The sequence below is a fragment of the Cornus florida genome, unplaced genomic scaffold (genome assembly GCF_030987335.1).
Source record: "Cornus florida cultivar Cherokee Brave unplaced genomic scaffold, ASM3098733v1 CherokeeBrave_3.0.0_Hap2_Chr05, whole genome shotgun sequence".
In the NCBI taxonomy this organism is placed as follows: domain Eukaryota; kingdom Viridiplantae; phylum Streptophyta; class Magnoliopsida; order Cornales; family Cornaceae; genus Cornus; species Cornus florida.
The window spans coordinates 64,492,130-64,553,077 of NW_026775575.1; the positions used below are offsets into that span (position 1 = coordinate 64,492,130).

The following is a 60,948-nucleotide window of genomic DNA, read 5'->3' on the forward strand; positions in this document are numbered from 1 at the left end:
AAATTTATAAAGACGAATGGATAAATAAAACACATGGTGTAAGTGTGATGAATGATCTTAATCTTATTTGAATTATATAAGGTATTGTGACTGATAATATTAATTATCATTATTCTTGCCCAATGTTAAATGATAGTAATCATATAAGAATTGTGTTGTGTATTGCTATTAATCGTATTAGAGTTAAATTGTATAATTTGATAAATGATAATAACCATATTAGAACTGTATTGTGTTTTGTGATATATGATGTTAACCATAATTATTTGTTCATATTACAATTCATTACCATGACCGACAAGTGTTTGTTATAGGGGTGGGACTAACCCGAGGGGATACAAGTGCCTTGTTAATGAAGGGGGCCACGGTTTAAAATTTCCCTCCCCTCCATTTTTTTCCTTCCCACTTTTTTTTTTTTCGTTCCCCCATTTTTTCCCTCCGCTGATTTATATACATTTTACTATTTGGGCCCTAAACTATGTCGTTTTTTTTTTTTGGGCCAATTAACACGTACTGCAAAACACTTTCCTATTTCATTTAGCCCTAACGCTCTCTCTCACCTTCAGCCGCTCTCTCTCCTTCCATCACTGATCTAGCCCAATCTTTGAATCCGTTTGGTTTTCCATCGTAGCCTCACCTTCCATCACCGGTCATCACAGCTCTCTCTCCTTCCATCAGTTTTGTTGTATTCAGCTTTCTGAAAAAACCCTAGCCTCTCTCTCTATCTCTATCTCTTTGTGTCTCATGCCGAGGCACCACCACCATTAACCCATATCCTCACACCATCACCAAGCCCTCGTTCTCTGTTCGAACCCCACTGTCGCAAGCTTCTCCGGCTGAACCTCTTGGCCGCCGCTGCTACTCTTTCCTCTCTTCTCGGTCTCGCTTTCTCTGGCTAATTCTCGGTTAAGGAGAAACCAAATCTCGCCGTCGGCCACCATAGTTCCAGTTCCGGTCGTATTCTCCAGCCAAAAATTTCAAGCCGAGTCTCTTTCTCTCGTTTTTCTCATTTTTCTCTCGGGTAAGCTCTCTTCAACCTCAAATTGATTTTTGGACTTTGATTTTGGAATGGGAATTTAGAATTTCCTACATATATCTGTGGTTGTGTTTATTAGGGTTGTGAATGTATAAGTCTGTGATGTGAAAAAGGAGGATGGGCTATGGTAATGGAGAATGGACTAAAAAAAAATTCTGTGAAGGGCCTGTCCTTGATTTTTGAAATTGAGGTTAACGATGAATTGAATTGGAAATTCTAAATTGAATTGAATTGAATTACAACTTCTTGGGCCTTTCAATTTTAGATTATATATATATGGCCTTGTGTTGTATCAAAAATTCTGGATTGTAATTGAATTTATAAAAACTGTGAGATGATTTTGATATAAATACATCTCTGTGACTATGCTTTTGAACTAAAATAGGGCTGTGAAATTTAAACTGAAATGATGTATATATCTTGTTGCCATGTTGAAAATTCTATGAAGCTTGAGACTATGTTTTGAAATATGTTTTGTGTTGAATGATCATTGGGGCAGAGGTTTTGAAACTGCTTGATATACATGTGTTCATTATGTGTTTATAAAGCTTTTGGAAAATTGTGAATGGGCTACAGTATTTCGAATTTTCTGGTTAGAGCTATAATTGTGACTGAGATGGGTTATCTTGATTTTTTTATATTAAAACTCATGTATAAGAGAATTGATGAAGCTTTATATTTTAATTTGTCAATGACTCATCCCTAAATAAAATTTCTCACAATTGTTGGTGAAAGCAGCCAACTTTAAAGATATATATATTTCAAGAATTGTAAACTTTCAGAGAGTAAATAGGAATTGAAAGAGAATAGCATGACTAGATACCAAAGTGAGATTATAGTTTACATACCTTCAGGCCTTTTGGTTTCAACATTCGATCTCTCTTTGTTTTCACTTTCTAGTTTTGGTGAAAGTGCAGCTCCTTCCATGGTCTGCTCAACTACATAAGTTGCAGTTTTTTTTATTTTTTATTTTTTATTTTGTCATAACTTCCTAAAATAAATTTCTCACTAATATATGTTGGTGAAAGTTGCCAACCTTAAAGTTATAATATGCTAAACTAAAAATAACAGGAAAAGAAAATACTGTATTTCAAAAATTGAATACTTTTAGGGCGTAAATAGGAATGGAAAGAGAATAGCATGGCTAGAAAACAGAGTGAGGTGAAAATCTACATACATGTACTCTATCATGCATTATGAATATTTAATCCTGTTGTGTTTAGCATTTTATAATTGATTTTTTTTTTCTTTTCATTTCAAGTACTTAAAACTTAGCATACTAATATTAAGACTTGTGTGATGCAGTTACCTGCTTGGATTTTGTACCATAGACAACGAAGTGGAGGACGTGTCTGAAAAATTGAAAGTCAAGTTGTGCCGATGATTGAAGAACAATGTGAAGATTTACTTGTTGATATGTTTTTGACAAACATTGGAATTTCTTTTGCAATTTGGCACATTGAACCATGATGAATTGTCTTTTGATATGTTTAATGGTGTATGGATTGTAAAATCTTTTGATATGTTTAATGGTATATGAATTGTTGAATTGTAAAATTGTATTTTGAAGTACTGTGTAATTAAAATTGTGACCAATATACAAGTTATATGTGGCTGATTGTGTAACATTAATTGAATGTGCTTTTATTAAATATAAATAAATAAATATGTTATTTACGTGGTCTTCACAGCATGTGAATAAAAGTCTTTACATTATTTACATGGAGAGAATCTCCCCGTAAATTAATTATTAACGAGTGGCTAGTGACATTGTAAATTAATTATTAAAGAGTGGCTAGTGACATCGTAAATTAATTATTAACGAGTGGCTAGTGACACCGTAAATTAATTATTAACGAGCGGCTTTTCCATTATAAATTAGTTATTAATGAGACGCCTGGTGTCTCGTACTTTACTATTTTATGAGCACTGCAAGTCCTCGTAAAAAGTTAAGAGCATTTACAAGGGCATAATAGACAAGGGTGTCATTTGCGTTTTCATGAGTTGTTTGGGCACTTGTAAAAGACCTTTTTTTTTCTTCTTGTAGTGACGACATCAATACAGTGCCTACTAATTTACAAGAGCATAGAAGAGCAATATGCAAAAAAAAAAAAAAAAAAAAAAAAAAAAAAAAAAAAAAAAAAAAACAACTGAACTTATAAAGAAACAGCTGCACGTGTCAGTTGTTACAAACAAGTGCCATGAACAACTTTATTTTCTGATTTGACATGAACAATAGGACCCCCAAGCTGGATTTCTTGATCTCATCTCAGGAAAGGAAATTCTGACATCTACACTTAGACTCGAACCAGCTAAGTTTTTGCATGACTTTCTTGATTAAATCGACTACCTTGTGGGAAACTCCTGAGACCAAAATGGAATTAATGACATTAATATACACATTTATTGATAGCAAAGTCCACTTATGTAAATCTGAGAAGAATTAATTCCAATTTCATTCCTTGTTCAGGAATACCAAAGAAGAGTAATCATTAATTGCTCAGAAGTAATATCAAACTGCACAACATATATAATATTAGACCTGTAGGAATGAAAAAACCGAAGCATGATGATAGGCGTCCCAATAGACCAATAGCTTCATTTTTTCTTGTTCCTTCATCTAAAAGCTTACACTCTTCTTCATGTGAACTTCCATCCTTTAGATTTTCGCCTCGACGGTTGATGACATTGCTTAAAATCTTTTCATTGCCCTGATCTGTGGAATTCCACTCAGAAAGGGAACACTCATTTTCCATTCCAGAAAATCCAGTAGTTATTGTTTCTGTACCTGCAACCATGCACAAAATATTAAGACAGAAAATTGTCGTGCTCAATGTACACGCACAAATTCACAATTACAAAGAGATACATATTAATCCACCCAAAGAAATACAAACGAATCTGAAAGATTTTCTAGTTCGCAATAATGAAACTTGAATCCCCTCTTGATAATTAGTGGCTGTGTTCAGTTAGTGAAGTACGTTAATGGGTCCGTTTATTTGGAAATAACATATTTTTTAGAAAATATATATTTTTTTATCTTCTAGTGTTTGGTTATCCAAAAATATTTAGTAAGAAAAAAATATGTTAAAATTTAACAAAAATAACTTATTCATTAATTTTTGACAAGTTCTTTTATATGCCTCGCCGGATGGACTCGGCCTCAATCTCGACGTAAACCTTTACCAAAAGAATCGAAAAAGTAAAAATAAAAGAATATTTTACCTGAAAAAGAAAAATATTTTGTCAAAACAAACGGAGCCATGTTGTGAGCTGAACATTCCAATATTTTTATAATGTACTTCAATAATTAGTTTGAACATAACCATTGTTCGGAGAGAATTTTTGTCCGAAACTTGTTACCAATCCAATTTAATGGTCAGCCGATAAAACTTTAGAGCATTAAAAACTAGGGATAATTACAAATATATGAAGTTTTGGAGGAAACTTTTAAATTCATGGAGTCAAAGTTAGCGTTTTGCAAAATCATGTATTTTTTTATGGAGATGAAAAAACACTATTAATTTGCCCATTCTACCCTTACTATTTGGAGATATAACTTTTGTTTACGCGAGTGTCACTCTTATGCACAAATTACCACTTTTGGATACTCTACCTTGTTTTTTTGTGCAAATCATATTCATAGCATGGTTGCAAAAAAAAATGATACTTGCATGCACAAGAGTATCATAACTTCCTAAAAAACAAATTATAACTACTGCTGGTGATAACTGCAACCTTAAAGCGCTAAGATAATAAGCAAAAGATTATAGAATTTATTATTATTATTATTATTATTATTTTTTAATGAATTATAAAATTTCATAGACTAAATGGGAATTGAAAGATCAAGAATAGCACGACTAGACACCAGAGTGTGATTATAGTAGTAATTTACATACGTTCAGGCTTTTTGGCTTCAACATTCTTTCTCTCTCCAATTATACTTTTTGGTTTTGTGGGAATTGCATCCACTTCCATGGTTATTTCATCTGCATAAGTCCCAACTTCTCTGGTTATTTCACCTGCAAGTACCAATTTTCAATATATCATAACTTCCTAAAAATAAATTTCTCACTACGATAACTGCCAACCTTAAAGCTATAAGATAATAAACAAAAGATTATAGATTATTTATTTTTTTATATCTCAATCATAGACTAATAAATGGGAATTGGACTAGACACGAGAGTGAGATTATAGTAGTACTTTACATACCTTCAGGCTTTTTGGCTTCTGCATCAACTTTCATGGTTATTTCATCTGTATAAGTACCATTTTTCATTAGTATATTCATTTTGTGTCACAACTTTCTAAACAGAAAATTCTCACTAATGTCTTAATTTGATAAGATGCTAATTGAAATTTTTTTTTTTTGACGAATTACAAAAATATGAGAGACTAAGACTCCATTTGTTTGGATGTAAAATATTTTTAAATATATATATTTATATATATGTATTTTGATATTTGGTTGTCGTAAAATATTTATTAAGAAAAAAAAATATCAAAACCTAATAAAAATAACTTACATATCAATTTTAAGCAAGTTATTTTACACATCTCGCCCGATGGGCTCGACCCTAATCTTAGCCTAAACCTTTATCTAACACTGAAAAAATAAAAATAAAAAGAAGAAATTTACCCGAAAAAAAAAAAATCTTTTTCGAGAAAAATTTATTGCGAAACAATCGGAGCCTAAATGGGAATTGGAAGAGAATAGCACGACTAACACCTCAATGAAGTTTCCATACCTTCAGGCTTTTTGGCTTTAACATTCCTGAGCTCTTCAAGTATAATTTCTGCAACTTTGGAAAATGCATCCCCGTTCTTGTTTATTTCATCTGCATGAGTCCCATTTTCTGCATATTCATTATGTGTCAAAACTTGCTAAAACTTTCTCACTACTACTGTTGGTGATCATAGCTGCCAACCTTAAAGTGATAAGTTATTAGACAAAAGATTATAGGAAAAATATTTGAAGAAAAAAAAAAAAAAATGGCAAGCAAGAAAAAACAACTTGACACTTCATTGGTATAATGCATGACTGAACAAATACTTGGGAGTGGTTGGAACTTAGAACAAGCTGTAGTTGGTGATTTATCTCTATCTTTGTCAAATTTTCGGATTCCTTCCATTACATTCCCCGGCTTTGTGTGACCGGCATACCCTAAAGGCCGCCCTCTCTGCATATTTGCCTTCTCCCAGTGTTCCGCCATTACTTCCAAATCCCAGAAGCACAAAAGGCTGGCCTGCTTTACCTTCTTCTAAGAGAGCTGCAATGCTTCTACAGCTCATCTTTGCCACTTGTACTCTTCCTATATTTTATAACCACATTTAGAATGTCAATGACTAATATGAACAAATATTATATGATATATTTTTATTACGAGTGAGATATAAGAATGCAAGTTGCATCTTTTCAAGGGGTGTGTTTTTTTAACGGTAAATTGCTAGTTCAACAACTTTCCCAGCCAATATTGCAAAACTAACTATTTTTACAAAATATTTATAAGATCTGACGAAAGACTAGAATTAATTACAAAACTAACACATTTCAGTGTTCACTTGTCCTTTATATTCGGGTCATAAACTTGGTAATCCAGTGACCAACACTAATTCGTTCTCATTCACAATATTGATTTGGTCATAAATTTGGTAATCAATGTATCTGAGTTCAGAGCATCTCCAATGATTGTGTATATATATATATATGTATGTATGTATGTATGTATGTATAAATTTAATGTGTCATAATAAATTTATATAAAAATTTTAGATTAATTATTTTAGCTTCAACCATTATCTTATATCTTTTGTGTAAAAATATATTCGCCAATAACAACCACGTGTCATGTCCAAAATTCCACTTAACTTTTACAAACCTACTTGACATATGGTTAATTCATCAATGGAATGAACAAGAGGGAAGGAGAGAGAAAATATGCTAATGTAACTGTGAAAAAAGGTTGTACAAAATACACAATAATTTTATATATTGGTGAGGTAACAATATATCTTAATATACTGCTGAAAAAAAAAAAAAAAAAAAAAAATTTACACATTATGTATATATTTTACACAATTTTTTTTTTTTTTAACACACTACTGGATGGAGATGTTTTTAGGGGAGTAGAATGTTGGTTAAAAAGTCTACATTCCATATTTCACCAAATTTATATCCCAAAAGAGGGTTAAAATTGTGAATTTAAAACATTTTTTTGGCATAGTGAGATTTAATTATTTTTAAGAAAATCATAACCATTTGAAAAGGAAAAAAAAATAAAATAGGTGTAGGAAGTCGACTTTTGTTCATCTGAGGTAGAGTTGACTTTTTGTTCTTTAATTTGGAATTTGTGTTTTTAGATATTTTTATTAGATAGTACTTGCTTACTAACCGGTGAATAGAGAGTCTCTACTTTCTCGATAGGTGGCATAATAAAATTATGACAAGTATTTCAAATTTTATAAAATATAAAATATATAAAAAATAAAACCAAAACGTATTTAATTCATTTTAATCAGGTTAACCACATCTTTCTCTCCATATATCTCTATACACACACTTGTACATACAAAGGTACAAAATTGTCTTTTAAAGTAGAGATAAATTAGGATTCAAACTTTCTAAAACAATACATTCTAAAAACTAGATCTTCCTAAACCAATATATTATTTTTGTTCTTTGAAATCAAAAGATCAAAATTTGGGTTTCACCATAGTTGTACAAATATATATATATATATATATATATATATAAACAAACAAAAATCATGTTATTAAAATGCCCATTCACCTCCACTTCCAAAGAGTAATCCTCATTCTCACTGCAACAATACTAAGTTGGACAAGAGAATGGTAAGCATTTAATTTTTTTTTTTTTTTTTTTAAAGCACAAATTGGAAACATTTTATGATTCTAGCAATGGTTCTTCATATCAATTACATATTTTCCACTTTGAGAAGGTAGAGAGCAAAACCAACCCCTTAAAACACTATTGTTATACCTCAATTCAATTATTTTTTTATAACGCCTCGACACATATTCTGATATTTACAGGGATAGTGGTAAAGGATGTATACAGTGTACTAGAGAAAAATTGTGTTATATCATATCAGATATGAGGTAAAAGATAATGTTAATTCAATTAAAAATGGGTCAACTCACTTCTAATTCTATTTTTGTTATATTTATATTTTATAAATTTTAGGACACTTTTCATAATTTTATTGTGTCACCTATCTAGTCAGTAGAAATTCCCTACTCACTGATGAGTAGACAAGTATAAACCTTTTATTAAACTCAAATGGGAGATGTTTGCTCATTCACATGTATCAACATGTAAAATGATTTTATTATACGGGTAGAGTTAAAAAAGAAAAAAAAAAAAAAAAGAAAAAAAAAGAAAAAGGAAGAATAAATTACAATTGTCCGAACTAAATTAATGCAGAGAATCAAGTCATGAATCAATCAGTAATGTACTCCTTGAAATCTTCCTTGAAATCTGTTTGATTTTGAATACTTTTCTTTTCATAACTTGACTTTTATATATATATATATATAATTAATGACATATAGTAACTTAAATGGATGGGGAAAACAAATAAAATAAAATAAAATAAAAACATTTTATTAAATGTTAAGCAGCCAAGCCAAAACATTTTATTACATAATGTCTTGCACTATACATGTTTTCTTTGTACGGGATCCGTTCTGGGGTGACAATTTTATGATGAATTATATATGGAAGTTCCTGCTGCAAGTGGACTTGTATTTGGTCAGGAGGCTTCCTTGGAGGTCTGATGAAACAGCTTGGAAACGCCCATGTGAAATGACGGTCGAAGTTTACTGGTGACACAATATTACACATGATTCACCCAATTTTAAAATTACGTTTATGAAAAGAGAAATTTTTACTATTATAAATTAAAAAAGAAAATATATAATCAAATGTCAAAATACTATTCATTCACTCATCATCTCTTTTGATATTACATTTATACACTCGAGAATTACATACACTCTCATCTCTCCTCATAACGCTCACACGTAAACTCCGTACATTTTTTTTTTTCTTTCTAATTCTCTCTCTATCTCTCTCACACCCATCTCTATTTATAAAGTCTCAAAACTTAATTGCTTGTTGGACAAATATTTTTTAACTTGCCCACAAGAAGTTACCATATCAGTTTTTAACTCTTAAATAACAATATTCTTACTTGCACATCCAACTAGTTTAACTTTTCTTAAACTGATTTGATTGGGGTTGCATGTCCAACTAGTTCAAGAGAAAATATTGAACGATTCCATCATAATTACCTATGCCAAAATATTACTCGTACATCGAATTCGAGACATTACAACTACATAACAAGGGTAAAAATAAATCTATGTCATTTGAGTTGTTTGAGGAGTGAGGACATTTTGACGAATATGGAATGTAAAAGGGCTGAAAGAGGTTTTCGTCCATGAATAAAAAGTGTGGAGTGAAATGCGCCAGTTTTCTAATTAATTTTGGTTTTTGTCAAATCTTGTAAATATTTGATTGAAATTGTTAGTTTTGTAATATTCGCACCGAAAGTTGTTAAATTTGCAAGTGTTTCCTTTTTTATTTGTTTTTATATTTTATTAGCACAAAAATTGGCGTTGCCCATGTGGGGTTTTCTGATTTAAGAAATTATACCTACTTGTTTCCTTGACTTCAGAAATGCAGACTTCATCTGTTTCACGTCATGATTTCAAAAGAAAACAAAATTGATGATGATACTTTATGGGACTACCTCTATATATATATACTAGTATAAAATATTGAATGAGATCTTATAAGTCGGGCATTCACATTTCCTTACCACAAATTTCCTAAATAATTAATGAACTTGTCTGGCCTTAATAGGATTAGTCAATGCTTGTTAATTACCAGGCAAAAGAGAAAAAAAAATACCCTTAAATTACACAACTGTTGCATAATACCCTTTGAATTATTTTTAGAAGCAAGCTGTCCCCCTCAACTATTAAAAACAAGCAAAATACTCCCTTTAAGACCATCAAAGACAACTTTTCTACTGGTAAAACGATGCAATTACTAATTTATCCTTATTTATTCATTTATTATAAAAAATATAAAATTTACGGATTTGAACTACCAATAATGCCCTCAATAGTTAACAAGTTGGGCAGGAAGGAAAGAATCAAAAGTCCAAGTTTTCTTTCTTTTTGATTTTCAAATAATTTATTCACAGTGAAACCAAGAACAAGAAATAATTGATATCTTTATAATTGATAAAGGCTTTTTTAATGCATTTAAAGGACCGAATAGTGCTTTGAATATCTAACTTAATGTATGCATATCACCAACCATGGGCTCAAGATTTCTCTAACTATAAAATCAAAACCTAATTAATCCTACAAGATACAATAAGATCTCAGATTCAATCGGACGTGAACTGGATCGAGAATAAATGAACAAAAAGTCATCTAAGCAATCAAACTAAAAAAAATTAAAAATATATAGTCTAAAGAGAAAATTAAGAAAGAAACGCAAGAAATCAAGAACATACCACTGTCTTCGTCGGAAGAATCCCAGGGATAGAATCCAAACGGATTGTCGTCGATGAAATTGCCTGAATTTGAAGCTTTTGCTCTGAAATGGACGAAGGAAGAGAGCGATTGAGGGCGAAGAAGAGAGAAATTGGCGAGTGCAGTGAGAGGTGAGGGAGAGAGAGAGGTAAAGGTTTCTTTAGAGCGAGAAGTAGAAGTGAGAGAAGAAGAAAGAGTGGAGAAGCAGATGGCACCAGTTTCTGCCATTGTAGAGAGAGAGAGCGTGTGTGTGTTTAGAGAGAGAGAGGGGCTTTGGTGTCCCGAATCTGATGGATTTGGGAAAGGTCCAGCGATTAACAAATTGCCTCTTCACGAAACTCCTCTGCTCACACTTCTCACCTCGTGTGGCCAGTTCTGAAGCCAATTCCAATCTCACCATTGTCGTTGATCATATGAAGCTCTGTTCCGGTAGCAATCACCAGCGTCACTGTTGGCGATGGTAGCCTTACGGCTTTCCGTGGTGGGGAAAACTGAAGAAGAAAAAAATAAATAAATAAAAAATATGAGGGCATTGTTGGTATTTCTGTTGGGAAACGTGCAATATTTAAAAAATTTTCGAGGGATTTTAAATTCATAGATCTTGATTCATCACATAGAAACAAGTTTTATGCAAAAATAAAACATGATGTATCATTCAATTAAAAGATTGAATACTTACATCAAGGTTTGAGTAAACCTTAGATCTCTCCTCTAAAGTGAATGTTCTCACTTATTGTAGATCCCTTTTGCTAGACACCTTTTCCATGGATCTCCATCTTCTTGGTAATAGTCTTGCCTTTAGGAATCACTCATAAGCCTCCATGAATGACCTTCGAAAACTAGGCTTGTGGGAGCCTCCATTAGATGAGAACACTAACCCTAATTTTCTAGAGAGAGAAAATTTATTCCTTTTTCCTTCTTTCAAAAATCACCCCCAAAATATACATAGACCATGTATATTTATAGGCAACATAAAAATATAGAAAAGGAAACAACAAATCCTTCTCAATTTCTAATTCATATGTCTCAAATCTAATATGATTCCAATATCAAGTTGGGTTATGAGTGAGAATCCATTGGGCCTATTATTTTATTGGCTACAATGAATTAATAATTGGCCCGGTCCATGGACCCAATTCAATTAATTCATAAATTAATTTCTATTCCACTAAAAGAAATTAATTGAACTCCAATTAAATAATAAATAACCTCTAAGTCAATATTGCACTTTGACCCCTCTATTCTTAATTAGTTATCGGATAAATAAAGCCATCAATCCGACTACTTAATTAATATATTTATTTTGGTACCATTGATTATTTCTGGCTCGATCACAATAAAACATTTGTTTGACAAAAATAATAATTTAAATAAATAAATATATAATAAATCATTTTGTCTAAAAACACACGAAGGCCTTCGAATTTACTTTGTGATCAACCATAATCAATACAAAATAAATACAAGTAACAATGATGCAAATATTGAAAATATAACCCTCTAACTATTAATTACATAACTACCCAAAGTGTTGGTCTAAGGATCCCGAAAAATTTGCCGAATAAATCAAAGTAATTATTAATTAATAAAAGAGTCTATAATTTTCTCATGCTTAAGAGTCAAATGCCATGACGGTGATAGGGAGCAATTGCATACGACGGCTCTCACAATATATCTCAACCTAATGCGGATCCAGTTCAAATCTTAATTAATTATGAGTCCATCCATAATTACCGACTATGAACCATTTATGATTACTATTTATATATCATGCATTGATTGCCATCACATACATATATATAAATATTTCTTGTAATCAAATGGACACTATCAATTCTAGAATGAATCGAAATATAATACATTGAATTCACCAATTGTATAAAACATAAATATTTCAGAATCGTCAAGAACATATGTCACTTTAATCCAAACAGGAATTTGCTATGCCAGGGCATATAAATCCCAACAATTTCACATCCATAAATTATATATATTTTATAATAAATTAATAAATAAGAATAAATTAGTAATTCTATCGCTTTGCCGGTCAGAAAGTTGTCTCCGATGGCCTTAAAGGGGGCATTTTGCTTGCTTTTAATAGTTGAAGGGGGCAACTTGCTTCTAAAAATAGTTTAAGGTAGCATTATGCAACAATGGTATAGTTTAGGGGTGTTTTTTGCTCTTTTGCCTAATTATCATCTCTTAGCTACTTAATAAGAGTATCTTCAGCAGCGGATTAAAAGATTAGTTTGTGTAAAATATACGCTGTGTGTAAAATTTTTTAATTTATTTTTAGCTACATATTAAGATACATTGTCACTTAATCAATGTATAAAATTATTATGTATTTTGCACAGGACAATACTTGCCTACTCACCGGTGAGTAGGAAATTCATGCTTACGTGCAAAAATAATGTGACAAGTTTTCCTAAAATAGAAAAAAAAAAAAAAAAATTTTGAATGCTTACTAGGTCAACCCAAAAGGATGCAAATCAAATCCTAATTTATCTCTCTCCCCTCTCTTTCTCTTTCTTAGACTACTTTGTTGAAACCCTAATTTGCTAATATTGAAAGTTTAGACTTTCATCTTTCATGATTTAATGTGTAATATTTATACATATATTTATCAATTATTTTTACCTAAAGTATACCTAATTACATAAAATCTTGTTTACATGGTTTGATAGATGATTTGTTGATTGAATGATAGATTGTTATTGATATTTCTTGTCTTCTTTTTCTTTTGGCAGAAAACAAATATCTATAGTTATTTTTTCTATTCATTATCTAGAGCTTTGTTTGTATTTTGTAATATTATTTTATTTAAGAATTTTAGCTTAAAATGTTTTTTTTGGACAAGATCTCCTTCTTATATATTCATTTCCTGGACAAAAAGAGCAGGGGGAGAGAGAGTTAGATTTGGATCATATTGAGTTTAATCCAGATAACATCTCAAATCTTTTAATTTTTATTATTTTATATTATAGAGAAACGTGTTACACTACTTTTGCGCCACATCAGGCACATTAAGGTAAGTATGAACTGCCTACTTACCGGTGAGTAGGCAAGTATTGTCCTTTTGCACAACCCTTTTACACATCCACACAGTACATTTTTTCTCTCCTCCTTCCTTCTCATTCTATTAACGAATTAATTTTATATTAAATATGTTTGTAAAAGTTATGTGGGATCTAGGGAATGACATGTGGTTAGTTGTTATTGTGACACATATATTTTTACACAAAGGTATAAAATAATAGTTGGAGCTAAAAGTAATTAGTCCAAATTTTTTTGTATAAATCTAATACGATACATCACATTTACAAAAATAATATATACATATAAACAACCATTAGAGATGGTCTAAGACATGTGATTACCTCTCTCCAGCTCATGCAATCTTAACGTGTCTATATTAATTAATCATATTGCATGGAAGGACAATATATATATAAAATTTTCGGTAAATGGACAATATTTATGTTGCAATTATCTTTTGAACTCATTTTCTTGAGAGATGAATCGGATGTAGATAAGGCAAATAATTAATTATGAGAGCAACAATTTGCTCCTTCTCGCCCGCATGCATGACAAATGACGAGAAAAGTATAAACTCTTGTATTTATTGATAATTGCTTTACATGCATTATTTTTTCGTGTAATTGGTAGAGCGCCCAGCTTTCTGAGTGGGTATACTCACCTTTGAGTTTACTTCCCTCCTAATTTGCCAAATAAATAAATAAATAATAATTGTTTTGATTTATTCGGCTGGCCATAGAGTCCAATGACCCTTTGGGAAATTATTAATTAATAACTTGAAAATATACTCTCTCAAGATTTACATTGATACTATTACATTTATTTTGCATTTATTTTGACTTGATTAACTTGATTATGTAAACTCGAGGGTCTCTCTGTTTGTTTTGATAAAATAGTTTTATGTTATGTGATTAAATGAGAAATAATCAAGAAGTCAAAATACAATTATCTAATTGCTAAATACACAGAGGGGTCATTAGCCAAATTGACTTCGTGAAATTTACTATTCTAAATTGAATGCAATTAATATATATAATTAGAGGTGGCAAAGTTCGACACAACCCGCCAACACGACATGAGTTAAATGGGTACTGGGTTTACCATAAACGGATTCGTGTCGTAAATGAGTTGACACGAATAACCCGTTTAGTTAAACGTGTCGTGTTCAGGTTTTGTGACTCAACCCGTGTAACCCATTTATACTCATTTAATTAAACGTGTCACCCGTGAACCCGTCTAACCCGTTACCTGTTTTAACCTGATTAGCAGGGGACATTTTGGTCATTTCATGGTTACATAACAAACCCTATTATACAAATATATATTATATATCATTCGATTTACAGATTTAGATTTTAGACTCATTCTTTACACAGCAGCAGCGTCTCTTTCTCTCTTCAGTCTCTCTCTTGGTCTCTCCTCTTTCCTCTCTCAAACTCTCTCTGAATCGCTGAATCGACAATAACCACACCATACTTCGAGCGACCAAGATCAGTATAATCTACACTTCGAGCGACCAGTGAAGAACACAAACCTTGAACAATCGAAGTAAGTTTTCTACTTTTCTCTAATTTTTTGTTTTTCCTCTTTCAGATCTACTTTGAAACAACAAGAGTTCGATTTTTTTTTTTTTTTTTTTTTTTTTTTTTTTTTTTTTTTTTGTCTTTTCTCTTTCAGATCTACTTAGAAACGAGTTTTCTTTAATTTTTTTCTTTCAGATCTATTTTGAAACAAGTTTTATCTAATTTTTTTTCCATTATTATTGTTGTTTTTTAGATGACTTGACTATGATTTTAAAACCAAAGTCTGAATCGCAGTTCTTATTTTCTTCCTTTTTCAGAGCTGCTATGGCAGATTTTTGGCCATGACTTGTAGTTCTAGAAATCATTTGTATCTGTCACGTGGTGGTATAGTGGTACTCGTGTCGTGTTGGGGTGTCCCACTGTCTGTGACCCAGCACTGAGTCATGCCATTGGTACCACAGGCTTGGAGGAGACGGGCTCATTCTCATCATATATTTATATATATATAGTTATAATTTGGGTAATTCATGGTTGTAAAATGAAGATTGTTGTCTGTTTAAAAGAATTGTTGTTGTTAATTAATTTGGATATTATTGAAATCGAGGCTAATTGAAGTCTCAGCTTTGCTTAAGTTTTAGTTGAATTGAATCTGTTGTTGTGATAATCAATTTGGTTTGTTCAATTGTGAAATTGAAATGGTTTTGTGAATTAAAAACTTTGTTGATGTGTAATTCCGTTCGTGGACTTGTTTTGTTTCATGCATAAGAGAGATATATTATTAGTTCTTTTTGTATATAATACTAATATGGTGATAACTTTGTTTTTAGACAGGCTGTTGTGGTGATAATTTGAGTGGTTTTTTGTATTTCTTATCTTATCAATCATACAATGAATTTGATAACTTTTGACCCATGTGCTTGGAGGGAGGGTCTACTGTATTTGGAAAATGGTGAGGTCATGCAAAAACACTATGGTAGCCAAGCAGTGTCTCATGACCTTTATTCAGTGTCTCTAATATTTATTGTTGGTTGATAAATATATTTATTTTTTTCATTATTATTGTTGTTCACTGTATCTGTTTTATTTTTCACATAATCTGTTACATGCATTCTTTTATATTTCAACCTGTTTTTATTTATTTATTTATTTATTATTTTTTATCTAAACTTATTTTACACTTACCTGTTTTGTAGGAATTTGTACTTTTGGGTGTTTCAGAAAAGAGTGCATGCAGATTGCAAGAGGAAGTTTTTGAGTTGTGGATCTTTCTTCTTTTAAGAAGATTGCATGTTACCTTGACATTTCTATTAAACATTTTTATTTTGGTTTGTAATAACTTATGACGTATTTTTATTTTGGTCTGTAACTTATGACTTGTGACTTAATCTTTATCTTTGGCTTTTAATCTCTCTTTTGGACTACATCATTACAATACAAAATTTCTAGTAATGTTTGTTAATATTTTAATCTTTGGCAATATTAAACAGGTTAAGCGGGTAAACACCTTAAACAAGTTAAACGGGTAAACACCTTAAACATGTTAAGTGGGTAAACAGGTTAAACGGGTTAAACAGGTAAACATATTAAACAGGTCGTGTTTGGTGTGTCTAACACGACTCGTTTATTAAACGGGTTACATGTGTTGTGTTGTGTTACCCGTTTAATAAACATGTCGTGTTCGGGTTCAGGATATGTGAGACGATTATTAATCGTGTCGTGTTCGGGTTGACCTGTTAGTGTTATACCCCTAGTTTGACACGACACGATTATGACACATGAACCTGAATTGCCAATAATACTGGAGTTAGAATTAATTAATAGGAAAATTCAATTGGGTTAAGAGAATTTGACTGGGTCAATTGTTTGTCTATTAGAGCTGTAAAGAAAACGAGCTTAAAGATCCTTTCCCTAGCTCAAATGTATGGATTCAAGCCTAAGAAATGAGTACTGTTGGTTGTGGAGAGTGATATTGTCTCCTAGCAACCACTATAAAAGGACAGTTTGTTGCTAAGAATTAAAATTTACAGAGCCATTAGTGGATGACCGTCATGACTCGTTTACAAACAACATTAGTAAGAGCTCAATTAAATTAGAACACCATGGTCTAACTTAACTATGAACTGGAAATCTTGTTATACCAAGAACAAGGCCAAAATATGGCCGAAGTAAGGGACAGCCAACTTTAGTTGGGTTACTTATAATACATGGTATCCAAGGTCGAAGGACATGTGTCTAATTCCATTAGCCCTATGGTGATAGCCATATAAGTACTGACGATGTGTTTGACCGATTCTTCGAGATGTTCAAAGAAGGTTAGTGGCGTATAAATAGGGCAACAAATGAACTGAGCTGTTCAGCTCGAGCTTGGCTCAGGCTCGTTCGTTTAGTAAACGAGTCGAGTTCGAGCTTAATTTTCAGGCTGTTTAGTAAACGAGCCAAGCTTAAATAATGTTAACCTCGGTTTGTGAGCAGACTTGTTTAAATAAAGCCCATTATATTTAATTGTTATTATATTTAAAAGCCTAGCACATGCATGTAAGTTTAGCCCATATCACACGCCTTTCATTGCCCAATGCATATAATCTTTAAAGGCCCATCCTACTAACAAATTAGCCCAATTGAAGAATTATAATCTCAACCATTGGATTACTTCTTAAATTAAGTTAAAAGATAAAAAAAATCCTAAAAGCACATTTGCCGCAACAGTCAACACGCTTTTGCTGTTAATTCCATGGAAATAGTTGATGGGAAATTGGTGAAGTCCCTCTGCAAATAAGAAGGTTTGTTCCTCTATCCCTTTTCCCCTCTTTTCATCCCTTTCTCCACTCTGATAATACTACTTATGGAAGTTGGAACCCTTCTAGATCGGTAAGCTAGCAATAGAAAAGATAAAGATCGAAGGTTAATTGAAGTGGATGATGGAAGGAATGATTCAAATTTGTGTGTCTACAAACAGATAGATCGACTTGATTCTATATATACTTGATTAAATATATATATAAAAACGAGTCGAGCCGAGCTCGAGCCCGAGCCCGAGCTTGGGCAAAACATGTCGAGCCGAGCTCGAGCCTGAGTTTGAGCACCCCTCTGACCTTGGCAAACCGAGCCTGAATAACCTAAAACTCGACTCGGCTCGGCTCATTTGTAGCCCTATGTATAAGTAAGTCACATGTGTTTCTTTTAGGGGTGCACACGGTTCCGGTTCTCACGATTCTGGTCGGAACCAGAACCGGAACCATTCACAACAGTTCCTTAAAAACAGAACCTGAACCTGAACCGTATAGGGTGGAACCGAATCGGAACTGAACCGTCAATACCGGTTCAGTTCCATGGAACCGACTGTTAATGAAGATCTGAAGAGAAGATGAGGAATGACTAGTGAGGATGAAGATCTGAAGATGTAGGCGAGGACTGAGTCTAAAGCTTGAGATGAGACTTATATCAAGCTTGAGATTTTTTCCTCAATCTCATTGGGAAAGCTATTCATGTAGTGGCTGAAATATGTTTGTTTTTTATATGATCCAAACACACACACAAACACACACCACCAAATTACAATTACAGTAGGAGTAAAAAGCTCCAATACAAAGGAGGTAATGGACAAACCCATAAACCACCAAATTAACTTATCCTTAGATAATCAAAACCATAAAAAAAAAAAAAAAAACCTAAAACAAAGAAGCAACACATAAATAACCATTGTGCCCTGTTCCACATGCTGCTTCTAACCATGAAACCCAAGAGACAACCCTCAAGACCCAACCATTCTGAACCATCGTGACAAGATACTTATCCTCGGCAAAATTACTGTCAGCAGAAACAACCAAGTGCAAGAATAGATCTGACATCACAACACAAAACAAACCTCAACAACAGTCTACTGTCAAACTACACAACCACGAATTGAAACAGGAAACAATTCTGTCAGCAGCCTGCTTTCAAAATTGCACACTATCTTCAAACCCTCAAATGTGCTTGAGATGAGACTTGATTTGAAGATCCAAAAAGGAGGCGATGGCGAGGGCGATGGCCGATGAGAGGAGGTCGAGGGTCGATGAGAGGAGGCGAGGGCGAGGGCTGATGAGAGAACTCAGAGGAGGCGAGGGTTTAGGTGAGAAGAGGAGGCTGAAGGCTGTAACTGAAGTCTGAACCTTAGGGCAAAAATTGAAAAAGTAATGTTTTATTCAAGTTTTTCACTTTTTCTTTTGTGGTTAGCTTAGGACCACGACGGCTGATTTGGTTACGTTTTTAGCCTATTAAGTTAGTACAGTTACTTTATATATATATATATATATATATATATATATATATATACGGTTCCGGTTCTTATCGGTTCCCACGGACCGGAATTGGAACCAGAACCGTATGTCAACGGTTCCTAAATTTGGAACTGGAACCGGAACCGGAACCGTGAGAACCGGAAAAAATGGTTCCGGTTCTCATGGTTCTGGTTCCGGTTCCGGTTCTTTTGTGCACCCTAGTTTGTTTGGCTTCATTTCAAACTCTCTTTCTCTCTCTTATGGATCCCCAACTCCATGACTCCTAAGTTGAAAGTTTGAATTTTGTTGAAATCTTTTACGGTATTCTTGATTTCTTTCTTCTCTAATCTTAGTTTAGGCTTGAATTTGTTAGTTGATTTTTCTATTCTACGTGTGAACTTGTGTTGAAGGACTATGGGAATTTGTCAGCATGAGTTATATTTCCTAATATATTTATGTAAATTCTCCTAAATTGATTTGGTAATTAATTAAGATAGTCGACTGATATATTGTAATTTATGTTTTACGGTTCTTTAGTTTAGGAAATTTTCATGTATAGTATAAATTACTTTAGAATATATTGTGGAATATTATTATTATATTGTGTAATATATTCTAATTATGTATAGGTTTATCATGTATAGATTTACCATATAGGGTTTAGGTTTTTTGTTCTCTACACACCCTGTATATATCAATACAATATACAGTTTCTCTCTTTTATATTTCTAACATATATTCAGAGCAACTCTAAGAAAGTTTTTTCCCTTCTTTTTCATATTGTTGTTAGTTTAAATGGCGATTACTTCAGGCATAACTACCATACCAACCCCGACTCCGGCACCGTAGATCATAGTCCACCAAGACAATTTTGCATTTCCAACTGGAATTATAGTGGATGAGACTAATTACTCATTATGGTCTTAACTAATGGAGATGCGGATTAGCCTCGTAACAAGGTTGGGTATCTCACAAAAGAAGCGAACAAACCCCCACCTGGAGATCCGAAATTGGAGGCATGGATAATCGAAAATCATCGTGTCAAAAGTTGGCTCATTGACTTGATGATTGGATCATTGATGTAGCGATTTATTCATCGTCCCACAGCTAAGGAGATATGGGAGGCAGTGTTTAGAACCTTCTATGACGGATCGGATGAAACGTGTATTTTTGAATTAAATTAGAAGTCTTTTTCTACCAAGCAGAATGGCCGCCCTCATACTATAATGAACTTGTTGCTATTTTTCAGGAGATTAATCACAGGACTATGTCATAGGCAGGAACAGTTGAATTACTTTCTTTTTATTTTAGTTATAATTTTTATTCTTTAGGTAAAATTAAAATTTTGATAAACAGTAAGTTTCACCTATTCATTTCCCTTTAGGTGTTTTGATCATTTGATACTTCGCATAGCCCAACTCACATATATGAAAATATTTAATCAAAAAGAACAAATATCAGGCAACATTGTCAGAAGCTTTTTCTTAATTTTTTTTTTTCCAAGTTCCAGGTTTGAGCCTTCCAATCAAACTTCTATAGCATTACTTTTAAAAACATGGAAAATTAATATGGTATATTATTAACATTATACAGTATCAATAATTTATAATTGCTATACGGCCTACGAAACTAATCCTTAAGTATGCATTGCTCATCCCTCCCCTTTTCCTTTCCCTCCATTTTTCAATCTGTCCAACTAAATGAATATAAGCACCGGGAGGGCAATTAGGGCTGCAAATGAGCCGAGCTGTTCATGAACAGCTTAAGCTTGGCTTGTTTAAAACTTGGATCGAGCTCGTTCATTTAGTAAACGAGCCGAGCTCGAGCTCAATTTCCAGGCTCGTTTAATAAACGAGCCGAGCTTGAGCAACATTGAGCTCGGCTCATTAGGCTCGTGAACAAGCTTGTTAAGTTAATGGCCCATTTGTATAATCATTCTAAGTTTAAAAATGTTTAGCCCATATAAACTTGGCCCAACTCACATAATTTTATTAATAATTAAAGGCCCAAAAAGTTATAATTCATTAGCCCATTATGCAAACAAGATTTAATCTCATCCCTTGAAACTTAATACATCTCAGCCTTTGATTTATAAAGTTAAAGAGAGAAAAGACCTATCTGCAAATAAGACCTAGAAGAAGTAAAAGGGTACAGCGGCTGTGGCACATCTTCTTCTTTAGCTCCGCTGCCTTGTCTCGCCAGCAGACCTCTTCTTGCGACATAGATCAGTCTCTCTCTCTTTCTCTCTTTGATCTTAAAGTAACGCAGTTCAAAATATAGGTAGATTGAGTCTGATAAAAGTTTTAATTTTTGATATAATCTTAAAAATATGTTCTATATTTTTTCTTTTACTTTTCTTTCAGAGATAGAGATCGGAATAATTTCTTTCTGGCCAAAGATCCGTGCTTGTTGAATATGTACGGATCCAGAATCGAGCCAAGAACAGGTGATTTGTGTTGATTTGTGCTTGTTGTATATGTAACAATCCCGAACCGAGCCGAGCCTGAGCCCGTCAAATCTCCACCGAGGCGAGCCCAAGCTTGGCTAGGCCAAGTTCGCCCGACCTGAGCACTTCTCTGGAGTTGACGAGCCGAGCCCGAGCAAGCCAAAGCTCGGCTCGGTTCATTTGCAGCCCTAAGGACAATTGTCCCCACTAGAAATTTTTTTATTTGCATTTTTTATACATAACTCTTGATAATTCTAAAAGTTTCCCCACTAAAATGTTAAAATATTCAGAAAAGACCTTAATAAAAACTTGCAAAAGTAAGAAAAATCCCTCAATATTTAACTCATTTGCCCAACAAAATTTTTAAAATGTAATAAAGACCCATGTTCAATCAAAATTTAGAAAAGGCTCCTCCCTTGTTATTGAATTTTCTGTCATTTGTATTTTCTATACACAAATTTTGATAATTATAAGAGTGCTCCGATTGAACTCCTAAAAAATTCACAAAAGACCGTAAGAAAAACTTCTGTCTATCAAATTCTCCAATACCAGAGAAGCTAGGTCTACAGTGGCTGCTTGGAGTCTTCCTAGTTCTGTTTTTGATTTGAAATGTTCCCTCCCCACAAATGGATCCTTGTTTTGATTTCCCTCTGTTGAAGGGTCTGTGTTTTGCCCTGTTTCTGTTGCTTCAACTGCTTTTCAATTTGCAGTTGCAGCAACAGTTTGATTTGGTTTTTGGGCTGGGCTTGTAAGGCTTTTGGCCTGTTTTACTTTGCCTGTTTGGGCTTTGCTTTCTAGTAAAAACACAAAAACAAAAAGTCTTCAATACGCTATCTCCAACTTGAAGAATTAGAACATTATTCCAAATAACTATTATGACCAAACATTTGATCCCATGACATCAATGCACTACCTCCAAACTTACAAGACCAAGGAAGAACAAATTAAGTGAAAAGAAACATATATACAACCTATAAAGAAATAAAATGCCATTACTGACATAGTACAGTAGAGACTTGAAATGCCTGTAGAACTTGGGAGGCCTTCGCATGCGAGCCTTTCCAAATGCTAGTATAGCGATGCACAGAAGAGAAGCTGCTGCAACTGCTACGAGCTTTAGGTCCCTATTGTCACTCCTCCAAAATGACAAGCCATATGTTACAGGAGGGATATAGCCGAAAACTAAGAAAGATAACACAGCAATTGTTGAATGGAGTAACAAATTTTCTCGCTCGCCCAGTAGTTCTTTGTATCAATCTGCTTCTACATTTCTTTCATTTGAGGTGCCTATAGGACCATCATATTTGAGTTCCATAAGCTGTAATGTAACAGATAGGTCGAAGATGCAATAAATAAAAAATGGCTTGGGATTCTCAATCCACAACCACAGTACTGTTAGCCCCTTTAATCAAAACCATGCATTTTTATACATGTAGATTTTTCCTTTTTATAACACAGCGTCACAGCTATATGTAGATTTTTTCACATGAACAATATCAATGAGTTTTGGAAAACCATGCATGTCATATATATATATAGAATGCAACCTTATATGAAACCTAAAATCACTACTAAAAGCCAACAGCCACTAATGTGGACTGTTTGTATTTGTTTGCAGAGAGAGACAACATGGAATCCTACTCACATTATGAACAATGATCAGAAGTCCACCAATCAGAAATGCCAATCCCAAAGCTACAATGTTCCCTGCAACAACTCAAGACAAAATATCTTTTAGCGAAATGTAATTTGTTTTCCAAAATGAAAAGTTGTAAAACAGTACATTTTTCTCAAAAGTATATAATTGTGTGAGAAAATGTGCAAGTATCCTAGAAGTGATATTAAGCTTACTTCTAGACGAATCTCGAAATAAATTTTCACATTGATCAGAGAAGATAAAGTGATACTATCATCCAGGTAAATTCTAAGAGCATGCACACTCTTAGTTTTAAATAGACAAGATTTCTGGTATATTAATGTGCAGGTCCATAAACTGATGGCAGACATACCATTGTTTGGTGGAAAGGTAAAAACTTTGAGCTAACACTTTTTGTAGTATCAGCATTTATGCGGAAGTAAAAACTATGTTGGGTTTGAGTTCAATGAAGATAAGCAATTGAATCAAGTATATTCCATACACATGACACCTAAATATTGGCATTAATATAATGTTCTAAATACAATAAACAGCTGCTGCTTTAACTTATCAGATACTTGATTAGTAATATTATGACCTATATGTTGAATGTAAACATGGGCTCAATGTAAAGGTAGTTGATATAGTAGGCAAAATGGCATGTAATAAAAAAGATTGGATGGAGATAATTAATTTAGCCGACCCCTTTCATTTGGTTATATAATGACCTTTCCTACATTTGGTTGCAGCAGCAGCACATGATACAACACTTGGGCTTGCAATTGATCCAACTAAACCGCCACAGACAATGCTTTTTAGAAACGTTTCTTTCACTTGCAGTATCCTGTTTGCTCGGAAGAAAGTCTCCTGATTTGACTTGCCCTGCTTCAAGGATTGTGGCATCAGCTCATGCATTGTTATGTTTTGGAACAACTGTCTGATATCTCAAATATATATTAAGAATGGAAGTCATGTGCATGATGCATAAGATCTACACTACTCTTAACTGGAAATTGTAATTAATTATACATGATAATTAATTGGCATTAGTGATTACATTTTAAAAGGATCAAGACATTGGTGGATCCTTTTACAGAGATCAAGAGTAAGTCTAAAGATGAGAGTTGTTGGACGGGGAAGTCGCAAAGCCAGGAATGGTTAATAATTGGCTTTTGGTAGAACGATAGGTGTGAGCTTGAGTCAGAGTCAATTATACTTTGCTTCATACACAGTGGATCGTTTAGCTCAGGATTGCAAAAGTCCTCAAGGTTTTTCCAGATGATTGGTCTATTATACTAATCAGTGTTTTCTCGCTAAAAATCCCGGTGTCATCTCTCCAATTTTATTTACTTTTCTTGCATTTTATTTTTGCTTTGTGGGTTTGATTTTAGTTTATTTTGGTAAAATTAAAATAATTTAAAATTTTAATAAAGAAGTAAGTAAAACCTATTCACCACCACTTTATTTTTAATACAAATATTTACATCCATTCTGCATAGCGCAACTCACGTCACAGAGTAAATGGGAATTGAATGAGAATAGTGTTGCTAGATATTGGAGTGAGATTAAAATCTACATAACTTCAGTCTTTTTGGTTTCAACTTTCCGTATCTCAATATTTTCACTTTCTGGTTGTGGTAAGTGCAGCTCCTTCCATATATGTTCATATGCATAAGTACTTGTTTTTTTATTAATTATGTGTCACAACTTCCAAAAAAAAATTCTCACTATTGTTGGTGAAATTTTCCGACCTAAAAGTTTTTTTGTGCTAAACTAAAAATAACGTATTGTAGAGACTTTTAGAGAGTAATTAGAAATTGGAAGAGAATAGCATGACTAGATACCAAAGTGAGATTATAGTCTATATACCTTTAGGCATTTTGGTATCAACATTCGGTATCTCTTTATTTTCATTTTCTGTTTTTTTGAAATGCGCAGTTCCTTCCATGGTCTCTTCATCTGCATAAGTACCCATTTTTTATAAATTATATTTCACAACTTCTTAAAAACAAATTCTCGCTAATATTGGTAATAGTTTTCAGCCTTAAAGTTATAATGTGCTAAACAAAATATTATAGAAAAAATAAAATATTTCAAGAGTTGTAGATTTTAACAGACTAAATAGGAATTGGATGAGAATAGCATGGCTAGATATTGGAGTGAGATTAAAATCTACTTCTCTATATTTTCACTTTCTGGTTTTGTGGAAAGTGTAGCTTCTTCCATATTATGTTCATCTGCCTAAGGACCGATTATCTATTAATTATGTGTAACAATTTCCTAAAAGAAAATTCTAACTAGTGTTGGTGACAGCTCCCAACCTTAAGGGTTTAATGTACTAAACAAAAGATTATAGAAAAAGAAAATATTTCAAGAATTGTAGACTTTTAAAGAGTAAATATGAATTGGAAGAGAATAGCATGACTATGTGAGTTATACACAGACTAGATACTAGAGTGAGATTATAGCCTACACCTTCAGGCTTTTTGGTTTCAACATTTGGTATCTCTTTATTTTCACTTCCTGATTTTGGGGGAAGTGTAGCTTCTTCCCTGGTCTGTTCATCTGCATATATAAATGCAGATTTTTCATTAATTATGTGCCACACTTCCTAAAATAAAATTCTCACTAATGTTGGTGGTATCTGCCAACTGTGTTAAACTATAAATTACCGAAGAATAAAATATTTCAAGAATTATAGACCTTCAGGAATTGGAAAAGAATAGCATGACTAGATACCAGAGTGAGATTATACTCTACATACCTTCAGGCTTTTTGGCTTCAACATCCCGTATCTTTTCATTTTCACTTTCTGGTTTTGTGGAAACTGCAGCTCCTTCCATAGTCTGTTCATCTGCATAAGTTCCGATTTTCCATTAATTATGTGTCACAACTTCCTAAAAAAAATTCTCACCAATGTTGGTTATAGCTACCAACCTTAAAGTTATAATATGCTAAATGAAAAATTATATATAGAAAAAGAAAATATTTCAAGAATTGTAGACTTTTAGGGAGTAAATAAATAGGAATTGGTAGAGAATAGCATGACTAGATATCAGAATGAGATTATGGTCTACATACATACAGGCATTTTGCCTTCAATATTCGGTATCTCTTTATTTTTACTATCTAGTTTTTTCGAATGTGCTGCTCCTTCCTTAGTCTGTTCATCTGCATTGCATAAGTACCGATTTTCTATTAATCATATGTTACAACTTCTTAAAAAAAAAATTATCACTAATGTCAGTGATAGCTGCCACCAACCTTAAAGTAAATAATATGCTAATCAAAAGTTTATAAAATATATATAAATATATATGTATTTCAAGAAATGTAGACTTCCACAGAAAAATAGGAATTGGAGACTTTTAGGGACTAAATAGGAATTGGTAGAGAATAGCATGACTAGATATCAGAATGAGATTATGGTCTACAAACATACAGGCATTTTGCCTTCAATATTCGGTATCTCTTTATTTTTACTATCTAGTTTTTTCGAATGTGCTACTCCTTCCTTAGTCTGTTCATCTGCATTGCATAAGTACCGATTTTCTATTAATCATACGTTACAACTTCTTAAAAAAAAAATTATCACTAATGTCAGTGATAGCTGCCACCAACCTTAAAGTAAATAATATGCTAATCAAAAGTTTATAAAATATATATAAATATATATGTATTTCAAGAAATGTAGACTTCCACAGAAAAATAGCAATTGGATGAGAATAGCGTGGCTAGATACCGGAATGAGATTAAAATCTTCATACCTTAAGGTGTTGGGTTTGTGGCTCAAAATTTGTGTGCAGAAAATTAGTTTCGTTTTTCGTTTTGGAAGCTGCGAGAAATAGTTTCCTGATTGGTTTTGGAATCCAGAAGACTTGGGGAAAAAGGCTAAAGATTTGGGAAAGAAGTTATACCTGCTATTTTAGAGTTGAAGATGGATATGGTAACTCCTTGTAGGTAAGTTGATCCTTGTACAATAAGGAATTAGATTTGAGAAATACTTGTCCAACAAGGAATTGAGTTTTGAAGACTCTATAAATAGAGATGGGTATGAGGGGTTTAGAGAGAGAAGAGAGAAAAGGTGTAAGGGGTTTAAGGGTGAGTGTTGTGAGGAGAGGGGAGAGTATATGTAATTCCCAAGTGTATACATGTAGCCTCAAAAGAGATGATGATGATATGTGGTTGTATATTCTCTTCCATGATTCATAATAGTGAAATCTCTCTCTCCCATGGTCGTAACCCTAGAGTTGGGTGAATCATGTCAATTATTGTGTTATGCGTGGATGTGTATGATTGTTATCTCTATATATGCTTGTGTTAATGTAATGTGATGATACTTCCGCTGTATGTGATGAAGGAGGGATTTAACTCTCAACAACAGCCGATCGTTGAGTGGGTTGGAGGGAGTTAATTATCCCCAACAACTGGTATCAGAGCCGATGGTGGGTCAGAGCCTGTGATTGGTCCTGAAGATTAATTAGTATAAGAAGATTGCTACGAAGTCTGTCAGAGTAGAAAATAATCATGAGGTGCTATGGAGATTCAATCAGAGTTGATGATGGCACGAAGGTATGAATAACGTGATGGCTTAAAGTCTATGAGGAATAAGTCTTGTGACAAGCCAGAGGATGCTCGTTTTCAAGATGGGGCAAAGGTGATAGAGGTGAAGCCTACAAGTAACAAGTTTTGAGGACAAGTCAAGGGTTGGTGATGGTTCTCAAGATGGGGCAAGGGGTGTGAAGAATGAAGGGGTTTGCTCTAAGCCCAATAAAGAGCAAAGGGGAATATGAAGAGTGAAGAAGAGAGGTTTGTTATTTTAAGCCAGAAAAGCAATTGATGAGGATGAGTTGAAGATTGGTGAGTTGCCATGCATGAGCAATTGAACACCAATGGGGTGGATAGAGAAAAAAAAAAAAATGAAGAATGATGAATTTGAGAAAAGGTGGAGATTGTTAGAGTGTTTCTCAAGTTCATCATAGTGCTTTATTTGAGGTGGAGAAATCTTCAGTTGAGGTGGACTTATGAAGAGCTTATGGTGGAGCTATGAAGAGATCCTTGTTAGAGGTGGAGCTATGGAGAAGCACGTGAAGATTGAATTTTGAACTAAGGTAGAGATTGTTGCGTTTGTGACTCAAAATTTGTGCGTAGAAAATTAATTTCCTTTTCCGTTTTGGAAGCTGCGAGAAACAGTTTCCTGATTGGTTTTGGAATCCAGAAGACTTGGGGAAAAAGGCTAAAAATTTGGGAAAAAAGTTATACCTGCTATTTTAGAGTTGAAGATGGATATCGTAACTCCTTGTAGGTAAGTTGATCCTTGTCCACCAAGGAATTGGATTTGAGAAATACTTGTCCAACAAGGAATTGAGTTTTGAAGACTCTATAAATAGAGATGGGTATGAGGGGTTTAGAGAGAGAAGAAAGAAAAGATGTAAGTGGTTTAAGGGTCAGTGTTGTGAGGAGAGGGGAGAGTATATGTAATTCCCGAGTGTATACATGTAGCCTCAAAAGAGATTATGAGTGAGTGAGTGGGGTTTTGACATGTGGTTGTATATTCTCTTCCTTGATTCATAATGGTGAAATCCCTCTCTCCCATAGACGTAACCCTAGAGTTGGGTGAATCATGTAAAATATTGTGTTGTGCGTGGATGTGTATGATTGTTATCTCTATATATACTTGTGTTAATGTAATGTGATGATACTTTCGCTGTGTGTGATGAAGGAGGGATTTTACTCTCAACAACAGCCGACCGTTGTAATACCCCTAATTTTAAAAAGAAGTCTCGGCATTTTTAATATTTATTGTATTGCATTTTTATTTATTTTATTGTCTTTAACGCATTTTTATTTATTTTATTATTTTTCATTTGTTTAAATTGGTTTTATGTGCATTATTTGGTTTAATTAATTGCTTAATGGTTGATTGTTTAATCAGTCATGTTACTTAATATGTTTTTGGTAACTGTTTATATAATTTTATTTATTTATTTAATTGTGTTTATTTAATTGTTTAATCAATTTTATTTAATGGAAATTTAAATTTAAGGGAGTTTAGTTTTCTGTTCTTTACGTGAATTTAGGGTTGCAATTTTCATGGGTGGCCGACGTAGGTATATATCTTAGGTCGGTTTATGGGCCGAGATGGGCTCTGGCTTTAAGGTTACAAGGATTAGGGTTTAGAGTTAAGCTTATAAATAAATACGTGCGGTAAGCTTAGGGTTTGGATTCATAGCAGTTAACTCGGAGACGTGAATTGAATTCTGTGAAAGACACAGAAATTGTGAGGTACAGAGGGAGAACAGAGGAAGATAGGAGGTGTCTCTGGGTTGAACCAAGTTACTGGGGAAGCAGACTTGCAGTTAGGACACAAACATATCACCACAGAAGCTGAGAATTTAGAGTTTCAAGTCTGAAACTCAAAGGCAAGTTCTTCTCTTTCTCCTTCTCTTTGGCTCGTGTTTGGTGCACCTAGATAATCTTTAGGGTTTAATCAATCAGTAACTAGAATTTACCTGTTTAACTTATGCTATATTGATGATCTGTTGTGTTGAAAATAAATCTGTTGCAGTGCATACAAGTTTCGTTCCAGTTTTCTGTTCTGCAAGCATGTTGTTTCTGTTGTAACTTTAGTCTCTATATTTGATTGCAACTATTATAAACAATATATAGGAACAATACTGGGGTTATATAAAACTCATAGGGTTGTTAGTATTCTGTTTTAAAGATGTGTTGCAATTTGTTCTGTTTCAATTTGTCAAATAGTTTCAGATTTGTTTCCTATCGCATGTTAGTTCGGTAGCAAAATTTAATCTCTGTGATTGGATCTAATGGTTGTTATCAAACCTTTGGGATGTTCTTGGGTGTTAATAAGATACTTAAGATCAGTTTAAGAAACCAAACAGAAGGGTTGCAGTTGGCTAGAATTGGAACAGAGGTCAGAACAAAGCTGAAATGGAGAAGAAGCTCACAGGGGGAGAGAGAGCCGGCTCTGGAATGCCAAGAGCCGGCTCCCACCTGTTAGAGCCGGCTCCAAGGTGTGGTAAAGCCGGCTCTATGTCACCATGAGCCTGCTCAACTTTTCTAGAGTAGGCTCTTTCTTTGTTTTGTGCGTAAAAGTGATTTTCAGTCACTGTTTGGGCATTCTGGGTTATTAATCAGTTTTAAAATTTTAATTGGGTGTTAAATAATAATTTTAACATGTAACTAAGGTCTTGAATTGCATAAATTTACCCCTTAGTTTAAATGGAAATAACAGTACGCTATTTGACAACTTTGCGTACAGTTAACGGTTGAAAGGAGATTTGTTGATTAATTTTAATCTGATGGTTTAGGGTGCTATAAAATGATTTTAAATTTATTTTAGATGCACGATGAAGTCTTTTAAAGTAATATATTGGACTTGTGGCATAGTGGGGGCTCTGTGCTAAAGGATACAACAAAATATAAGTATATGACTTAGTACTCTGTTACCGGATGGAGGGAACTAGATCGCTTAGTTTAATTTAGCGATTTATTAGACTATAATATTATTATAGAATTAATTTTAAATACATAATAGGGTCATTGTTTAATTAAATTTGAACTATGTATGTGTTGGATGTTAATTGTTAGAATAGTTAATTCTTCGATGCAATTGCATGGATTACTACTGGGTTTTAATTGCTAGATTGTTAAGATTCCTTCTGTAATTATTTGGATGGTGGTTTTTGGTCTGTAAACTATTGAACTGTTGTATATGTTGTAATTTATATGGATGTGGAGGATTGTATGTACCGATATGGGACGGTGACCTATTAAGGACGGTTTAGCTCAAAATGCATAAACCTAACCTAATGGATTAATGGAATGGATTGAAAGATATTGAATCCTAATTGTGACTAAGTCAGATCAGCTGTAACCAAGTTAGATGACTTCCTGGATTAACGGATGGTAGTTAAGTCATATCAACTGAATAAGTTGAGTGACTAACTAGTTGGTTTATTGTATGTCAGTTTAATAAATAGTTGAATTGCATACCCTGGATTTGGACGGACTTTATATATATGTTTATGGTACCACGAGTTGAGCTTGAGTCTCAGACTCGTTGGTTAGGGTGCGTATATGTAGTGGATGCGTAGCTGGTTATAATAGGTTGAGGTGTACCCTGTTAGGTCTAGGTACTCATGTCCACCTTTGGGTGCGTATTCGCATGTTGCCTTCTACTCAGGTTGAGACCCCTATTATAGACTAGTGAATGTCCCTTAGTGTGGATATATTTATACGTATGGACTAGATAGATATTGTGAGATGTCTACGGTGTATCTGCGTATCGGGTCACTGTATAGATTGCAGTTAGATTAGAACTTGCTCGTGGGTCTGACCCACTCCTTCATTATTCTTTTCAGGTACAGGACGGTTCCAGCCTTAGAGCTTGATCGTGCTTGTCGAGGATAGTCTCACCTTCATCTGATTACGTAGGACTTCTCTCGATGTTTCTAGCATTATCTATTTTCAGTTTTCGGTTTCAGTTGAACTTTTGGTTAGGGGTTCATCAGTGGATTCCCAAGTTGTAACCTTGAAGTTTTGAAGGATTGGAGTTTCAATTTTCAGTTATACATGGAGTGTTTTATTATTATTATTTCTTTCAGCTTTATTCTATCTTTATTGTTTCTTTTTGTCATCTGTGTTCGTTTTAAAATACTTTAATTGTTTGATACTCCCTCGGGTTTGGGCCTGGGCCTGATCAACCCGTGTCTCGGATCCGAGGGGTATCACAACCGTTGAGTGGGTTGGAGGGAGTTAATTATCCCCAACATAAGGGACTGTCAGTATTTTGAGGAGAGGAAAGTGTATACATAATTCATGTGGTTGTAGCCTTGAGAAGAAAGGGGCTCTTGTATTCGATCTTAATTAGTCTAAAAAAGAACAAAAGTGTGAAAGAGGAAAATAGTGCAAAGAGTGTGTGGGGTTTTGACATCTATAGTTGTACATTCTCTCCATTGATACACATTAGAGTGAAATCTCTCCCTCTATGGGCATAGCTAGTCCTAAAGTTGGATGGGTAAACCATGTGAAATATTATATTGTACATGAATATATATAATTTTTATTTCCATATATGCTTGTGTGATGATGTTGCTTCCTGTGTGTATGATGAAAGAGGGATTTAATTTTCAAAAATGTTTGCAACAGATACTAGAGTGAGATTATAGTCTACATACCTTTATATATTTTGGCCTCAACATTCGGTATCTCTTTATTCTCACTTTTTGATTTTGTGGAAAGTACAGCTCCGTCAATGGTTTGTTCATCTGCATAAGTACCAATTTCTATTAATTATGTTTTCCAACCTTAAAGTTATAATGTGCTAAACTAAAAATTATAGGCAATATTTCTGAACTATAGACAATAAGAGAGTAAATAGGAATCGGAAGAGAATAGCATGACTAGAAACCACGGTAAGATTATACTCTACATACCTTCAGGCTTTTTAGCTTCAACATTCGGCATCTTTTTACTTTCATTTTCTGGTTTTGTGGAAATTGGCGCAGCTCCTTCCATGGTCTGTTCATCTGCATAAGTACCAATTTTTCATTAATTATGTGCACAACTTTCTAAAAAAAATTCTTACTAATGTTGATGATAGCTGCCAACCTTAAAGTTATAATGTGCTATGCACCAGATTATATATAAAAAAAGAAAATATTTCAGGAACTGTAAACTTTCAAGGAGTAAATAGGAATTGGTAGAGAATGGCATGACTTGATACCAGATTGAGATTAGTCTACAAACCTTCAGGTTTTTTGGCTTCAACATTCGGTATCTCTTTATTTTCACTTTTTGGTTTTTTGGAATGTGCAGCTCCTTCCATGGTATGTTCAACTGCATAAGTACCGATTTTGTATTAATTATGTATCACTACTTCCAAAAAAAAAAAAAAATTCATGCTTATGTTGGTGATAGGTACCAACCTTAAAGTTATAATGTGCTAAACGAAAGATTATAGAAGAATAATATATTTCAAGAATCGTAGACTTTCAGAAAGTAAATAGGAATTGGAAGAGAATAGCTTGAGTAGATACCATAGTGAGATTATAGCCTACATATATACCTTCAGGCTTTTTGGTTTCAACTTTTGGTATCTCTATATTTTCATTTTCTGGTTTTGTGGAAAGTGCAGCTCCTTCCATATTATGTTCATCTGCATAAGGACCGATTTTCTATTAATTATGTGTAACAATATCCTAAAAAAAATTTCTAACTAATGTTGGTGACAGCTCCCAACCTTAAAGTGAATTGCACTAAACAAAAGATTATAGAAAAACAAAATACTTCAAGAACTGTAGACTTTTAAAGAGTAAATAAGAATTGGAAGAGAATAGCATGACTAGATACCAGAGTGAGATTATAGTCTACATACCTTCAGGCTTTTTGATTTCAACATTCAGTATCTCTTTATTTTCACTTTCTGATTTTGAGGAAAGTTCAGCTCCTTCCCTGGTCTGTTCATCTGCATATATAAATACCGATTTTTCATTAATTATGTGCCACACTTTCTAAAAAAAAAATTCTCACTAATGTTGGTGATGGCTGCCAACCTTAAAGTTAAATGTGTTCAAGTAAAAATTATAGAAAAATAAAATATTTCAAGAATTATAGACCTTCAAAGAGTAAATAGGAACTGGAAAAGAATAGCATGACTAGATACCAGAGTGAGATTATACTCTACATACCTTTAGGATTTTTTGCTTCAACATTCGGTATCTTTTCATTTTCACTTTTTGGTTTTGTGGAAGCTGCAGCTTCTTCCATGATATGTTCATTTGCAAAAGTACCGATTTTACATTAATTATGTGTCACACAACTTCCTAAAAAAAAAATCTCACTAATGTTGGTGATAACTACCAACCTTAAAGTTAAATGTGTTAAACTAAAAATTACAAAAAAGAAAATAATTCAAGAATTATAGACCTTCAGAGTGTAATAGGAATTTGGAAGAGAATGGCATGACTAGACACCAGAGTGAGATTATACTTTACATACCTTCAGGCTTTTTGGCTTCAACATTCGGTATCTTTTCATTTATACTTTCTGGTTTTGTGGAAACTGCAGTTCCTTCCATGTTCTGTTCATCTGCGTATTTGCCATTATTTCTCAAATATGTGAATGGATGTATCCAAAACACACACCAATAACCTTTTTGACAAACTAACTTCTTTTGTTAGTTTTTTTTTTTGGGGAAAATATATAGAAGTAAAATCACAAAGTTACATGTTCTTTTAAAATTGAAAGTAAAATTTTTAGTAGAATTAAAAAAATAAATAATAAATTAAAAAAATTATCAAGTTGCCATTATATTCGTAATCAACCCGTTAATTTGATTGTAACTACCGGCCACGCCAGGTCAATGTAGTGTAGGAAATTGCTTAAACATCACTTGTATTAAGTAATGTTTTGTTGATTTTTGTTGATTTTTTTTGGGTGAAGCTTGATTAGTAGTTTTAATATTGGTTTTCTTTTTTCCTTCGGCTAGGTATTTGAAATAATTTTGATTCTGGTTGGCATATTCGATCACAATATGATGTATGAAAATTTATTGAATGCTTATATCCAGATTTCACACATTAAGATAATAAGCATTTTATTACAGTGAAAAAGATTAAATACAGCTTCAACACCTCAAGTAGCTTTGGATACCTTGGTATTTCAATTTTTTTTGAAGAGACTTGACACAGATCAACTTAAGCAGAATTCTTCCCATTGCAAACTGTTTTTCCAATTTGATTTTTCTTAGTATTTCTTAATTGGTTGTCGGACAGAAACTTAGATCCAAATCATCTTTACGAACTAATTTGAAATAACAAATCACAATAAAAATTGAAATAATGCAACTCCATACCTCATCAAATAAAAACAGAGTAATCTCTACAAAAGCTTAATGAAACTCAAATTGAATTTGAAAAAAACAAAGAATTCAATAATGATAATAACCAAAAGCTGACAGATAAATAGAAAATTAGTTGATGTAACATAATCTCGGCTTGAATTACGGAGTATTTGTTAAGATATTGACTTTGGTCAACTCATATATATATATATTATATATATTTTATTTCCGGATCTCAAATACTCTTTACCAACTTAAAATTAACTTGAATCATTGGTTAAGATCTTGACTTGGGGGTCAACTCAAAGTCTCTTTCTCCACCAGAACTAAAGGCCAAAGAGGAAAAATCATAGCAATTTGTCACGCCGTGCAACCAAGAGGCTATGTCACACAGGCGCCACGCAGACGATGACATGGAGCCTGCATGGACTAGAGCTTTCTAGACTTCTCTACACAAGTATGGAACTTTCCGAAATTCTCTAGATTAGTGTGGAGTTGTCTAGCCTTTTCTAAACTTGTCTAGAGTTGTATAGAATTCTCTAGACTTGTCTTGTACATTCTATATAATTCTAGAATTGTGTAAATATTTCTTTGGAGGATTCTAGACACTAAATTTAGGCCACACATTTGTACACATCTAGAATGTTCTTGTAAGACCAAAGGCCTATAAATAAGAGGTGGGAGTTTATTTGCTCCTCAGCAAGCAACCAAGTTGTAATCTCTCATCTCAAGCAATACAAGTTTTATACATTCCCAAACTCTCTTGCTCACTTGTCTAACCTCTTCCTACACACCCAAGTAAGCAAAATACTTGTCTAGCCTTAGTCTTCACTAAGCTAGCACACTCGGGTAGGCTGACTTAGCGCTTCAAGGGGGCTTGAAAGTGTCTAAGGCCGCACGGGAGCTTGGAAAGGTTCAAGTCCGTGACAGTTGGTATCAGAGCTAAGGTCGTGAGGCGTCACACCTTGTGTAGAGGAAGCTATGGTGGAGCAATCAGACGTGACTAACAACCAAGAGGAGGAGCTACGTGGAAGGGAAGCAAATCTCCCTTCAGTCGGAATGAGGACGAGGGCTAGGTCGAAGGACATCATGGCAGGCTTAGAGGCACGTATGGCAAACATGGAGGGGTCCATGGCCAACATGTTGGAGCAGCTTGAGGATGCTCACCAACGCATGGATGGGCTGGAGTCGGAGGACACTGAGGTCTAGAATATTGTCAAAGGGTCACTCAATGCCCTAAGTGGTGACTTTCGGCCGGAACTCCAAGCACTTCAAGAACTTATGTTGGGCGAGTTTGCCACCCTATGTGGCTATGTTGATCAGGAGCTTGGCACTTTCCGCGAGCAAATAGAGGAAATGCGAGCGGATTAGGCATTGTGCAGACGGGTGGTGGCGTCCGGCACAGCTACTACGGGGGTTGTAGCACTCCGGGTTGATATTCCCAAGCCTAAGTGCTATAGTGGGAACCGGGTAAGGAAGGAGTTGGAGAACTTCCTCTTTAGCATGGAGCAATACTTTGAGGCTACGGGCATAACAAATGAGACCATCAAGATACACACGGCGACTCACTACCTCACAGACCATGCCATGCTATGGTGAAGGAAGAAGTATGGTGACATGGGCAAAGGTATGGTCTCTATTGATGCTTGGGCTGATTTTACAAAAGAAATTAAGAAGCATTTCTATCCTGAGAATGCCGAGGATGAAGCCAGGGGCAGACTCCGAAGGCTAAAACAAGTTGGGTCGATTCGGGACTATGTGAAAAAATTCACTAACTTGACTCTTGAGATCCTGGATCTATCCGACAAGGACTCTCTTTTCTTCTTCATGGATGGTTTGCAGTTGTGGGCCAAGACGGAGTTGAGGCGATGCAATGTGCAAGACCTTGCCACAGCTATTGCAGAAACGAAGTCCTTTATTGATTTCAGCTCCAAGAAGGAACCCTCGTCCAAGCCAAAAGACAAAAACAAGGATAAGGGGAGGTATGCCTGCAAAGGTAGGGGAGACAAGGGCGCTGCACCCCACCAGGATTGGTCCCGTAAGCCAGGTGGTGGCTATAGAGGCAAAGAGGGAAGGGAGAACAAGGAAGGAGCACCCAAGCCTAAGGGTTCTTGCTTCATATGTGATGGACCACATTGGGTAAGAGATTGCCCAAAGCGGAAGACCCTCAATGCCATGACGAGCCACTACGAAGAGCAACAACAGGAGGAGGCGCAGATGGGTTCACTGCAAATCCTTAATGCTATCAAGGCTAAAACTGAAGTCCCTAAGGTGGCGACTAAGGGGCTAATGTTTGTGGAGGCGAGCATCAATGGGACACTCGCACGTGCTTTGGTGGACATGGGTGCATCCCACAATTTTGTGAGCCTTGATGAGGCCAAGAGGTTGGGCCTCAAGTATAGTAAAGAAGGGGGCTCCATGAAGGCAGTTAACTCAGCGGGAAAGGCTATACATGGCATGGCACACGGCGTCAGAGCATGCATTGGCGAGTGGGGTGGCCACATAGACCTATCGGTGGTACCCATAGACAACTTTAAACTAGTCATTGGGTTGGAGTTCCTAGATAAGATGAGAGCCTTCCCCATTCATTTCGCTAACTCTATGTGTATTATGGAAGGAAACGCAGCATGCATGGTACCAGTGGATAGAGGCGCCAAGTTGGAAGCCCAAGTTTTGTTAGCTATGCAGTTCAAGAAGAGCTTTAAGAAGGGAGAGACTAGCTACCTTGCTACGTTACTGGAGACACCCGATGATGAGCCAGTCCCTTCCCCACAAGAAGAGGTGCCTAAGGAGATACGAGCCATGCTAAACGAGTACACGAACGTGATGCCTAAGGAGCTGCCCAAGAAGCTTCCACCTAGGAAGGAGGTGGATCATAAGATTGAGCTGGAACCGGGTCTTAAACCCCCTGCTTTGGTGCCCTACAGGATGGCACCCCCAGAGTTGAAGGAGTTGCTGAGGCAACTCAAGGAACTGTTAGATGCGGGCTATATTCGACCCTCGAATGCCCCATATGGCGCACCGGTGCTGTTCCAGAGGAAAAAGGACGGGTCCTTACGCATGTGCATCGACTACTGGGTGTTCAACAAGGTGACTATAAAAAACAAGTACCCCATTCCTCTTATTACCGATCTCTTTGATTAGCTTGGTAGAGCACGCTACTTCACTAAGCTTGACTTGCGCTCGGGGTACTACCAGGTGCGGATAGCGGACGGGGATGAGCCTAAGACTACGTGTGTGACGAGGTATGGCTCTTATGAGTTTCTTGTTATGTCGTTTGGCCTCACCAATGCACCTGCTACTTTCTGTACTTTGATGAACAAGCTCTTCCATCCCTACTTGGATCGCTTTGTGGTGGTGTACTTGGATGATATTGTTGTGTATAACACCACTCTAGAAGAGCACGTGCAGCACTTGAGGCCGGTCTTCCAAGTCCTACGGGAGAATGACCTATATGTGAAGACAGAGAAATGCTCATTTGCCTAAGAGGAAGTGTTGTTCCTAGGGCATAAGATACGGGATGGCAAGCTGATGATGGATGAGGCAAAGGTGAAGGCCATTCAAGAGTGGGAGCCGCCCACTAAGGTGACAGAACTATGCTCATTTCTTGGGCTTGTCAATTACTACAGCCGCTTCATCAAGGGTTACTTCGCAAGAGCAGCCCCATTGACAGACATTCTCAAGAAGGCCCGTGCTTGGAGTTGGACAAAGTCATGCCAAGGGGCATTTGATGACTTGAAGAGGGCAGTCACAGAGTAGCTGGTACTTAGCTTGCCTGAACACTCCAAGCCATATGAGGTGCACACGAATGCATCAAACTTTGCTATTGGGGGCGTGTTGAGGCAGGAAGAACACCCCATAGCTTATAAGAGCCGCAAGCTTAATGACACCGAGCGGCGCTATACGGTATAGGAGAAAGAGATGACAGCGGTCATCCATTACTTACGTACTTGGAGGCACTACTTGCTCTGGGCATAATTTGTGATCAAGATAGATAATGTTGCCACCAGCTACTTCTAGACACAGAAGAAGCTCAGCCCCAAGCAAGCTCGATGGCAGGACTTCCTAGCGGAGTTCACCTATCATTTTGAATACAAGCCGGGCAAGGCCAATGTTGTGGCAGATGTGCTTAGTCGCAACTGTTAGTCGGCCCCAGCACCCTCTTGTGGAGAGGATCAAGGAGGGGTTGCAGCATGACCCTCTAGCCAAAAGCCTTATTTAGCTGGCTAAGGAAGGGAAGACTCGGTGCTTTTGGCTAAGGGATGATTTGTTTCTCACTACAGGGGACCGACTCTTTGTGCCCAGGTGGGGCAACTTGCGAAATGAGCTAATACGGGAGTGCCATGACACCAAATGGGCTGGTCACCCAAGTATGCGGTGCACACTAGCACTCCTAGAAGATTCTTACTATTGGCCTCAGATGCGTGATGATGTGGAGACATATGTGAGGACTTCTCTTGTGTGCCAACAAGACAAGATTGAGTAACAGCATCCTGCGGGCCTACTAGAGCCATTGCTTATTCCAGAGAGACCATGGGAGAGTGTCTCTATGGATTTCATTACTTGTTTGCCTAAGTCAGAGGGTTGCGGGAGCATTATAGTGGTGGTAGATCGGTTCAGCAAGTATGTCACTTTCATACCCGCACCGGCAGATTGCACGGTAGAGAGGGCAGCAGAATTGTTTGTTGACCATCTGGTCAAGCTTTGGGGAGTTCCGCAGAATATTGTCAGTGATAGAGATCCGCGTTTCACGGGTAGATTTTGGACGGGGCTCTTCAAGAAGATGGGGACGGATCTTAACTTCTCTACAAGTTTCCACGGGCAGACGGAGTGCACTAACGCTCTCCTAGAGCTTTATTTAAGGCACTATGTGAGTGCCAACCAGCGAGATTGGGCCAAACTCCTTGGGGAGGCATAGTTTTCTTATAACTTGCAGTGGAGTGAGGCTACCAATCATAGTCCATTTGAGGTTCTTACCAGACGGCAGCCTATGACACCCAAAGCCATTGTTTCGACTTGCGATGGTAAAAGTCCAGCGGCCTACAAGTTTTCCAAGAGGTGGCACGAGCAGTCCGACTTGGCTAGGGCGTACCTTGACAAGGCGGCAAAGAAGATGAAAAAGTGGGTCGACACCAAACGAAGGCGGGTGGAGTACATAGTGGGAGACCAGGTGATGGTTAAGCTACTACCCCAACAGTTTAAGTCTTTCCGGAGTGTGCATAAAGGGCTAGTAAGGAGGTACGAGGGCCCGTTCCCCATTGTTAAGAGGGTGGGCAAGGTCTCCTACATGGTGGAGCTTCCACCCAAGTTGAAGATACATCTAGTCTTCCATGTCAGCATGCTTAAGCCTTATCATGAAGACACGGAAGACCTTACTCGGGGCATATCGTAAAGGGCACCCACAACTGTTGTCACATCCTTCGATAAAGAAGTAGATTGTATCCTTGCGGATCATGTAATGAGCAGGAGAGGCGTGCCCAAGTATACAGAATACTTAGTAAAATGGAAGAACCTGCCAGATAGCGAGGCGAGCTGGGAGCACGAGGATACACTTTGGCAGTTCGCGGAGCATATCCAGCGGTTCAAGCAAGAAGACACGACGACGACGTCGCGAGCTTAGGTAGGGGAGAATGTCACGCCCCGCAACCAAGAGGCTACGCCACGCAGGCGCCCAGCAGACGATGACATGGAGCCTGCATGTATCGGAGCTTTCTAGACTTCTCTACACAAGTATAGAACTTTCTGGAATTCTCTAGATTAGTGTGAAGTTATCTAGCCTTTTCTAGACTTGTCTAGAGTTGTATAGAATTCTCTAGAATTTTCTAGACTTGTCTTGTACATTTTATATAGTTCTAGAAGTGTGTAGATATTTCTTTGGAGGATTCTAGACACTAAATCTAGGCCACACATTTGTACACATCTAGAATGTTCTTGTAAGGCCAAAGGCCTATAAATAAGAGGTGAGAGTTCATTTGCTTCTCACCAAGCAACCAAGTTGTAATCTCTCATCTCAAGAAATACAAGTTCTATACATTCCCAAACTCTCTTGCTCACTTGTCTAACCTCTTCCTACACACCCAAGTAAGCAAAACACTTGTCTAGCCTTAATCTTTATTAAGTTAGCATACTCGGGTAGGCTGACTTAGTGCTTCAAGGGGGCTTGAAAGTGTCTAAGGCGGCACGGGTCTAGAGATTTGATGCAGCGACACGGTCCGTGCGGCACCAAGGCATTGCTTTAGCTCGCGCAAGTGCCCTGGTCAGCCACCACGACCTGCCTTCCCAAGGATACATGATGACTGGTTTCGACCTACCTTGTTCTCATCAGGGGAACGGCTCCAACTCCCGACCAGTTTGTGCAGGGATGGCCAACTCCCTTCTTCATAGTCAAGTCCACGACTAGCAACAAGCACCTTGAATTGAACCGAGTCGACCTGCCTGAACTCTGAAGAGGTACCATCTTGTGGTCCTGCATGCCCCTTCCTTAGAACATTCCTAGAACCATTCCCAGTAAATGAATGTTCTTAGCCAACCAGCATGCGTGTCTTCTATGCTCATGGCGTCGTTAGGAATCAGAACGTGACATTCTCCCCCACCCAAATCCTGCGACGCCCTCGTCGCAATGCAGTACTGACTCTACTGCGTCTAACATTCCAAAGTCTCTCTCCTCCAAGTGGTATGCTTGCCTGCCCACTATCGTTTCCCTGTACAACCCCTGGCTACACTCCCCCAATGATAGGGTTTCGGGCTAAAGGGATGCCCACTTTTTCGGGACGCAACCCCACGTTATGCCGCCTCCGCAACACCCCGAGCAAACAAGGGCCCTCCGGCTGACTTGATACCCGCCCTTCACAACGGTTTGCATCCCCCTTGAACTTGCAAGAACTTTGGTGCGCGTGGCCCTCCGGCTTCAAAAGACGCATCTTCTTGGGGAGATGGAGGCTCTCCTCCAATAGCATTGATTGCCTACCGACACTTTGGTGCACCCACTTCATTCTCAAGACCCCCGGTTCGACAAGGGGGCACGCCTTTGTGCTTTACCCTAAGTCCTGCTCTGATATCATTTGTCACGGGCCTAGAGATTTGGTGCAGCGGCATAGCCTGTGCGGCACCAAGGCATTGCTTCAGCTCTCGTAAGTGCCCTGGTCAGCCACCACGACCTGCCCTCCCAAGGATACATGCTGACTGGTTTCGACCTGCCTTGGTCTCATCAGGGGAATGGCTCCAGCTCCCAACCAGTTTGTGCAGGGATGGCCAACTCCCTTCTTCATAGTCAAGTCCACAACTAGCGACAAACACCTCGAACTGAACTGAGTCGACCTGCCTGAACTCTGAAGAGGTACCATCTTGTGGTCCTGCACGCCCCTTTCCTGGAACCATTTCCATTCAATGAATGTTCTTAGCCAATCAGCATGAATGTCTTCTATACTCATGGTGTCGTTAGGAATCGGAACGTGACAAATTGCTAAGATAGAAATTCAACGCCATTGAAAGAAGGAAATCAAAGAAAGAGTGGGCCACCACCAAAGACAATACGATGTACAAAAATTCAAGGAAAACTTATATCCAGGAAAGATAATTTATTGATATTAAAATTTGGTTGCTTGGCTTAAACTTGGATACAAATCAGGTTTCAGAGATACTCTGAAATAACAACCTACATAAGAAAAAATTGGGAGTAATGCAATGACAGATCTAATCAAATAAAGATCAGAGTATATTCAATTGGGTCTATATGTTTGGCTCGCTTAAGTTTTGTTCTCAATTCGTCAATCACATCCACTTATAAATGAACACTTAACAATGGTACATGCTAAAAAGCAACTACAACAAGAGTATGATTGTGGACTAAGATTACTTTTGAAACAAGAGATAGAATGAGTTTCTCATTACTTTCAAAGTTTTAATGAGTGTGTTTCTCATTATTTTTGTGGTTCACACCTATGCTATTATTTGGTGAAAATGGGATGGCAATTTCAATTAGATATTTGTGATCTGCTGTTTCCTTTACATATAAAGTCATTCAATTTGACTAATTTTGGCAACTTTAGTAAATATGACCCACAAAATACCATAAATGGTGGGGGAAGGCAGCCAACCACTAGAAATTGACACCAATTTTGTACCTTTTGTTATCATATTTTTTTCATCTTAAATTGGTATTTTGCAATTTTTTTAAAATAAAAATTTAAGAGCTGTTTTGTTTGTGACTATGGAAATAATTTTTTATTTTTATTTTCATAATCCTCTTTTTTTCATCTTAGCTAATGGGCATATATATATATATATATATATATATATATATATATATATATATATATATATGTATATGTTTTGCTTCTATATATACACGTTATGCTTCTATATATGATCAGTCATTACTAGTTTAGTTCAATGTATATATACTTCTTTTTTTTTTGGGTTGTGATAAAGAGCAGTAACAACTTTATTGACTTCCCATCAAGGAGCAATATATTGGGGCTTTATTTAATTTATAATGAGTAAATACTTATTTCAACCTTTATATATTTCTCTCGATCTATTTTTTCTCTTTTTTTTTTTTCTCCTCAAGTCTTTGATTTTAAAGTGCTTTCTACTTAACAGGTACGAAGATAAGTCTATCAAAAATATTGTTCAAGTGATTTCAGAAAAATTACAGCCTAAACCATTAAGAGTTGCTAAGTACGAAGTGGGTATCGATGCACACATAGACAAAATAATTACATTGCTAGACGAGGATCAACTCTTTGTTGGAATTTGTGGAATTGGAGAAGTAGGTAAGACCACCGTTGCCAAAGCGGTTTTCAACCGTAAATCAAAAGATTTTGAAAGAAGTTGCTTTCTTGAAAAAGTGAGAGAAGAGTCAGCAAAGGATGGTGGTCTAGCTAAACTACAAACCAAGCTTCTTAGGGAGACCCTAAGGGATCAAACTATAACAATATCAGATCCTAATGGGGAAATCAATGAGATAAAGGATAGACTTGGTAATAAAAGGCTTCTTCTAGTGCTTAATGATGTAGACGACTAAAATATATTGCAGTACTTAGTTGAACATGAATGGTTTTGTAGTGGTAGTAGGATCATCCTAACAACTAGAGATAAACAATTGTTGGAAATGTACGATGTTAGAACATACGATCTTAAGTTATTAAATGACAGCGAAGCGCTACAACTTTTCAGTTGTCATGCATTCAAGCGGGAAAAGCCTGAAGATGATTATGAGGAACTTTCAAACCGTGCAAAAGATTATGCCAAGGGCCTTTCACTGCTCTCCAAGTTTTGGGTTCTCTTTTACACAAAAGAGGAAAACAATACTGGTCAAGTATATTGGATAAGTTGAAGACAAACCCTCCCAAAGAAATCAAGGAAAATGTTTATCGTGTTTTAAAGATTAGTTATGAAGGCCTTAATGAGGAAGAGAATGATATTTTTCTTGATATCGCATGTTTCTTCAATGGATGCCATAAGAAATATGTCATGAATGTTTCTAAGTTGCCTGAATCTGACGTGGTCATTGAAATACAAATTCTTAATGAGAGGTCCCTCATTAATATATCAGGAAAAAATGTGGTGTTAATGCATGACTTGATACAAGAAATGGGCCGAGGAATTGTTCGTTAAGAATCTAAAGAACCTGGAGAATGCAGTAGGCTGTGGTCTTGTGATGACATCCGTCAAGTATTCGCTGAAAATATGGTACGTGTTAAAGGCATATATGTTACTTTCTTTCCACGTGCAAGATTTGCAAACAAAAAAAGTTTCTTGTATTGTTCCTTGTTGTCTTCTTTGAAGAGTATAATTATAGTTAGGTTTTTATTTCTATTGGTTGATAGGTGACAGAAAAAATTAAAGCTGCTACCCAACAATGTATTATCTTTAGAGGGAGGGTTGCATGTAAGAGCTGATGTGTTCACAAAGATGAGGAAGCTACGAATACTCAAAATCAATGGTGTGCGGCTTGATGGATGCCTTACAGATCTTTCAAATGAGTTAAGGTATCTTGAGTGGGATGGCTATCCCCAAGAATATTTGCCATAGAATTTTCATCCAAAAAGACATGTTCATCTCCATTTACCTAATAGCCTGATCAAAGGGATTTGCATGATTCAAAAGTAAGATAATTAATTTACTCACGTGGTTTTCCTTTTTGTTAAAATTTTCTCTTTCGAATAAAATAATCGTCTCCACCCAATTGAAGCTAACTTATTTTTTTAATATATATATTATATATTTTAACAGTTTCTAGAGAGGTTAAAAGTCCTTAATCTCAATTTTTGCCCATATCTGGTAAATCCTAATATTTCAGAGTTTCCTTTTCTGGAGGAATTGTATCTCGGAGGTTGTGACAGTTTGGTTGAGGTCGAATTTGAGGACGGGAAGGTAATGTTATTATCTAAGGTGCATTATGCTTCTCTTTGCGAATTATTTTGTTAAGTTGTTTGAAGATGATTTATATCACAAGTTGACCTCATATATATTTTACGAAAATTTTGAGAGAAACCCCTAAGTTTTCTTACTAAACATATGAAATGTTTGGTGATTTTCATTTGTTATTAGGACTTTTAAAATTATCAAGTTTTCTTACTAACAAAGCAAAACAAACAAAAAAACAAAAATAAAATGTTTGGTGATTTTCATTTTTCAGCAACTTGGTAACATGACGGATCATTGAAACTAAATTCACCGGGAAAAAAATTGTCAAGAACCTCCTCGAGGGTACATTTGGAAAATTGTCCAAACAAATAATAATAATGATAGCAGCTATCACTTTTAAAAAACTATTAAATAAGTAATTAAAATGGCATAACAGATTTAGATTATATCCCAAGTAAATTCATTACAGATCTTGCATGTCATCAGTACTATAAGATGGTTCAGTTTTAAGGATGAACAGTTCATTTCTAGTTCAAAAAATAGTTACTTACTATCTAGATGTAAAAAGAAACAATGACAATACTAAGAAAAAAAATGAATCAATAGCGATTGAGATGTTCTTTGTATGAGGCAATTCTTCATTTTTTTTTTTTCCTTAGTAAGTTTAATTCTTTTTTGTTCTCTTATTTGTTGGTAAAAAAATGACTTGACATAAGAAAAAATATATATATTTTCCTCTTAGTGAATGCCAATTGAAACAAACTAATTAAACAAATGTCATGGACCCCATGGTATAGTTTCAGTAACTCTCTCGTTCCTTGAGTATATATTTTTTTTTGTATGTTTTTTTTTTTTTGTTTTTGTTTTTTGTTTTAGATTGTGAGGGATAGATAAGGAAAAGGAAAAATGTAAAAGAAAAAATTAAAGGAAACTGAAAACTATTATTGAGCTCTAGTGATTTTTTTTTTTTTTTTTTTTTTTTTTTTTTTTTTTTTTCCTCTAACTCTGATTTCTAATGAGATTAAATGTTAATGGCAATTGCTTCTGATATATATATATATTTTTTTTTATCATTTAATTTTCTATTTTAGCATAATCTAGACAAGTTAAGAATCATTTCTCTCGGTTCATGTCAAAATTTGAAGAAAACTCCTAATGTGTCTGGGTTGTCATGTCTAGAGACATTAGATCTTTCGGGCTGTACAAGTTTGGCTGAGGTTCATCCATCTATTGAATTTCACGAGAGGCTTGGGAGCTTGGATTTTCGTTGGTGTAGAAATCTAAAGAGTCTCACAACAAAAATTAATTCGAAATCTCTCAAAAGTATTGATTTTGCTCGGTGCTCAAAACTTAAGAACTTTCCAGAGATGGAAGGAGATATGGAATGTATAAAGGTTATTCCTTTAGATGGGACTAAACTAAAAGAATTACCTTCATCGGTAGTTAAACATCTCAAAAAGCTTCGTTCTTTGAATATGGGCGGCTGCAAAATGCTTAAAATTAAGCTTGCCGTACAATATTGGTGAAATGGAGAGTTTACAAGAGCTCGTCTTAAAATGAACTGTTATAAAAGATTTATCTCCATCAGTTGTACGTCTCAAAAGGCTTAATTTTTTAGATATGGGGGACTGCAAAATGTTTGAAAGTTTGCCAAGCAATATTAGTGAAATGGAGAGTTTTCGAGAGCTTGTCTTAAAAGGAACTGTTGTAACAAATTTACCTCCATCGGTTGTACATCTCAACAGGCTTTGTTCGTTAGATGTAACTGACTGTATAATGCTTGAAAATTTGCCAAGAAATATTGGTGAAATAAAGAGGTTAAATAATCTTTGTTTGAGAGGCAGTGGTATAAAAAAGTTACCGTCATGGACTAACCTTGGAAAATTAGATTGGAGTAACTGCAATTTAGATGAAGAATCCATTCTTAATCTTCCTCAGTCATTGGTTGAGAATCATGGGAACAAGAAGCCAAATGTATACTATTCAGAAAGTCAACTTCAGGTATATATATATATATATATATATATATATATATATATATATATATATATATATATTTGTGTGTATGCGTCTCTCTCTGTAAACTTACGTCCAAAATTAATCCCCTAATCTATGGGAACAAGAAGCCAAATATATACTATTAAGAAAGTATGTATTTGTGTGTGCGTATTTATCACTCTCCCTCTTTCTCACAGAATTAGTAAATCATTTGTTATGGTTTTTATAGATGGTACAGGAAATTGGTGGTTCAATCCTTCTTCCAGGAAATGAGTTTCCAAGTTGGTTCAGCAAAATAAAATATGAGAGTGAGAGTGGTGCTAAGGACATGACTTTGGTGTGTTTGAGGATGGATCCAGATTCTCTCCGTTACCTCAAAGGAGTTTCTGTTTGCGCGGTTTTGAAAATGGAATCTGATGATATGGTCTCTACAATCCAACATGAATACACGAGTTCTAACAGACACGGAAGCCAAGAAGTCAGATAAGCTACAATTATGAAGCAATATAGATAAGGATGAGTTCTTCAGATCCGTATTGTACTATGATAAGGAGTTTAATTCCCTTATCAGATACTGTAACCTATCCTATAAAAAGGGTAGTCAGCTAATTCAAAAGGTACGCAAAAATATCCTTAACAGAGTCCATTAATCTTCCTGGTCTTGTACTAAGTTGACCGTCGGAGACTCTTGGGCGATATCGTACCAGTGCCTTCGACGACTTTTTCTCTTCTCTACAGGTTACGACGTTGTTCTGGGTCATGACAGAATCTTGCATCATCAGTTGGCGCCATTTGTGGGAAGCGATATTAGTTTCCTAGAAAAACAATGGTTCAGTTGCGATCTGAAGTCCAACTCGGAGAAGGAAGCCAGCACCCTTTGCGCTTTGATGGCGGAAGTCAATCACATCATGGTGATGGCAGCCACCATCAACAGCGTCAAGGTGCAAATCAATCACAGCATGGTGATGGTAGCCACCATCAATAGTGTCAAGGTACAAATCAATCACGGCATGGAGATGACGGTAGCGGTCAACCACATGACGATGAGAACCAGTCACGTCACAACGATGGTCATCAATCATATCATGATGACAATCAGCCTCATCACACAAATGACATGTAGCGACCCGAGTTTTTCAACCCGGTTCATTAGTGATGAACCGAAAGTTGACCAGATAACGAGTCCGAAATGTGGAAGCAAAAGATAGAACCAAGGTCTATAGAGATATAGACCATCTCTAAGACACCAATATGACCTTCCAAGAAGTCATAGAGTTCAAGGAGAACGAAAACAGAAACAAAGGTCGAAACGGACAAAAACCATAAACTAAGGTCAAAATGGTCAACTCACAACCAAAAAGAGAAACTTGACTCTAAACAAGTCAAACAAGGTGAAAACAACCTAACTTAATTATTTTATAACTTTCTAAGAGGTTCTAAGAACATTGGACAAGAATCCCACAAAATGCCCTATCCCGGTCGAAGTAAAAACTGACACTACTTCACTAAAACATGAATAACTCTCACTATGATTGGACTCTGAGAATGGCATTAGTACCATTGGAAATCTGACTCAAAATCCATGAATTTAGGCTCAAAAATCACCCCATTTGGATTTAAAACGAAGGAGTTATGACCATTTGAAGTCGGAACATCAGTGTTGAAACTGAACTGAAGAAGTTGGGTGAAAGGGGTCATTTCGGTCGACCGAAATAACCCATCGGATGACCGAAATGAACATGCTGAGAGCAAAAATCAATTTTTTAAGGCTTGGTTGTTTCGGTAGACCGAAATAACCCATCGGTCGACCGAAATAAGCTTGAATAATACTTTTGGCTACTGGAAATGGTGTTTTTGAAGTTCAAACAAATACCAAAGGGCATCGGTCGACCGAAATGAAGCTTTGGATGACTGAAATGGCTCGAAAAGCTCAGAATGAACCTTCTATGAACAAGATTTGATGAAGCTTCACCTAAGCTTCAAACCCCAACATGGATATGATCTAAAAACATGATTTTAAGCTATATAAACATGCTAGCAAGTATACTTTACATATTGAAATGTATTACAATGGCCTATGGCCTCATTACATGTCATTTACTCAAATTCACATGCCAAACCTCAAAGTTGAAATATTTTACATTTCAAAGGCAAAACTTGGAATTTAAGTACATACACTTGAAATTTAAACTCTATGGCCCTTGGCCTCATGTCATACATATCAAATAGATCCCAATTAGTGTATCTAAGTACACTTTACACATAAAAAGACAAAAAGAGCATGTTGAACCTAACTAAGTGTTACAACATCAAAAGTAAGACTTAAACATGCCAACACTTGCATATGAACATGAATGCTTTGAAAGAACTTCAAATCACCAAACCATCAAAGATAAATGCCAATCTCCGTATCTTGAATCTTGTACTTGAAATATGCCCCAGTAACGTAGGGGTGAGCAACATAAAGCTACTCGTAAGAAATGAGCATGCATTGACCTACGTTTTACAATTTCATCACCTTAAGGTGAAACATGTTAAAGGCGCTTATGCTACCTAACGTCTATGTCAAGATGAGACTCCGGAAGCATCCTAAGCTACCCTAGATCATTTCTAGCACAAATCACATCATTCATGCAATTCCAACAACATAGTAGCATGCTTACACAAAGTAACAAAAATGTAAATTCTCAAGGTTATGAACTTGAAATCTAAAATGCTAAAATATCCAACGTGGGTTATGCCACCTAACGTCTATGTTCCAAATGAATCTATAGGATCATTCCTAAACCACATTTGAACATACAAGGCATAATGTACTTAACAACATCAAAGCTCACAATGATTCACTAAAATCATAAAACATAGATGTGTTTAACAACATCAAAATGATTCACTAAAATCATAAACACGGATGTACTTAACAGCATCAAAATCACCAATAACCAAAACCACAAGTCACAATATAAACATAATTGTTAACTTGGAATTGAATGCGAAAACAAATAGTGGAAGATTTGGACATCACGTCTTGGATTTGTTCCGGGCACTAACCCGCTGGGAAGACCACCCTAGTGCGCACTATCTCAATTGGGGAGAACTCATACTTCCCGCACTAAAGCCAAACTCTAGCCATGTTACATGTAACAACAATGTCCCAAGACTCCAAAATAATCCAAATAAGTTCACAACTTATACATAATTTATATAATGCACGAAAACCACCTTCCATGCACAAGTAGGTTGAAACCACACGATCCATGCCTTAAGTTTCAATTCTAAAATGACATACATAATGTCAACACAAAGTGTACAATTCCTTACACAAGTCAATCATATATTCAATATTGGAAACAAGTTCTCATGAATATAAATTTAGCAACAATGCTCTTCAATGCTTAAAACATAATCAAGTGAATACTTAACAAGTCCAAATCCATGATCTCAACATAGAAGCAACTTCTAAAACATGATTAAATCCATGGATAAACAAGATAGAATTTAATTAAATCAAAATAATTAAACTCTAGATTTCACATCATTTCCAAATGGCCTCAATTTAATATATGTTAAAGGACAAATCATGGTCATTACATATATGCATTCAAAAGCTTAATTAGGCCAGTGAAACCACAAAATAGATTTTAATTAATTCATTTAATTAAAGTCTCTAGAATTTCAAACTCAACCAAATGCTCTCAATTTAAAGTATGTTAAAGGATATGCCAAGACTTAATTTAAAAGCATAATACAAGTTCATTTCATGTAAAGTATGGCCATGGGAATTAATCTTTCACAGAGAAAAATATTAAATAAAATATGCAACTTTTATTCAAATAATCCCAATTAAATATATGATAACAAACATATTAAAACTAAGCTTTCTAGCATGCCACAATTCAAATTCAAGTTATACATCATCATGTGAATTAAATCTTGTACAAAGAAATTAATTATTACTAACTTTCTAGATTTGATACAAGGCATACATATGAGTTGTATAATCATGGGAAACACATAATACAACACTCAATTAATCCTAAAACATTTCCTACCTCCATTTGAGATGAAATCTCAAAAACCCACCAAAATGGAACGACTCCAAATCCGACGAAACTTCTAGGTTTTGTCGGGGACAACACCGTGAACATAACTCCCATGAAAGCCCCATCAAAATCACATCATGACTTCAAACCCGAACTCAAAAAATGGTCAAAAATGGTTTCTATTAAGGGGGAAAGATAAAGTACGGCGAGGGGAACAATAAACGTTAAGGCCGAAGATTTTTCATCAAGGAAAAGTGAACCAAAAGAGGAGAGAGAAGATGGCAGCCATGGTTGCCATGGATTCCGGCCAGAAGAGAGGAGAGAGAGAGAGAGAGAGAAAAATTTGATATTTTCTCTTAAGTGCTCCTATTTATAGAAAAACCCTAAAAGTGCTCCGAATGGGTCCCGCAGGATCCGAAAAAGTGAAATTTGAGCAGATGTGCTCAAACGGAAAAATTTTGTGAACAAAAAAGATTCAAAATGAGAAAATATGAATAACAAAAGAAACAGCGTCAAAAACTGAGTCCCAAGCAGAAAGTTATGCCCCAAACAAGTTTGGCGCTAACCGGGGCCAAAAACCCTGAAACTGGAGAAAACAGCTAGAAGGAAATTCCAAGAGTACACAACTCGACAAAAAGTGAAAATGAATCCCGTACGAGGATCTAGGCTCAAAACAAGACATTTAGCAATTACTTTCATTAATTACACAATGGCCCTTCCAAAAAGTGAAAATTGCACTAATGGCCCAGAATGAAAATATTTTCCAAAAATATTTTCTTAACAACCCCTGAAATAAAATATCTTCAAAAGATATTTACGAAAAACACCCCAAGAAAAGAAAAAGTTCCCAAAGAACTATGCATCCATGCTCCTATGGACACTGGGAGCAACTAGAGTACTTTCTTGCAAAAGTAAAGATATGTATTTCATGAAAACTACTAAGAATGAAGATAAGTGAAGTCAAAACCCAACTCCGAATGTAAGAAGTGTGGTTATGCCAACAAGGAGACAAACGGGGAAAAGACAAAATAGGGAAAAAGACGAAATAGGGAAAAGAACAAAAAGTGAATAGTATCAGAAAACGAAAAATGTGGAAACGACTCGGTCCTCAAAGAAAGTTGTCAATCAACAGGAAAGAGTCTCAGAAATCACTCCAGAGCACTCGAGATGACACTAAGCGACGAGGGATTGAACCCAGAAAGGAAAAGATCAACGGAAAAAAAAAGAAATCCGTGAAAATCTGAGAAAGGGAAAGGAATGAAAATGACCGGGTCATTACATGAGAAACCTCGCGCTAGTCAGCTTCACGTGAGAAAAGATCAGTCCGAGCATGCATCCCGTCAAGGGAACACCTCCAAGCGTGTTCTAAACGATGGGAAGATTATCGCATTGGCGCAACAGGTTCATAACCTTACTCAAGGTATGAATCAGTTGGTCCAATAAAATATGGCAATTATACAACACTTAGCTATCCCTGCAGTGCCTTCTGAAGGTAACAATGATAGCGATAAAGTTGACTATAGTCAAACAGGAGGTCGACAAAGAGACCTGCGCACTTCTACGCCTCGTTCCCAGGATATGTCTGATACCGGAAAACGCACTGAAGCAACTTACATCGATCAGCAGATCCAGGATCTCAAATCAAAAGTGGAAGGAATGGCCCAAGCCTTAAAAGGAAAAGGTCCCGCCGCAGTTGATGACCATGCTTAAAAGACGAATCTACCTTTCTTAGTCCTCAGATCATGGCTCTCCTATTGCCAACAAAATTTAAGATGCCTCATCTTGATAGTTTTGACGGAACGCGTGACCCCCTCGACCGCTTAGAAACTTTCAAGTCCCTCATGAACTTGTAAGTCATTCCCGATGAAATCATGTGTAGGGCTTTCCCTACAACACTCAGAGGGTCAGCCCGGGTTTGGTTTAATAAATTGACGCCAGGATCTATCAACGACTTTGATGAACTCATTAAGCAGTTCATAAGGCATTTTATTACAAGAAAGAGACATCAAAAGCTAGCTACTTATCTGTTGAACGTTAAGCAAGACAAATGGGAGTCATTGTGCAATTATATTGGCTGGTTTAATACGGAGATATTACAGGTCGACGAGGTGGATGATAAGGTTGCCCTTACAGCCTTTATGGGAGGGTTACAATCTTCCAAGTTTCTATTTTCCTTGTCAAAAGACCCACCAAATAGCATGGCAGAATTATTAATAAATGCCCAGAAACATATGAATGGTGAAGATGCCATGAATTCAAGAAAAGGTAAAGGAGTCGATGACAAGAAATGAGATAAGAAAAGGCCTAGCTCCAAAGACAAGAGAGAGACACCAAGTTCAGAAAGCCTACCAATGATAGGCCCCCTAGAGTACCCAGGGGGCAAGATAGCTACATTAACTTCACTCCCTTGAACACCTCGATCAGCCAAATCCTCCTGCAAATCCAGGATGACCACTCCTTGAAATGGTCCCCCAAGTTAAAGTCAGATCCAACAAAGAGATCTAGGGACAAGTATTGCCGGTTCCATAGAGACCATGGGCACAATATCGATGATTGCTTCGACTTGAAGAACCAGATTGAAAGCTAAAATCGACGGGGGCAGTTGCATAAATATGCTATAGACCATGAAAAAAGTGCAACTTAGGCTGCCTGTGTGAACAGAGAGAACAACCCACCTGGCCGCCTGTTAGGAGAAATAAAAGTGATTATGAGAGGATTTACATGTGGGGGAGAATTAAGCTCAGCACGAAAAGCCTATGTCAGGAAAGTCCAGAGTTCGACAGGAGTCAATGAAGTTAAAATTCATGAACCCCTAGCGAAGTCTCCTAGAGTGGAGGGCTAGGCCATTACCTTTTCAGAAGAAGATGCTAAAGGAATCCAGCAGCCACATGATGATCCTTTGGTAGTGACAATGGTCGTGGCCAGCTACACAATCCACCGTGTACTAATCGACAATGGTAGTTCTGCTAACTTGTTATTTATTGAAGCATATGACAAGATGCGTATTGACAAAGAAAGGTTAAGCCAACAAAGTCCCCCCTTGTTGGTTTTTCTAGAGAAAAGGTTTTCCCTTTTGGTGTAGTCACACTACCGTTGATAGTCGGGACCAGTCCGAAATAAGTAACCGTGATGGTAGATTTTCTGGTGGTGGACTATCTATCTACGTATAATATAATCTTAAGGAGAACAACCTTGAATGCAATGAGTTTCGTTACTTCCACATACCACCTATTGATGCGGTTCCCTACAGAGCAAGGCATTGGTGAATTAAGAGGTGATCAAGCAACAACAAGGGAGTGTTACGCCGCCGCTTTAAGAACAAAAAAAGTTACAGGAAGCATTGGCCATTGAGAAACCAGAAGGGTTAACTAAGAAGGAACCCACTTGATCGGTTGTTAATTATACATCAACCTTTCCAATAGCACAAATCATTGTAAAATAGAGCTATTGATCGGGTAAGTCGAACCACTGGGACTGCTTGTTTTTATTTTAACTAAGATATCTAGAATCACTTTTAGAATGATAAAAGGGGGTATAGAGTTTTGTTGGTTTGTCACTAAAATTAAGAGTTTAAATTGCATAAAATAATATTGTGCTAGGAATTAAAGAGACAAAAGCAATTAAAGAGGGACTAGGGAAGTGAATCCACTACCTATTAATAAGTATACTAGGACATGATTTACTTAGGGAAACACATATATATATAACTGTGGAATGCAACAACACAACATTGATACATTACCTTCAAGAAATATATAAAATCAAGACACAAGAATAACCTATCAAAACATTACATGTTTTGGTTACCTAAACTAGGATACAACCTTAGACATGATCACTAAGCCATAGATTATCAAACCCTTAATTTCATAATAAAAGCACATGAAATAGAAATCAAGAAGAATTTATCAAAGGAAAGCCCTAAGCAATAGATTATCAAATTTCCTAAATATCATGTCAATAAAAACATTTCCATAAACTCATCTCCATTGTCATTATGAAAATGTAGCAATATAATCATGAGAGAAAAACAATCTGAGACAAGATATTTGAATCAAAATGATCATTTATAGATATTGAAATTCATTACATCATATGAAGTGCTTTAGTTCATGGAAAAGTTACATATATACATTATACCCCAAATATAAATCAAAACAAAGCAATGCTTACAAAATAGGGCTTCATCACCTCCCTAGAGAAGGATTTAATTACCCATAAGAACAAGGAATGAAGGGATTGAGATGCTTATCCTCTCCATTTTTGTGCTTAGAGCACCCAAAATACACCAAAACTCAAGAACTCTCATTTCTCTCTCTAGAGCTTAGCCAAAATGTGTGATATGGATCAATACAAGCCTTTCCCCTCTTATCTAGGCAAAAACCTACTTCCATCCACTCCCTCACGAGCTCCAACAACCCTAGAGGTCATTTGGACCACACAAAAAGCAGAGGGAACAAGGATTAGCACAAAAACAGGAACAGGTAAGCTACTCTCTGTAGATCGGTGGGCGCCCGTGGGTGCTTGCATCTGGAGGTGGCATACTGGGGGTTTTGGTGGGCGCCCGCGGTGGGAGCCCGCGGGAGCATGTTGCGGGGCCCCGCGGAGGAGGACCTGCTTCTGTGATGATTGGCGGGGCGGGCGCCCGCGGAGGCTTGACTTCCGAAAGTTCTCAGCCTTCTCTTTAGCCTCCTTGGTTGTTTAAGTGATGCGGTCTTCATTTTGAATACAATGCCGCAACATTCATACACATGATGGCTCAATGAACTTGGTTCAAGTAATAGTCCCCAACAACGGCTTACTTTGATTCTTCAAAAGATTGTTAAAACCGTTCCTTTAGCTACATTAGAGGGAACCGACCTGAAAGTAAACAAAAACAAACAAATAAAGCTAAACTATACATTATTTTCAACTAATGGACTTAACTAATGCAAATAAGGGTGCTTGAATATGTAATATTCGGCGCTTATCACACCCCCAAACTTACATTTTGCTAGTCCCATAGCAAAACCAAGATATAGAACCTAACAAAAATGACAACATATGAAATACTGACAACATGCAATAATCGTAAAGTGATAAATTACCTACAAAGCTCAAATGTAACTTAGAATAACAGAAAATTGGAAACAGACTCATTCAACAGACTACCTTACATATATGAGGCCTTGATAAACAAAAATGGTAAAACATATTTCAACTTTTATGCATCAATCATCATAGCTTATATAAACACTTCAATTGTCATTTGTCAAAGAGATTTGAACTCTAGCTTCAGTGAAAGTGAATCGGATTCCCAATATGAGCCTTTTACCCTCTTTTTCAACCTCAGAAACACAAGGCTTCAAATCATTGAATTTCCTTCTAAATGGGGTTTCTAAGGCATGACTTATTCAATAGCTCAAAATGATACATACTATGGTTGTGCAATGCCGAAGCTCCTTAAGCTTTCTAACGAACCCTTGTAGCAAGTGTTAGGCCAACAACTCCTAAACTGGATGGCTTTAGGGTGTTAAATGTAGAGACAATCCTAGGGCTTAATAACTCGAGTTGGAAAGGCTATGAACTCCAATGAACCATATTTATTTATTTATAACTTTTGTGAATGACCGTGCAATGTCTAAGCCTCTTAAGCTTTCTAACCAACCCTTGTAGCAAGTGTTAGGCCAACAACTCCCAAACTGGATAACTTTAGGGTGTTAAGTGTAGAGACACTCCTAAAGCTTAATAACTCGAGTTGGAAAGGCTACGGACTCAAACTGGTCATTATCATTGCTTATTTTTCTCTTTGTTTTTCTTTTCTTTTTTTTTTTTTTTCTTTTTTTCCTTTTCCTTTTTTATTTATTTATTTATTTAATAAAAACATGCCAAAGATATTCATTCATTAGGGTTATCACCTCAAATCAGCTGAGTCATGATCAAGGTCAATTGGGGTACATACCTCACAATTAGGTTCACGGTGTTCATCTGTGCAATGTGAAGCATAGAAGAGTTTGAAATCCAACAAAAATCTAATTGAAACGGTTATACAAACTGATAAGAATCAACATGGTTATTACAAATTTTTCTTTATTTTCAAAAATATCATTTGCTTCTATACACAAAGTCTTAAACATATGCTTCCATCTCCAATGAGTTCCATGATTACACTATCATTGCTTCCAATAAAATGACTTTACTAACTTACATGCATCAAGATATGGACATGCAAGCAAAAATGTTATCTCAAAAATGCAACAATTGCAATGGACCCCCAAACTTAAATGTCACATTGTCCTCAATGTGAGAAGACAAAGGATAAATAATGAAAAAGGAAGAGTGCAACAAGAACAATAATACCAAGTTGAAGAGGAATTGAGTGGCGGTGCAAAAATAGGCCACTTCGTGAATTCCATAAGCATACCCCCAAACTTGGTTGCAAAAACCTGTCAAAAGCATCTATACACAGCAAGAATCATATGAATCCAAAATGAATGAAAATAACTGCAATTTATTTAACTAAAAACTATAATCCATGCAAAGTAGCAAAAGCGATGCAGTTGTAAGTTTAAAAGAAGATAGAAAGCAATTGCCAAACGCGGTCCAAAGGAAGTCTAAAAAGTAATACTGAAAAGGGAAATAAGACTAGAAGCATAGAATCATTCCATCATCGGAGTGGTGGAGGAACCGCCAAGTGCGTCGGGTGCTCGGTCAAGCAAAGTCTAGAGTATAGCCTGCAAAACCTCCTGGCTCTCCTGAGTTTTCTGAATGGCGCCCTCTATGTTGCCAAAATGTATGTCAAATGCATTAAGACGAGCATTAAAGGCAAGATAATCAGCACAGGTCATGACATCCAACGGCGGAGCAATAAGGGCAACTAGAACAGCGGGGGCCTCGGGGGTCGGAGCCATAGGAGGGGTTGGAGCACCCCAATCCAAGTCATCTCCAATTCGAGCCTGTCGGGATGTCTTAAGCTGAAATGTGCTGGACTTTTAGACCCCGAGGTTGAAGTCAGCCACCGTCTTTTCTTTCACCTCACCACGAGGTGCTTTAAACTCAGCATATTTAAGTAACCTGGTGATAAGGTATGGAAATGGAAATGCCCAGGTGGTGGCACTGCTGGACCTCACCAAGATCAACTCATTATAAATCTTGAGAATTTGATCCCAGACAAGTTGTGGGACGCAAAACCAGTACTCCTTTTCAGTGGCGTACACGGCTTTTAGAAAATCCCCCTTACACTTGGAGTGGCCTGGTATGGGAAGGACGTTCTTGGCCAGGACCGAATCAAGAAACCACAGCCGGCATGGTAAGAAGGATTTATTGGTGCTTATGGTTCGATTGTCGATAAATTGATCGTGACAAATTTCGCCCACAATGTCCGCTAAGGGAAGCTGAGCCGGTGGGTCAACATAAAAAGGGAGGCATGCCGCATCCACCGGCGAAGCCAATGGACAATCCAGGGCCATAACAAGGTCATCCAGGCTAAATTCATAAATGTCACCATCATTGGTGGTTTTGATAACGTTAGGTTTCGCACATGAATGGAACAGGTTTGCGTAGAACAGACGGACCACGTGCGGGTAGTAGTAATGAGCACATGGTTTGAAAAGCGATGCGAGGCCACGTGCCCGTAATTCACTGACTGACCATGCGATTTCTTGATTTTGTTCAAAATCATTGGCAATGTTGAATTTTGCTTCGGGGACAATTGGCCATTCCGCCCAATTTGGTGTTGGAGGCACATTAGAAGGGCTTTTGGACGAGCGAGCACGCTTGGACGCAACTTTGGGAGCCATTGAAGTGAGGAAATTTGGTTCAGGAATTTCTACGAACACCTGGCGTGCACAAGAATGGGGAAGAGGGACAAAATGATGTTAGATATGAAAAAATTCCAAAATTTTAACCTACAAATGACATGCATGTAATACCCAACAATCACCAATCCTCCAACAATAGATTCCCATCCTTCTTGATGCGAAAATTCAAAGAAAAAGAAAGGAGAAGAAACTTACCCACTTTGGAGGAGCAAAGTCCTCTTTTGCTTGATGAGAGAAGGATTGGAGGTAAGATTGAGATGGATAATGGAAGGATGATGGATGGAATGGATAAAGATGGGAAATGGAGAGAGAGAGAGTGAAGGGTTTGAGGTTTGAATAGGTTCGGGGCGAGGGTTGAGAGGGAGAGGGTATGATTTAAAATGGGCTTTCAAGCCCATTTTAAATGCTTTAGCGACGGCGGCAGGCGACGGGCGTTAGCGGGTGTTGGGCGGGCGCCCACAGCTGCCCAAGAGGCCACTGCCTAAAATGGCGGGCACCTGGGAGAAATGGGCGGGCGCCCGCAATGTTACTGGGCACACCCTTTATTGAAAGGACTTTTGGCTTAAGGAAGGTCGGGCAGGGGTCAAAAAAAAATCCCTCAATTTGATTTTTAAGCTCCCATTGACCCTAGATATCTTGCAAATCTTCGGAACGGGATTCGGATCACAATTGCAAAAGTGATATTGTAGAGGCTCGAATTTTCCTTGAATTTTTGTCTTTACCAAGAAATTTGCCGGAATAGCCTTGAAAAATTCCGAAAATGGTACCGAGGCCTTAAAATGACTAAGAAAACCGAATGTGACTTTTGGAACGCAATTCGAGATAATTTCGAAAAAGGTCACATTTTGGCTATACTTAGTTAATTTTTGAAAAATTCTTGGCTAAGACAACTTGGAAGAGGGAATTTTGGAAGTTGAAAGAATTGCTTCCCATAAGTGTTAAATTTAACGTCGATAGCTGGACGAACCACATTTTGCATTAGTCCTCATTACCCTATACCATGTCTCTCTAGAGAGTCATGCTTCCCCAAATAAGAAAGTTCTTTTAAAAGTGGAGGAAAAAGAGGTTGAAGATAAAATTTGGAAAGAGGTAACGAAAAGACCTCAACCCATTCTTCTTCCTTAATGAAGAACTTTGGATTATTTATGGGCTGTTTTGGATTATGAGAAGGTGGATAAAGTGAGGGCACACCTAGCAAAGGTTTGTGAAAGATCATATTTAGCACGGGAATGCCCGGAAAATTGTACTTCAAACTTTTAACATCCTCCTCACACTTATCCGGTGGTTCGGGCTCAACAGTTTGAGACAACTCAAGTGAAGGAATGGGAGGAAATGCAAGCTCCCAAGAAAGAGATA

General features: G+C 36.2%; 2 protein-coding genes and 1 long non-coding RNA gene across 3 annotated transcripts; 1 reads left to right on the forward strand and 2 right to left on the reverse strand.

Moving 5' to 3' along the window:
- Positions 1–22,742: 22,742 nt before the first annotated feature.
- LOC132310188 (uncharacterized) lies at positions 22,743–24,392 on the reverse strand. The gene is made up of 3 exons (XR_009482570.1): positions 24,244–24,392; positions 23,525–23,586; positions 22,743–23,166 (listed from the first exon to the last, which is right to left on the reverse strand). It is a non-coding gene; the product is annotated as an uncharacterized LOC132310188 (long non-coding RNA).
- Positions 24,393–25,376: 984 nt separating this feature from the next.
- Positions 25,377–33,055, reverse strand: LOC132309370 (uncharacterized). The gene is made up of 6 exons (XM_059807687.1): positions 32,974–33,055; positions 32,716–32,805; positions 26,597–26,686; positions 26,280–26,369; positions 25,991–26,080; positions 25,377–25,474 (listed from the first exon to the last, which is right to left on the reverse strand). Exons 1-6 carry the CDS (start codon positions 33,053–33,055, stop codon positions 25,377–25,379), a joined length of 540 nt encoding a protein of 179 aa, XP_059663670.1.
- Positions 33,056–36,998: 3,943 nt separating this feature from the next.
- On the forward strand, positions 36,999–38,867 carry LOC132309371 (uncharacterized). The gene is made up of 2 exons (XM_059807688.1): positions 36,999–38,471; positions 38,580–38,867. Exons 1-2 carry the CDS (start codon positions 36,999–37,001, stop codon positions 38,865–38,867), a joined length of 1,761 nt encoding a protein of 586 aa, XP_059663671.1.
- Positions 38,868–60,948: the final 22,081 nt, after the last annotated feature.

Excerpts from the sequence above, each read along its gene's own strand:
- LOC132309370 (XM_059807687.1), bottom strand. The coding sequence starts at position 33,055 with ATGGAAGGAGCTGCGCCAATTTCCACAAAACCAGAAAATGAAAGTAAA. Across the intron at positions 26,081-26,279 it reads TGAAGCCAAAAAGCCTGAAG|ATGAACAGACCAGGGAAGAA; the intron begins GTATGTAGAGTA and ends TTATATATGCAG. Across the intron at positions 25,475-25,990 it reads TGAAACCAAAAAGCCTGAAG|ATGAAGAGACCATGGAAGGA; the intron begins GTGTAGGCTATA and ends GTACTTATGCAG.
- LOC132309371 (XM_059807688.1), top strand. The coding sequence starts at position 36,999 with ATGGGCAAAGGTATGGTCTCTATTGATGCTTGGGCTGATTTTACAAAA. Across the intron at positions 38,472-38,579 it reads ACTACTGGGTGTTCAACAAG|GTGCGGATAGCGGACGGGGA; the intron begins GTGACTATAAAA and ends GGGTACTACCAG.